We start from the raw sequence: 72,089 nt of genomic DNA on the forward strand, positions 1-72,089 counted from the left end.
CTCTTCTTGGCATAGGTGGGTTTGGTGGAGATTTCCTTAGAGAATGGGTGGAGAGTTTGCAAGTTTGAGCTTCCTTCGGCCCCACCTCCTACCACATACTCTTTTCCTTCCTTCTTCCTCTCTCTTTCTCCTCCTTTCTCCTCTTCCTCTTCTCCCTTTCTCTCTTTTCTCTCTTCTCTCTTTCCTTTCTCTAGGGCAAATTCGTATGGGGAGAGGGGTGCCCCAAATGAGGCCTTTATATAGTCTCAGGTTTGGTGTAAATGGCCCTAAGGGATGGGTTTTCACTATACTAGACCTATGAGAGGGTCTTTCTAGCCTCTAGGGCCCACTATGGGGTGTACAAGTCAATATACACCGTAGGATAGCTAGCCCTAATGATGATCTACGTATGAATATGATCGGCCCGCCATTTGGACGCGTCGATCGACAGATATGATTAAAAATTTGTTCAACGGTCACTGATAGTCGATCGAGGCCACGACTATACAGATATGAGCAGGGAAATATCCTTACTCCATGAGTGAAGTTTGGTCGCAAACCGATGGTCCGAAATCCTCAATTTTGCATAAGAATGGACGACTCAATTCACTTAAGTTTCAACTCATTCCTTTAGGGTATTTGCACTTCTCATGCACTCGTCCTTCAGCTCAAGTTGACCGGTTCTGGACCGTACCTAGGTCCGATTCCCGCGATGGACGTCAAGCCCAATGGGATGGACATTATTCTATAGTTTTGGATCTAGTGGTCCACCAACGAGCGGTCTAGATTTTGTTTGGAGAACCGGGCCAGTTCGTGGCCCCTTGACCATGAAACTTATAGGATAGGTGCTCTATATCCCGATAAAGGGCCATGCAAAATTTGGGGATGATCGGATATGGGGTTTGGTCGCACGCTCGATTTGCGATCAACGATCACCGATTCACGATCGGGACCAGATTTTGTGGGCGGGTGTAAAAAAATACATTAGACCTTCATCGTAAATTATAAAGAAATCGATGGTGAAAACCTAATATCATTTATTTACACGTGCCCGATTCTAATTTTGGCATTGGTGGGCCGCATCTGGCAAGCCAGTATAGGTGTCCACTGGGTCCGTGGTCCACGATGGTCCCCAAGCCCAGTGAGATCTATGCTCCCCTCAATTTTTATAATTTTTCGACCTTCCCATGTCGCGGTATAGCCCGCATGGGCTGCTACCAAGTGTAAATGGCCATTTAGCTTGACGGCCCGCACTTGGCCCAATCACAACCCGACTGGTCTACTCTAATGGACTAATCCTAACTTAATTTAGTTATGGCACCAAACCATGAGTAGTTTAAACGAACGGTCCTGCGGTAAATCCTACGAGGACGCCTCAGTACACTGTTCTGGTTGGACGGGACGTTACATGATTAACCGGACTTATGCGGTTCTTCACTGGTACACCCTGTAGAAACTGACATTGAGTGCTAATGGTCATTAAGTAATATTTAGGTTAATTAAATAAAATGAAAATAAAAATACAAATTGATGGATTTTTGAAAATCCAAAATAGTGAAAATCAAGGATGTTACAATCTAACTTTGCCTATAAACTAGCCACAGTTTTTTCTCTCAAAGCATTATAGAGAACCTCATCCGTGAGACATAAACAGATGGAGGCTAAAGCATTAATATCAAGAGTATCCCATTCTTCATCTTTCATAGTTAATTTTCGCTCCTCAAGAGCCTTAACTTCGCCTTGTTTGGTTAATAGACTAATCATCTTGATTTTTCAAAAATATTTTTGTTTGAGTACTTCTCAATATCAAACTTGACGTTTCCCATTGATGCTAATCCTGCAGATCTAGATCTCTGCCGCAACGATTGCTCTGATACCACTTGTTGGGATTTATGCTATGGAATCACACAAATATGGATCTAGGATAGCAATCCAAGAGCACTAAGCAAATACAAGAGAACACATAGATTTAACGTGGAAAACCCTTGCGGGAAAAAACCACGGCACAAAGCGACATAAATTCCACTATGAAAAGCACATATGATAAAGATAGAGGACTTACCCAGGACTTACCCTGCTTGAGCAATCCTCAAACCTCTCCTTTTCTCCACCCCTTGAAACCCTAAAATCCTTTTAGAAACCCTAGAATGCTTTAGAATTCTTTTAGAATAATACCTCCCAATCCCGTTTACACCCACATATATAGTTTTAGGAAGAATCCCAAACAAAATCGGAAAGAATCATAAATGAAATCGAAAACAAATCCCACACTTTCACAGTTACGAAAAAATTTGCGTAGAATCTGATAAGATTTAAGACATCAAATACAACACCATCGACAGCGGGAAGGCTCCGAAGGGAGGTCTGATAGCTTGTCAGGGTTTCAATTGAAGGGAGGAAGGGAATGGGTGAGCGCAATTTCTCCAACACCTTCCCACCTTCACACACACACACACACACACACTCTCTCTCTCTCTCTCTCTCTCTCTCTCTCTCTCTCTCTCTCCCCTTCTCTTTCTCTTCTCTTCTCATCTTCTTTCTCACCTTAGGGCAATAAAGTCATATGGGAGCCAAGGGCTTCCCATAATTCTCTATTCATAACACCAGAAATCGTGCAAATGGCCCTAGTGGGCAAGGGTTAAGTGTATTTACCCTATGGGAGGTTAGTTCCTACTATTCGGGCCCATCGGAGGGTGTGTGGGTCAATTTACACCATGAAGTTAGTGACCTTAGTGAGGATCTACACAAGGCTATGATCGCTTTGGTATTCAGACGTGCCGATTAGTGACTAATGTCCTAATCCAGTTCAACGGTCATCACTGATCGATTGGGGCCGCAACTATATGGATATGTGCAGGGTAATATCAGAAGTAGGTGTCTTATGTTTGATTAGGATCCAATGGTCTGAAAGCCACAACTTAGGTCGAGACTGAAAGAAGGTTTTTAACTCAAGTTCAAATGGGTACTTGCGAGCATTTGTCGGCTCCAAGCACTTAGCCTATGGGTTCAAGTTAAGTGACTCTAGGTGGAATCCCGACTCATTGTTCGCGATGGACATCAAGCCTGGTGAGACGATCGTCTTTCTATAGTTTCGAGTTTAATGGACCATGTACGAGCGGTCTCGAGCTGGTTTGGATATTAGGGGCATTTCTAAAATGAGTCAAACCACAAAATTATCCATGGGGATGATTAGTGTTAGTATTAACTAGATTTACGACGATACCCATTCGCGTCTAGTGGAAGTGGGCATTGGGTCTAAATCTCCATATTTCCAATAGTTCTAGGGTATTTAAGTTATCCAGGACCATATGAATTTCTAACAGTATCTCCTGTGAACAAACTTGGGTTTAATATGAAATTTTACATAACATTACATGACCTGAAATTAAAACCCTTTTCATGTGAAAAGGTTGGGTTTACTTCTCGACAAGTCAGTGGGCTTTATAGAAGATCTCAGATGGGTTCTTATGGTGAGGCCTTACCGCAGGAATGCCATTTGACGTCTTCCTTCTTTCCTTCTTCATTTTTTTTTTTCCACGGGAGGCGACCACACGAAGAGCCGAAGCTCTATCAAAGCGAAGTTTCGGCAAAGTTCTGTCAAAGCTCCAGTAAAGCTTATTACACTCTTAATCGAAAAAAGAAGGTTTTGAAGTTCTTTGGCAACACTCTTTGACATAGAATTATCACAGATAAAGGTAGATTCTTTTATGTGTTGTGTTTGTTTTTGTTGGTGGGCATCAATAATCGAAGTTTGTAGAAGGGAGTAGGATGTGATAGCTCCCTTTGTAGTTGTCTTTTTTTTTTTTGGTATGAATGGTGAGAGTTTGTGAAAGGGATGGAGAGGGGGGTGTGGAAGAATAATGTAATGAATGAAATTTCGTAATGGAAGAATGTTGTAATTGATGAATTTTGTAATGGAAGAATGTTGTAATGTATAAATTTTGTAACGGAAGAATGTTGTAATGGATGAAAGTGATGAATGCTATAATTGATGATTGTGTTAATAGATGAATGTTATAATTGATGAATTTTTATAATGAAATAATGTTGTGATGGAAGAATGGTGCAATGGAAGAATGTTGAAATGGATTAATGTTTTACTGTGGATCGCTGATATTTACTGTGGTCATTGATAGTCATTGTGGATCGCCAATACATACTATGAATCATCGATACTATCCGTAAATCACTAATAATCTCTATGGGTCGCTAAAAATAGCCATAACTCTCTCGTTACATTTTCAATTGGAGTGATCTTATGCTCGTTGGAAAAATAATTAAATTAATTTTTAAATAATTTCAGTATAATCTCATTTGGATACTATTTGATAATCCAATAATAGGTTAAAAAATTTCACCAAAGTTGTGAGTTGCCGATCCGATATAAACAATCCTAGCTAATTGATGTAATCTTGTGTTCATTAGAAATATAATTTGACAAACTTTCTAATAAATATAAAATCATTTTACTTAAAACCATTTAATAACCCAAAAATAAGCCTAGGGTTGTAATGGCATGAGTTGTAACTGCACCTTTATTGATGCAATTCATTACTACCTAATTTCACGTTCCCAACATGCCCCTAAGTAGGCTTTGAAGATGCCTGGAGTTGTCATTGGGAGTGCCCGCAACTGCGGCACAATTTACTAGCCGACTATACTAAATATAAGTAATCTACTTTTCCAGTAGAAATAGAGGGTTTTCTTAAAGCATTAACGGTCCAAAATAAACTAAAAATATACGTGGCATCCGTCTCCGGCATTCTCAAAATCCGAACCATTTCTCCCGAAATTATCCATCCAGGTTAGTAAGCCTCAGGGCAACGCCCTGGATTAAGTGGGACCCACTTGTCAGAATTAAAGAACCCGTGATTACGCAGAGACACACGGCCACGCCTCTTTCACTGATTTCTGTTTCCGCCTTCCTCTCCTTCTCTTCTGCTAGTTGAAAAATCCCTGAGAATCTAGATCAGATGGAAGAAGAAGACGAGAACCCACCTCTTGCAGTTGAAATCGAAGACATCATCAAGCAGAGTCCATCTGAATTTCTAGAAAATCAACCTAATTCAAGCCAAGATCCGGTCGGCGTTACCGTCATTACCGGTTATCTCGGTTCCGGAAAATCTACTGTAATCTCTCTCTCTCTCTCTCTCTCTCTCTCTCTCTCTCTTAAAATCAGTGATTTTTCTTGATTTATTTAGCTGCGTTTGGATGCACTATCGAATGGGATTGCAATTGTTAACGGATTCTTTCAGCCATGTTTGGCAACCTGAAGTTTTATACTCGGGAATCTAGAAACTGTGTTTGAAAGCTGAGAAACGATTGGAAGGTTGCTGCTTGTTTTGGTTTATTTATTATGGATCGACGACTCGTCCGATCCGTTTTAGGACCATGGCTCGGTATTGGAAATAGGGCTACCAGGCCTGACTAGGCTGAGTTATCGCTTGACTCAACCGAGTTCCAATTTGACTCTTTGGCTGGATGAGTCTGTGTGATTCCCCAAGTCCTAATACCATGGTATTTATATATAAAAAAAAGATTTGAAATTGGGATTGTCTATAGGGATTTCATTTCCTTGGTATTTGCAACTCACCTTTTGGCCAGGAATTGGAAACAGGACCCAAGTTGACTCAGACTCGATCGAGTCCAATCCAGTTCAGCATGATGGGTCAGTATTGAAATAGGGGGACCAGGCTCGATTCGGCCGAGTCATCCCCTGACTCAACCGATTCCCAACTTGACTGTGGGCTGGATGAGTCGGTCTGAGCCACCAAGTCCTAAAACCATGGTATTTGTAAATAAAAAAGCGAATTTTACCAAAAACTACCTTATTAATTTGGAATTCACATTCCGGTACCTTTTTAGAAAAGTCTTTCAAGAAGTTGCTTCATTAATCCATATAATTATCATTGCACTACCTTCCAATGGTGGGTTGGGTGGGTGTGCGGGAAATGGTCAACTGTTAGGGTGGGCCCCATGATGGTGTTTATGTAAAATCCACTCTGGCCAGCCTGTGCGTCACCTCATGTTAGGCCAAGGGCCTAAAAATTACCCCCATCTGTGATTCATGTGTACCACATGTTTGGAAACAATATACAGGGCAATGATCACCCACCAAACTGTTTCCCCACTGGGTGGACCTAATTTTTAGGCCCCAAGCGTAAATTTTGGTGTGAAACCCAATGGTTGGAGTGGATTTCATATAATCATCATGGTGGGCCTTGTAAAAATAAGGGTGGATGTCTCTTTCCCAATTGTTTTTTAATTTTTATTTTTTTTTGTAGCCTACCTGAATCACAAATCAACTTGATTTTTTTTTTTGGCTATGGGCCTAAACTCGGATTACGCATCTAATGATTTGAGTGGATTTTGCATACACATCAGCCTTCCGAAAATCGGTCATGACTCAAAACAATGTTGGGATCGTGTAATCTTGGGTTTGTTCGAAGTGTTTTTTGGATATTGTTTAAGACCTAAAAGATAACCTGCAAAATAAGTGACGAAAATTCTAAGGAAAACTTGTTCCACAAGTCATAAACTAACTCTAATTCAACTAACTAATTAAATGACAATCCCTGTGGACTTGTAAAACATTTAATTGATCCAGTGGACCCTCAATCTAATCTTATCGACATCTGATCCATAACGATTGGACCATGGAACTGATCCATGTTGATTGGACCATGAATCTTATCCAGATCCTTGACCAAGAAAACCTAGAAGTTGAATTGGTTCAATTATTGATCAACCATTTTGTGTGGATTGGTTGCATCCTTTGTGTGATGTATGTGGCCCTGGATGCATAAATCACCCAACTAGGGTGGAGCTTACTAGATGAATCTTTGACTTAGAACTACTAGAAGGTGGGACCCACCTACATGTAATGTGGTCCAACCACCCATCAATGTCGCACCAAAATTCTAACTGCCCAACCAATGGGTATTTACCCACTAGATTTGGACTGCTGGACATTTTCTTTCTAAGATTCTGTTTGATGGACTTCCCTTGGATGTATAGAATCACCTAATCATTTTGATGTTCGTTGTGTGCCACTGGAAAAACCCATGAGTTGGACATTTGAATTGATGTGTATACATGTTGTTGATGCAAAAATCTGGTTCACCCTCGCCGAGCTGCTAGACCTTCAAACACCTGCACAGGAAGAAGACAAATGAGAGCAGGGAGGGGACCCTTCAATGCCAAAGTCAGGCTAGGAATTTAGGTCTAAGTAGTGTTGAGGGGTTTCGGGTGAGAGATTTTGCGTACCTTTCACTGTAGATAGGTCCTCTATTTATAGGGCAAGAGTTGATTACGTGGGTGGAGACATTTCCTAAATTATAGGTGTGCGTTCAGTGGACGTTTCGCACGATCTCTGGTGAAGATAAGATCAAGTGGTCGAACCCTGAGAAAGTCGAGGCCGAGCTGACTTAGGGGGTATGCTGAGTTGCCGAAGTTGAGGTGGTTTTGGCCAACCTCTCTTCCTTGGCCATTGAGGAGCTCATTGGTTGTGACTGGCGTTGGCCGACCTCATGTCTCATTGAGATGTCTGAGCTAACCTCTTCTCTTTAGTTGGTCCATTTTTACCCATAACTGTAAGCCTCTCTACTTTCGAGCTCGTGTAGCGGGCTTGGAAAAGTAAGTTGGTTTTATTGAGGTGGGACATTTTAGCTGAGTAGGAGCATTGGGGTGAGCTCTTCCTTTTATTAGGGAAATTTTTGCTTTTGTCAAACAGATGGGTTAGCTGCAATGACCCGTTCATGAGGGGCCGAGTAGTTTACTTAGGAGGATTATTTTCCCTTGCACTAAGAGATCCTCATTGTAGATGCAGGGAAAATGGGGGAAACATAGAGAAAATGGTGGAATTTTTCAGTGAAACTTCAGGACATGCCTAAATACACATATTTACATATTCAAGAATGAAAAAATTGCAAAAAGAATGCATTAAATTATAAGTTCCATTTAATGGGGGCTAAAAGGCATGCGTTGTTACAAAAATCACTCAAATAGTAACCAAAATAAATTTATATAATACAAATGCAACTATAGTACAATAATTAAGATATGTAAAATTAAATGAACTAACAAAGCATACCTTTTTTGCCATCCCTCATCCCTACATGGAGTGATGAGGTGGCTTGTAGTCATCGTCTAAATCTTGATCGTAGGACCCACCTCAATGTATGCATTGTATATCCACGACGTTCATCTATTTTGCCGGCTTATTTTAGGGTGTGGACTAAAAAATAAAGTAGATACAAATTTTGTGTGGACCATGCCATAGGAAACATTGGTTAATGACATTAAAAACCTTTTGTGGGCCACATAAGTTTTGGATCGAGCTGATATTTGTGTGTGTGTGTGTGTGTGTGTGTGTGTGTGTGTGTGTGTGTGTGTGTTTTTTTCTTTTCATTCAGGTCTGTTTGACCTTATCAATAGCTTAGATGGTCAAAAAATATTACTGTGGACCTTAGGAAAATTTTAATGGTAGGCATTCAACCACTATTTCCTGTAGTGTGGAAGACCTGTAATTTATATCTTCTTAATTTTTTTAAATCACGCCTTAACAAGTGGGCCCTATAGGCACCCACGCCACTGGTTCTGGGGTCACACCCAAGTCACACACTCTAATGAAGATTAGGTGCAAACTCACATGAGACGGTGTAACCCTTAGTGTGGGGACTACCTTGATGTATGTCTTCTATATCCATGTTGTCCATCCAATTTTTAAGATTATTTTAGGGCATGACCGCAAAAAATGAAGTAGATCCAATTCTCAGTTAGACCCTACTTGCAGATGAAAAAGTGGCGATTGTCCGTTAATGGGCTACAAAAAATTTGAATCAAGCTGAGATTTATTTTTTTCCCTTCATCTACGGTCACGTGACCTTATCAACACGTTGGATGTCAAATAAACATCACAGAAACATTGTGATGGGCCCAAGGATCACGTGACCTTATCCATAGTTGTATACCTTATCAACACGTTTTGGATGTCAAATAAATATCACGTGGTCTTATCAACAGTTGTGTACCTTCTTAACATGTTGTATGTCAAATAAACATCACAGGGCCTTATCAACAGTTGTGTATCTTTACTGTCCATTCATTTTGGCATATCATTTTAAGGCATCAGACAAAAAATGAGACAGATCCAAATTTAAGGTGGACCACATGGCAGGAAACAGTGGTTATTGAATGGCCACCATTAAAAACTCATCGGGAGCTACAAAAGTTTCGATCAAGCTGATATTTGTGTTTTCCCTTCATCCAAATCTGTGTGACTTAATCAAATAGTTGGATGGCAAATAACCGTTACAGTGGGCCTTAAAAAGTTTTTAATGGTAAGCATTCAATCACCGTTGTTTCCTATGATGTAGTCCACCTGAAATGTGGATCTGACTCATTTAACGGCTCATGACCTAAAATGATCTTTCAAAATAAATGGACGGCGTAAATGAAACACATTACATCATAGTGGGCCCACAGAGCAGTGAGCACTTCATGTCTCACGTGTGGTCATCCCGTGAAAGGGAGCTTCGGATGCGGGAAACCATTTTGGGGAAAATCTTCCGAAGCCCTCGAATCCTTCAAATCCCTGAAATTTCTCAAATTCTCTCCAAAATTTAGGAAATATCCACCCATCTATGAAAGATTCTTTGCCGAAATTGCCGCTTCTTTGAAATCTTTCATTTATTTGAAGAAAAAAAAGGAAAAATCGAAGTTTTTTTTACATACGAAAGAACAACGCACGGATTTCGACGATCGATCGACTGGTGTGCTACCTCCAAATTTTGAATCCTCTTTTAAAGGTATCGAAAATATCCTCTTACATGGATCGGAATGATTTTTCATCTTCTTCATTTTTTTTTTTAATTTTTTTCATATTTACACACTCCCGAAATTTTCGGTGGGTTAGCTACAGCGAATTTATCGCCGATAACTTTATTTGTCGTCGATAATTTTATTTATCGCCGACAATTGGAAGAGATACGAAACTAGGGGGTTTCGGTATCGCCGGCTTGGCGACACCGATAATATCGGCGATATTATCGATTTTTCGCTGACAGATTGGTTAGCCGCAATGACCCCTTCGTGAGAGACCGACTAGTTTACCTAGGAGGATTATTTTCTCTTGCACTAAGAGATCCCTATTGTAGATCCTACAATCCAAGTGACATTACCAATTAGTGGTCCGACCTCTTCTTTAAGGGTCAGACGACTGGTGAGGACTGTTTTTCCCTTACACTAAGAGAAGTCCTCAGTAATCTGTGTAGCTCGGATTGTAGAAAGAGAGATTTTCTTCCCTATCTGGGGAAACTCTTCCATAGTAGAATTCATGGTAGAGAAATTTTTCCCTTGCACTAAGGGAAGTCCTCATAGTTGATTTTTCAGCTCGAATAGTTGAAATTTTGAAAGAAATTCTCTTCCCCTGACCTGAGGAAGTTCTTTTATTATAGAAATCGTCAAATAGCAGAAAGCACGGCGGTAGTATCGTGAGCACCTTTTTTCCTTTTAGAAAGGGAGGTCACCCTTGTCGAGTAGGTCAATCAGTTGACGCGCTCCTGATCGAAGGACCTCTTGAGTCCCCGGGAGTTGTAGATCTTCAAGCGTTCAGCATCCCATGGGTGGGGTAAGAGCTTCCCATGTCTTCTAGTTGATATGTCCCTCAGTATTTGATGTCGAGGTTGGAGTTGGCCAATGAGCCAATGGGCCTTATTACCGAACTTGGTTATTCAGCTCGGTCGTCAGGTTTCCTTACTCAGCTCGGCTTCTTTCAACATTTACTTCGGCTTAGTGTTCAAGGGAGTGTACCGATGGAAGTGACTTTCTAGATGTCAATTGGTATGTTGGCCTTGGTCTTGGTTGTCTTCTTTCTTTCTTTTGGTGTTAACGAAAGAGTGCTCCCCTTCTTCCCTTCGCTTCCTATCCTCAACCGAGTTGTTTCCTCTTCGAGCAGCTTTTTGTGAACTAAAGAGCTCCTCAACATTGGAATATTTTTGAGCTCGATTAAGTAGGTCGGTGATGGTAGTCGGGGGGTTATTACCAATAGATAAGAGAAACTTTCCTTACTTGAGGCTGACCACCATGACGGTCAAAGCTATCTAGTCGGAATAATCGTCGACCTGGAAAGCTTCGGCGTTGAAACGGATGAGGTAGTCTCTTAACAGTTCGTCTTCCCTTTACTTGATCGTGAGAAGATGAGTTGATGGCTTCTTCTGTTTCTCCCATCGATGAATTGTGTGAGGAAGGCTTTGCTAAGCTGCGAGAAGGATCTGATGGACTTCGGCTTCAGCTGCCTGAACCACTGTCGAGCAGCTCCTGATAAAGTCAGGGAGAATGCTTGGCACATAACGGGTGTCGAGGCGCCATGAAGCTTCATCTAGTCTCTGAAGGACTTGATGTGCTCGGCCGAGTCTGTGGTTACAGAATAGGGGGTCATCTGCCGCATCTGGAACCTGGGCGGAAGTGGAGACGCCATAATGTCATCGGTGAATGGTGGTTCGATTTCTCCTAACATGGCCTCCACTAAGGATGGTACTCGGGTGGGCTTGTCTGATGTCGTTGATTTGCCCTCGAAGTTTCTTGAGTTCTGCCTCCTAAGGACCCTCGTTCTCGGCTACTGCTTTGGGGACTGTCGTGTCTCGCCCAAGTTGAGGGTGAATAAGCCCAACTTAGCTGAGTTGGGGGCTGACTTGTGGTGTGATGTAGGGACATGTGATGACCTAATCCTAGATGCATGTATAATCAGGTTAAAGAATGTTCAAATAAATACACCAATTAACTAACCGTTTCTAGTTAAAGGGATTAGGTAAACTTCAAAACAAAGATGATGTCATTTCGTCGGGATCATGCCCTTTAGCATAAAATCGCATAAACAGTAAAAAGGGATGACCCAGGGATATGAGAATATCCCAGATCTAGCATAAGTTAGTCCACAGTCAAGTTTGGATATAATTTTACTGACTAGTCATTCCTCTTTTCCGTTCAAATTAGAAAGGGAATATCTAAAGAGGAACGAAAGGGTGAAGAATGAAGGGTTCGAAATGAAGAAAGTATATGATGAGGACATCTCATGCACACGCACGCCCCTCCTACGCACGTACGCAAGGAGGAAGGCCCCACCATCGATCTGTATCGATGATGATGTCCAAGGAGGGCCTCCTAGTTAGAGGATTTTGTTTTGGTTCGTTGGAGTGGACCCAATCGTCATGTGAATCCCACCATTGGATCTCATGATCGTGGCCTATTACTCTAGATGATTTAGTACTTTAAGTTTTACTTATTATTGTTATTAGGAATATCATGGACGGTTTAGATTGCTTTGATTAGTCGTTATTTTTGTTACTTCGTCTCTAAGTAATAGGCTGCTCACATACGCGACTTTTGGGGTATAGGTTTTTCTTATAAATAAGCAACCCCTTGTAGGGTTTTTGGCATTGAATATTATGAATAAAATTTTGCGTTTTCCTGCTTTTCTAATTCTCTGAGTTGTGGAAATCTAATTAGGTGCAAAACCCTCCATTTTTCGAAGGGCTAAATACCGTGGTGCGAAGCCACACCCACCCCTGTAGATTTCCTTTGATTAAATGCTTGATTTTATGTGAGATGTGGAAGTTTTGTGAAAGTTTTTAAATTAGTATGATCTAAAGTCTGAAACTTTGGCGAGCACCGTGCTCAAACCAATCATCCGTTCGATCTGAAAATTGGTGTGTGAGTGGCCCACCCCTGGCCGACTTGCTGACCCCTTTTGGGTTCGTGGGCCCCACACACGTGCGGGCCACAATCCATGCACGTGCGTCAGGCCCGCTTGCCCTGCTTCTCTTCCTCGTGTTCTCTCTTTTTTTTCTTATAAATAAGCAACCCCTTGTAGGGTTTTTGGCATTGAATATTATGAATAAAATTTTGCGTTTTCCTGCTTTTCTAATTCTCTGAGTTATGGAAATCTAATTAGGTGCGAAACCCTCCATTTTTCGAAGGGCTAAATACCGTGGTGCGAAGCCACACCCACCCCTGTAGATTTCCCTTGATTAAATGCTTGATTTTATATGAGATGTGGAAGTTTTGTGAATGTTTTTAAATTAGTATGATCTAAAGTCTGAAATCTTATATATCATATTTAATTTCCATGTCCTGCATCGTTATAGATCCTTTTGTCGTCAAAAGAAAAGGAGGACGATTCTTACCTTTTCCTGCACCTCGAAGATCTAAAAAGAGGGAAACCTGAAATCGGCATGGAATCCTCAATACTCAAGAGCCAATCTTGAAACCCTAATCTCTTGAATAAAGAGAAAGAAAAGAGAAGAATTTCTATTCATTCAATAATAATGAAAATAAGGTTTCTAACAATGTATATATAAGTTATGGAAAAAGTAAAAGTGCACTAAAGCCACTGAAAACAAGAAAAATAACAAAAAAAGACGAAAAGTAAAGAAAGTGCAATAAAGTTTTTGAAATAAGGAAAATAACAAAAATGCCTAAAACCAAAACACTCGTGTGGTGGGGTGTGAAATCCAACCCATGGATCTATGTTCAAGGTGCGGTCATGCCGCTCTTGCACTCGTAGCGTGCTAGAAAATGGGTCCGATGGACCCAATGTCTATCCACATCAACTCCTCTACTCTGGTACTCTGTCGGCGACGCCTCCTCATCTGGTACACTCTAAATGGTGTACCACTGAGGTCCGCATCAGAAAGAGTCTGGGTTGGCAGCTCAAGAGGTTGCTTGTTTCTTTGCGAATTGACCGGTGCTTGAGGTGATGTAGTGGCAACACCCTCCTCTACATTGGGATCGTAGGGTGGATTTTATTCAGGGCTTCGACTCGGTTCTTCAAGGAGACTAATTGACCGCCCTGGTGCGAGATCAAGGAGCGGGCGCCGTGGGAGTAGAGTCGGCCCGCTGCTAGTAGGGCTGGGTACCCTGCTCAGTTGATGATTCAGGAAGAGCAGGAATGGTTGCAGCAGATGATTCGGGAAGAGCTGAAATGACCGCAGCAGATGATTCGGGAAGAGCTGGAATGTTTGCAGCAATGACAGTTAGAGTTTTCTTCTTTCATTTCGCCATTGTGGTTTTTTGGTAAAGCAGGAATGACTTTGGCGTTGTTTCCCACAGACGGCGCTAAATTTTTTATGCAAAAATTTGGTTCACCCTCGCCGAGCTGTTGGACCTTCAAACACTTGCACATGAAGAAGACAAAGGAGACCCTGGCTAGAGTAGGGGACCCTCCGATGCCAAAGTCAGGCTACGAATCTAGGTCTAAGTAGTGTTGGGGGGTTTCAAGTGAGAGATTTTGCGTACCTTTCATCATAGATAGGTCCTCTATTTATAGGGCGAGAGTTGATTATGTAGGTGGAGACATTTCCTGAATTATAGGCGTGCGTTCAGTGGATGTTTCGCATGATCTCTGGTGAAGATAAGATCAAGTGGTCGAACCCCAAGAAAGTCGAGGTCGAGTTGACCTGACGAGGCCGAGCTGATTTGCTGAGGCTGAGCTGACCTGGGGGGTAGTATGCCGAGCTGCCGAGGCCGAGGTGGTTTTGGCCAACCTCTCTTCCTTGGACATTGAGGAGCTCATTGGTCGTGACCGGCGATGGCTGACCTCGTTCCCGCTAAGATGTTCGAGCTGACCTCTTCTCTTTAGTCAGTCCATTTTTTCCGATAACACATGCCACTGTTCTATAAGTGTAACAATATGTGTGCATGAGCAATGTTCTAAAAACTGAAAATTGGATCATAAATGGTAATAGGTGTTCAAATCAATTTATATTGCAAATTGTAAGATTTTTTCGAAATACTAATGTAGGAAATGGGGTTCAAACATAATATTGAATTCGTCATTCACATGATTTGATTTTTCAAATGTTAAACCATGAGTTTTTCGAAACAATGGGCATGAGTCTGATTGTGCCTTTTTTGCTAGAGTATCATATAATTTCTCTAGAAAAGCAAATGAAATTTACTAGTGTAAATTTAACTTGGGAATTTTACTCATCTACTCCTTTTTGGATTTTGTATTCCAAAATATAATCAATGATTCATATTTGCTAGACTATTGTATTTTAAAAGATCATTGATGAAACACACTTCTTCCAAGGTTCCTTTTAAATTGGGCGTTTACTACCACTTCTTGTGACAAATTTTGCCCCTCTTTACCCACCCATCCCACCCCCCCCCCTCTCTCTCTCTCTCTCTCTCTCTACCATTGAACTTATTCTCATTGGCTGTTGTCTGGTACTGTCCATCTATAGTTCATGAAGGCCCTTCATGTAGATGGTTATCATAATCTATGGGTGTTAGTTTGGATTTTTGGCCCATCTATGGTGTGGCATGGCCCTCAAAGAAATTAACACAAGAGACTAGGGATGTCTATGGCAATCGGGACCATCCAAATAGTGGGCTACTATGGATGGAGCATATGACCGTAGCTATGGGAATCAGTTAATCTTAGCTGTCTGATTTCGCCCATAAAATATAGCCATTAAGCACATTAATTTTACTGTCCATTTGGCACCCCCAAACTTGATGATTAGGATAGTCGAACCAGTGTGATTTTTGTGCTATGCCCAATCTTTGATGGGACCCCTTGATTTGGACAATCTCAATTGCTTACATGGATGCGGCCTTTAGTCTGCACACACACACACAAACACACACAAAAAGGATTTAGTTTGGACGCTGATATTGTGGGCCCCATTATGGATATTCCATACACAAAATAGCTCCAAAGTAGGGAAATGTTAACCCTTCTGATGTTGGCCCAGCAGATCAGCAGTTAAGAAAGAGAATAAAGCAATCCCACATTCAACCAAAAAGTCCAAAGGTTGCAGGGATAGGATCTTCCAACCTAAGGGATTGTTGGTGCATCTATAGTATTGGATCGTGCCATCTGTTCTAGTTCATTTGGCCCATTATGGTGTTCGTTTGGATCGCACCATGGGCCCCATCTGCACAAACTGAAAACACAAGCTATTTGGCATATGACACAAACTCTCTAGTCAAACATTCTGCTCAGGCTGAGAGGTTGTACATTTAAGCTTTTAGCTTACAAGTGGAGCCATGCTTCAATGATCCCACATTGATATGATGGGATTTGCAATTGATGGCCCATGCATGAAAAAACCCCAGACTGGAAGATCCTGGTTGCAGAAAATTTGGCCTTCTGTTTGTTGATGGAGAATCATTGCTCTATTTCCTTTCTTAGGCGTTTCTTTTTTGACACAAATTCTCTAGTCGAACATTCTACTCAGGCTGGGAGGTTATACATTTAAGCTTTTAGTTTGTACTAGTGGAGCCATGCTTCAAGGATCCCACATATTGATATGATGGGATTTGCAATTGATGGCCCTTGCACGAAAAAACCCCAGACTGAAAGATCACGGTTGTAGAAAATCTGGCCTTCTATTTGTTGATGGGGAATCATTCCTCTAGTTCCTTTCTTAATTGTTTTTTTTTCGGCGACATATTGAAAGGTTTAGGATTTTCTCGATCTGGAAGATTTTTCTGCATGGACCACTCAAAGTGGGTTCCATAATACCAACATTTTGGATCATGGAACAATGGGCCCTACTCATAGAAAATGAAACCCCCCTGGGCCGTAATGTACAACCTATCAGCTGAGCATCCAATGGTACCTCTTAAGAGAGCTGGTTCATCGATCTTTTATTGGTGATGTGTTATAGGATCCTTGACTGGAGGCTTTTCATCCTGGTATTTTAATTCTAACAATTGCGGCCCATGATTTACGAATCTGGACCATTGATCTATTTCTTCCCACTGTGGATGGGCTGTTGAAAATACATCCCAAATCGAATGATCATATCCTCTGATTTTGGTCGTCCTTTCAGTTAGATGTGGACCATTGTAGTATTTCTCTTATTAGCCATCTATTTGTAGGCTGCAAATCAAAAGGTCAGGATTGTCCAATCGTATAGATCATTCGTCCATTGGTCCCAATTGTTTGAATTGAAAACCCGAATATTATTCTGCAGAGTGCTGAGGATCCTTCCTCTTTAATAGTGTTAGACAGCAAGCCTAAAGCAGGGGTAAAAGGGTCATGGAAAAGACAATAAATGGAGAGGAGAACGAGAGATTGGGAGGAGCGTATTTTGTCAGTTGCTTTGAGAATGCAAGAGAGTCCAGCAAATACTCAACATTTGAGTAAATTTTGAATTAGAGAAAGTACAACTTGAGTATATTTGAGTAAATGTCACATTTAACTTTCGAGGAAATGTAGTCTATTAAACCACGATTCAGGTGGTCTCTCGACTTCCTATTGTTGGAAACGATGTGACTCATCTGTCTTCCCATCCCATGTGTTATGTGGTTCCCCACTGAAATGAGTGTGCCCATCCTCTACCATTCAAGCCCGGGGACCACTACTACATAACTGGACATCTGCACCTTCTTTTTACTTGGGATTCTAAAACTGGTTTTTCAGTAATGACCAAGTCTTTACTGAAGAAACTATTTATGAAATTAATGCAAGGAATTCATGAATTTAGGATCTTCTAATATCTATTAGATTGATTTCAGTTTAATGAATCAATTCACACCTAATGGAACATTGAATTTCAGTTAGTTAATTTCATCCTGAACGGCCAACATGGGAAGAAAATTGCTGTGATATTGAATGAGTTTGGTGAGGAACTCGGAGTTGAGAGAGCGATGATTAATGAGGGAGAAGGCGGGATGCTTGTTGAAGAATGGGTAGAGCTGGCAAATGGGTGTGTTTGCTGTACTGTCAAGCACAGTTTGGTTCAAGCACTTGAGCAACTGATACAGAGGAAAGAAAGGTGATGTTTCTTGTCTATGATCTTTTGGGTCAAGGAACTTAGTCTGGCTCGTCTAAGTACATTTTGAAAGATTTTCTTTTCATACACTCATGTCGGACGCATTTATTAGACATATTTTGATACTGCTATTGAGAAGAAAGCTTTATACTTGCAAGTGTGTATCAAGATAGAAATGATCTTAAATGCATATATGCAAGTTATCTATCATTAATTGGATTTTTTGCTCATCAGGTACTAGATCCAAGCAGATCATCTAACATGCCCCACCTTAGATGGGCCAGGGCCCAACAATTACATGGACTGAACAGTTCTGACCATACATTTTTTTTTGAAGGGTCACAATCCTGACCATACATTTCGAGGACTTTCAAGAAATGTAACTAGATAATTAAGAAAAAGTCAACCACAGTTCAATTGACAGCCAAAGGGTTACAATTGTCCAACCAGCGTGAGTTTTGGCATATGGCCCATCCATGACAAGTCCATATAATGAACATTTTGAATCCTCGTGCATGTTTGTCACATGTCCTGGATAGATTCACTGATAACTTAAGCCAAAGAAACTGAAAATGTTCTTGGTTAAACATATATAGATACATGGACATTCTGCATTTTGCTAATATTTATATTCTTTTGAGAGTTATGGTACATTTCAATTTTGAGTGTGATTTTACGAACCAATATTTGTATAATAATACATCTTTCAAACTTTTCATATAGACTGTACAGACATTCCATAGGTTGGTCGTTTCACTTTCACCATCCTCGTCTGATATGTCCCATTGATGCCTCTCTGCTAAATGTGTCTGTTTCAGTGTTACGTTGGTTGCTGCAAAGTTTCATACTTGAGGTTAATACTTACATCAAATGTCTATTGATTTTGTTGTGCCACAGACTTGATCATATATTGCTAGAGACCACCGGATTGGCCAATCCTGCTCCTCTTGCATCTGTTCTTTGGTTGGATGATCAACTTGAATCATCGGTCAAGCTCGATTCTATAATTACTGTGAGTTTTTTTTTAATGGTCATTCAACTGCTTACAGTTGTTTTTGTGTTTCTATTATTGAAATGACATCTTTCACATCTTCCATGTACAATTTCTTTACATTTCTATAATAAATGAATCTGACTATAAGATGCCATTAAAATTTTCAGTAAACCAACACAAGAAGTCAAAGAGGCATATAAGATGCCTTTTTTGATCTCCTTAACGAGTGTTGGCATTGTCTGGTTTTTCGTAAGCGTTTATATCAATCTTTGTCATACTTGACAACAGAGAAGTTAGTTTGCCTCAATGATTAAGGAGGTAGCATTTGGCTACCCTCAGATTGTGGATGGTGAGGCTTCCCAAGTATACTGAATTGTTTCGACTGGTTTGGAAAACTAAAGTCTCATTCAGTGGGATGCATTTTCCTGCCCATTCACTCCAAATCTCAAGTGAGATGAGAACTGGAATGTCCTACTCTTTATCACAACAATAGTTTGGCAGTTCCAGTAACTGTTAGCCTAGGGGACTGTGAACGCTCAAATGTACCATTAAGTATTGACTATTGACTACTCTCATCCCTAGGCACATTTTGTTGCTGCTGGTTGAGGATGTTTGATGCAGAAGACTATTATCTTGTAAGCCTTTCTGGGAATGCGTAGATGAGGTTTCATATGGTATGCCTTAATGGCTAGAGGCCTGGTGTATTGTTCATCCATCACATTGTGGGTTCTAGGATCATTTTGTCACAACCTGGTAAATGGACTATAATTGCACAAAGCATGAAACAAAGCGGCAACAAATTTGGGTGCTGAAGCGGGAGCAGGGAAGTGTCTGTTTCAAAATGTTTCCAAGTATAAATAGGTAGGAAGTGGGAGCGGGAGCATACGTCCAAAGCATGATTCGAAGCAGGAGTGGCAACTGGTTAGAAGGATCATGCAACTAGGAAACGGACGAAGACTGTGGGCTCGTTACAGCAGGAGGGGAGATTTTTTATTTTTTTGGGTGGCTCCCGCTAACATAGGGACTGATTGAGATGTGTCATGTGAGTGTCTTTGTTGACTAGCTATGTTAGTGTGCCTCGAGGAAAACTAGACAACTGATTTATGATGCCTTGGACTGTTTGTGTCGTGGTCATTTCAATGGTGGAGAAAATTTCTGAGTTTGGAAATTGAACTCTTAGTAGATATGGGTCTCTTTTGTGTTGTCTTGCAAAGAAAGAGCTCTGTGCATACACACTAGTGTCACTTCATGATTGTTTCCGCTTTTTTTTTTTTTTCTTGGTAAATTCTATGAAGAGTATAAATCCCAAAACTAGCAAATTATTTTTCTCACCAATTTTATGTTCAGAGCAAGGTTGCCGGAGTCATAGAGTCAACTCTATTTTTATGCCACCCCTAGTTTAAAAAAAAAAGGTTTATCCATTGGAGCTACAAAATTGACGTGACTCTTAGAGGTTTTGTCTTTCTTTGTTCTTCTTCTTCTTCTTCTCTCTCTCTCTCTCTCTCTCTCTCTCTCTCTCTCTCTCTCTCTCTCTCCTCCTCCTCCTTTTTTTTGAGTTTTTCATGGTTTAGCGATTCATCAAAGTCAAACGGGAACCTGGCCAAGTAATGTCAGATTTTGTTTTGCTCTTAGTGCTCGGTAAAGGGTCCTCAATGCTCATTAACCATTGGTTGTTCCCTAAAAGCAAGGTATTTTGTAGTGGTAATGGTGGCCGTTATGGCCACCACCGTTACCTATACAATATGGGTTGTAACGGCCGTTATGGCCCCTTAATGGCCATTAGGGTCTCTCTCTCTTTAAATTGAAAAAAGAAACCCAAAAATCCTGTACCGGCCTTGTAATGGACTGTTACAAGGCTGTTATGGCCTTTAAGCAGGGGGGGGGGGGGGGGTAATGGGCTGTTATGAGGGCTGTAACGGCCATTACGGGGGTTTTTTTTTTTTCTTTTTCTTTCTGTAATAGCCATTACGGCTGTTATGACCCCGTAACGTGTAACTCTTGCCGCCGTTAACTTTACGGCCTCGTAACGGCCATTACGACACACTATGGTTAAAAGAGATACTGAAAGCTATGTTACATGTTGATGCATCTGGGCCATCCATAGCTGTCAGATGGCCCATTTGACTGTGGGGCTGGATGTAAAACAGCCCATACTTAGGATATTTTGGTTACTTTGGGAAGATCTTTCAAGATTTAGAATCTTTTTACTAGTTGTTATTTCCCTTTATGGATTTGAAATTTAGATCTCAATGTTTAGTATATGATTTAGATCTCTTTCAATCTCTATCTTTTGTATTTAGGCCTATATAAAGATCTCTAAGGCCATATATATGGGAGTTGATGAATGATGAATTGAAATGAAAGAAGTTTGAGTTTGGAGAATATTTTCTTTTGAAAGGTAATGATTTTATTAAAAGTAGGCCAAAACAGCCACAAAATTATAGGACAACCCAAGATACAGACGAAAGGAGACTCTCGATAAGGGCTTTAATATTAGAGGCCCACTCCATTACATTCAATTTTGCCCTCATGAAAACCTCCAAATCGGACCCACTACAATTGTGGAAGCACTGATTATTCCCCTTTCCTCATAATGCCCAAATACTTGCCAATAAGGACAACCTCTATAGCATCCTCCTCCTCTTCCCAACGCCAACCCCATGCCAAGAAAGAAAAAAAGCCTTCAATTGATTCCGGCATCACCCATGACAATCCAAAAATCTCCAAGAATCTCTTCCAAAGCTTCCTAGTGAAGGAACAATGAATAAAGTGATTGTTCACCAACTCCTCATTCATCATAGATAACAAGCAGAGGGAGAAGACCCTAAAAAATCAATCTCTTTGAATTGTGTAGGTTGTGCAAAAATCCATTCTTCTATTCTTCTTCTAGCCCATTGCTCCAGCATCACATTTATGATATTTAACTATTAAAATCTTAATACTATGACATATTTTTAAGACACAGGCTTCTTTTAACAAGTTTTTCTTTCTACTTCTCATTTCTCACCTATATCTCGATTTTTTCAATTGGGGTTTGGAACTCTGGTGCCAGCAATAGCTAGCTCAGATAGTTGAGGAACATTGAACTTGGTAGTTGAATGAGGAAGAATGAACAACTATAAACTTGTCTTCACAGGTTTAGAAGGGTCTTGCAAACCTCCCGAGTACCTCATGTGTTCACTTTTTTGGAGTGCTCTACTATTTGTGATTTAAGCTTTGCTTCCACCAAGCTTAAATAACAATACACTTAAATTCTAAAGAGAAATTTAAACTTTGGTTTCAACAATAGCTAGCTCTGGCAGTTGAGGAATTTGAGCTCGGTAGTCGAACGAGGAAGAATGAATGATGAGAAAATTTTCTTGACATGTTCAGAAAGGTCTTTCAAACCTCCTAAATATCTCATGTGTTTGCATTTTTGGAGTGCTCTGCTGTTTGTGATTTTAGCTTTACTTCCACCAAGCTTAAATAACAGAATATTTAAATTCTGAACATAAATCATGAATTTTATTAGTAATTCCATAGTTTCAATATATTCACATATATTTTTCAATCAATAAAATAATTTAATTAGGACAACATGAGTCACCCGAGTTGCTACATTGACCCATCCGTGTCAAATTTTACAGGCAGACCAAGTTGATTTTGAGTTGTAAGTTTCTCAACCTTGGTTCTGAGTCGGGAGCATGTTACAATGTGGCAATTCATTGTATGATCACGGTCATTCACACAACTATCTTGAAAATATACCAATGACAAGTGACACATGCTAACTCTCCATTAAATGACAGGGCGATGCTGATTGCTGGTTGGTTACGTGTCAAAAGGAACAATATGTGAAGCTAATAGTTCTCACTATCTTGTCAGTTACATCATCATTGGGAAATGATGCCTTTGCTAGGTTCAATGTTCATTGAATGGGGAAATGATCCACCCACAATAAGAGCTCCTTACATAAAGTTGTGAGAGGACGAATTGGGAGCTGATTCTCTCTCCCCTCTTTGCATGCACCTACTTAGTTGATTTTTGCTGAAGCAATTTATTTGGAGTTTTGGGTTTATGATCTTGTCTAAGCAATTTATTTTGAGTTTTGGGCTTATGAGTTTTCATTGGTCTGGCAGTGGTAGATGTACTTTCTCATGTTGTTTGATTACATTTGTTATCATATCTTATCGGATCTGTTCATTAATATCTTATCATTTATTGGTTTGCTCCAGGTAGTGGATGCGAAAAACCTTCGACTGCAGCTTGTTGAGCATCATGACGCGGCTTCATTTCCTGAAGCATTTCTTCAAATTACATTTGCGGTAATTATCGTCTCATTGTTGTCTCAATGATCGATGCTGTGGAAGCATGTGATTAAATACACCCTCTCATTTTCTTTCTTAATGCACCCAGTAATTTACATGGTTCTCGCCTTATTGGATATTCGGTTTCAGATGTATGTTTGCTATACTCCTGACGGTTTTCGTTCTTTTGCAGGATGTGGTAATTCTTAACAAGGTTGACTTGGTTTCACCAAAGGATTCTGGATCTATGAGATCAATTGTTCTAGAAGACTTGGAGAAGGAGATTCGTAACATCAATTCCCTTGCTAAAATTATTCATTCCGTCCGATGCCAAGTTGATTTATGTGAGATATTGGATCTCCGGGCTTATGATGCTAGGGTTAGTTAAGAAATATTTTCAATCATCAACAAGCACATTTCTGTTTTAGATTGTATTTTTACCAAACTTATAGGACAATTTGTTTGTACAGCATGTAGCTCACCTGGAGGGATTATTAAAAGAGAGCCAATTTGTATCCAGTCAGAGTCGTCATGACAGTAGTGTGCGAACCTTGTGCATTTGCGAGCAGGAACAAGTCGACCTTGATAAGGTAAATCCACTTTCTTGAAACTGATTATACTGATCATGTTTATTCTCGTCTTAAATTGGAAAATATCAATGGCGCCTTTCATTGTTTTGAAAATGGTAAGCTTCTCTAAATTTTTCTCCAGCTAATCGACTCATTCGCAGGAATTTTGCTTTATTCTGTAATTACTCCTCTCTTCTTCTTCTTCTTGATCATAATCATCTTCTTCTGCTGGCATTCACTTACTCATGTTACACTTTTACATTTTTGGAACCATCTTTTTTTAGTGGTCTTCCGCAGTTAACTTTTTGGGTCAGTTCACTCTTGTACTCATTATATGATTAGCAAGAATTAAGAACTCAGTTTCTGGTGTTGGTACTGTCGCAGCTCAAAGATTAAGAATTCCTTTTAGGTCTTTAAGAGTCATTTGCATCCACTTTGTTTTCTTCAGTAATGATCTACACTTTGTTTTTTTGGTAAGGTTGTTCTGTGCTTGGTGCATAACCAATTCTAGTTGTGCAGAGAGAGAATTCCTTATCCCCACATGTCACATGAAATGGTGGGGATGGAAACATCCGTTGTTGAAACCTTACTGGGCCCACCATGATGTTTGTTTGCCATCCAAACTGTTCATGAGGTTATTCCCACCGGGATGATTGAAAAACTCAAATATCAGCTTGGTCCAAAACTTTGTGGCCCCATGAAATTTTCAATCGTGGGTGTTCAATTTCCACTCCCACGTGAGTTTTGGATCAAGTTATTCCAAAGTTTGTGGCCCCGTGAAGGTTTCAATGGTGGGTGTTCAATTTCCACTCTCACTTGAGTTTTGGACTAAAGTAAGAAGCCTTGCTAAACTACAAATCAAGCATACTAATAGAGGTAAGCTTATTAATCAAGTAACCAGATAATTTTTATAAAAAAAGAACCAAATCCAAAGAAAATAATCGCATGCATGAGCTATGAATCTGGACTGTGGGGTTGTGTTTGATACAGTCAGATCTATAGGGTCGTACAGGCTGGTTTGTTGGGCTACACAATACAGACAGTGATGCCATTCCATTTGATGGTTTGGACAAACAATTGAACTGATTTAATGGTTCGATGATCTTTGGGTCCAATCTTCTTCTTGCAATATGCACACTTGGATTGAGACAGGATTTGTACCAAGCGGTACGCCTAGCAGCTCCCTCTTATGACTCACTGTTTGCCTGCCCTTTGGGGTGTGCATGTAATAGCTGGGTTGGGGGTTAGTACTGGGTGGGACCATTTTGGTATGCGAATGTTGGCAATGTGAGCCTCTGCCTTGGTTGGTTTCCGAGGGCCAGTGTAAAAGAGGAAGGTTGATGTCTGGCAGGAAGCTGATTATAAAACTTCTTCCAATCTAGCTTTTAAATGCCGGTGCCATGGAGAAGGCTAAGATAATTATGATATTCTTGCTTTTTTTCCCATTTCATTTTTGTGCAACGTTCTCCCCTTTAATATAGCATACCTCATTAAATCAGCTGTGTTCTGTCCTCAAGTAATTATGTGTTTGCATAAATGGTTAATTTGAATTCTTTTGTCAGGTCCGATTATGGCTTGAGGATATTCTTTGGGAGAAGAAATATAATATGGACATCTATCGCTGCAAAGGTGTTCTGAGTGTCCATAACTCGGATGACCTCCATACTATACAGGTAATTTCATCTTATAATACCATTTTAATCATTTCAAGCTGGAAACCTTTAGTGAGTTGCTGAATCACTTGGAAGAAAGAATCACATTTTTATTTATTTATTTATTTATTTTTTATAATCGGTCTGAGAAAAATTAATATTCTGAATAGGTTTGGCTGACAGGCCCAGGCTGAACAGTTCAAAATCTGGGCCAAAACCAACCTAGGCCTTGCCCGTTGACAAGCCTACTTACCAAAAAAGTTAGTAAGAAGAGCATGCCTCTCAAGGCAGCTAATGGGCTAGGTGGTCGCATGAGGGATCCCGAACAAGCCTACTGCTTATGCTCAGTACTGTTTGGAATGTCTGCCTTTTTTTTCTTATATATTTGTTGGATGATTCTATCATTACAAAGCATAAACATTGGCCGCTCTGTCCATAATTTGTATGTTACATTCATCTCTTGTGCAATTAACAATATGGCCCTTCCCCTCATCAAATGTTTTTCTCAACAATTTCACAAAAAAGGCCTGGAAATCTTGGTTAGCTTTTTGTGTCTCATGTGTCAACCAGCTTTTGCAGTTATTTGACAAGAGACTTGCTAAGTGCCTAAGCCCACATGCGTGTACAACAAAGTTCATCTATATGCCACGGATGTGGCAGCATGGGATGATAGGTCCAAGATCCAATCCATCCATCAGAACAGCACCACTATTGATGCCCTTACCCAAGAATCAGGTTGATCCACTGGTCAGGTGGGCCACAGTTTGCAAAAAAATTGTACGGCTCTGAAAAACTTGGCTGAAGTTTACTAACCCATCCACCAGTTTCCAATATTGGGGCTCACTTGCCAAATGGACCAGATTTTTATTTTTTTTGGGAAAACATGTAGAAGTTTGGACCAACCTGATGGATGGATTAGATCCCGCACCTATGCGCCTTGCTGGCACATCTGTAGCATGTACACATGCTTTATTGCACACGTGTGCGCTTATCAAAGCTCGTTTGGCACTTAATAAAGCTAGTCCTTTGTTCAGTCATTAGTTTTTGACAATCAAATAGTCTTGAGCTTTTAATATCTCTATTATTTATCAGGCTGTGAGGGAGATATATGAGGTTGTTCCAGCTCGCAGATGGCAGCAGGAGAATCGAATGAACAAGATAGTTTTCATAGGAAAAGCTCGAGACTTGGACTCTCTTGATCTTCCAAATTTTTTTTTTTTTTCATTAGCTTCGTGTTCATTCCTTTCAGAGAATTATGAAAAGCATCTCTGATTCTTTTTTTTCAATCCTTTGCAGGGCGAAATCTGGATGAGGACACTCTCAGGGATACCTTCCGGGATTGTGTATTTCCTTCAAGTTGACACACTGTTCAGTTATAGTAAAGGTACATGAATATTGGGGCCCCTTTGGACACATCCTCAACGGGTAGTTTCTGAAAAGGGGGGTCTAAGGTTGCTTTTTTTATTTTTATTTTTGGTTGAGCCTTCTTGGTTGAAGTTAATGCCTACTTTGTCTAGCGGAAGGCAAGACGGGTTCATAAATAGACATCCAAATGCACATCATCAAGTGCCATATTGGATCAAAATGGGATTTAGACCTTAAATGCACTTTCTGAGGGTGCGTCCAAACTGGTTCTTGATGTCTTCCAGTTGAGCTTCTTTCTTCTTTTATTTTTATTTTTTAAACATCAGCTAGGTAGGATTGGAATGCTATCAAATATTAAGTTGCATTGATTTCAACTGAAGTTATGTGCTGTTATGGCTAGTTGTTTTAGCTGTTAAAATTGTAAGCTTCTCAAGAAACAGTGCCTGTCAACCACTAATTTTCTTTGTTAAATGTTTCCAAAATTGTATTTGAAAATGTCTTTTATTTTCTCTCCTAAATACCTGTGATATTAGAAAAAGTCAGTGAAAATGTTGTATTTAGTGGAGCAAAGAGTCCTGATCCTAAATGACAAATGAAATATTTGGGATGATGTGTGTGTGTGTGTGTAGAGAGAGAGAGAGAGCATTTCTGGTGAGAACTTTTTCAGAACTTTTTCAGCAGACTCACCAATCAAGAGAGGCAAATCCATAGAGCCATTAAAAATTTGCTAATTCCACTCATTCCACTGCACAAGCGCCAACGTGGGCACACACCTGTATAACATCCAAACCACCCATCAGGCAGCCCTGCCATGTATATTTTTCCCATCCATTTCTTTCATATGGTGGGCCACATTGAAGTCAACCAGCCTGACTCTTAGGCAGACGGCTCAGATATGGCACAAACATTCCACATTGGTAGTTGCAGCAGCATGTGAATGGCTGGGTTATACACCTGTGTTGGATTAGCCAACCCCAAACTGTCAAAACCGACTGACCTTCTCTCATATTTGCTTCAGCTCACGAAGAGTAGGCTCAATTAACTCCCATCCATTGGGATGTTTGACACGATTGATCTTTATCTTTTGCAATCTTCCAGTTGCAGTCGGTTTGTACCTTGTCCTTCCAAGGGAGAATATATACCTGTACAGTAAGCAAGCTGACTAAGAGACAATGTTGATGAATATGATTTTAACATCATACATTTATCTTAATTCAAATAAGCTAAGGGCCTGTTTGGCGCGAGGGATTAGCCGGTATTAAGTGGGATGAGACTTCAAATCCTGTGGTAAGAAAAATCATTCCTTCTTTTTCATCATAAGTTTCCGGTCCTGCGCATGGAATAGGGAGGGCTCTCCGCAATCCTTTCCGCTCAACTGGGATTTTCAGAATCCATGGGATTTCCTCCTAAAAGCTTTTAAGAGGAAGTTCTTATGTTGGGAAAGGAGGTGGGGCCTACCTTGATATTTGTGAGGAATTCACTCCGTCATCTGTTTTACAGGATCATTATAAGTCATGCAACAAAAAATGAAGTAGATTTAAAACTCAAGTGGGCCACACGAGAAAACAGGGAGAGCTGAGTGACCACTATTGAAACATTCATATGGCCACAAGAGTTTTGTATCACGCTAATGCTTTCCATGTTGTCAGTTCATCCCGGCAGGAATGACCTTATAAATGGTTGGGATGACATATAAACATCAAGGTGGAGCTCGTGAAGGTTTCAACGGTAGGAAATTTTTTCCCCACTATTTCCTCTTGTATGGCCTACTTGAGTTTTGTATCCGCTTGAATTTTGGTAGCATGTCATAAATGATCTCACAAAATGGATGGACGGGGGTGGATTCCTCATGAACATCAAGGTGGCCCCAACCTTACTTTCCAATGTGGTTTTCAAATATGGTTTTCGAGATTCTTGGTTGTTTTCCATGTACTACCAAACACTACATGAATCAAAACATGTATTTAAGCCATACATCCCACATGATCAAAACACCAAAGTGAATAGGCTCATTCCCATGGCATTAAGAGACAATCCACCGATAAGTGCATTTATCAGGAAAAAAACAATTCCATCCCACTTTATACCATTTAATTCCTTGCGCCAAACACCCCCTAAATATAATCACAGGCCTTTCTTAAAAAAAAGTCAACAAAAACCCTAGTGAAGGCACCTCATTTTCTTATGAATATTGATAATTTTATTGATATGAGGCTGAACCATGAAGAATACATACACTCACATACTGCATAACATTATAGTTCAAGCCAACTACTTAGAAGCTGAGCTATAACTTTTGCTGCTAATGCCCACTTCATTACATATGATTTAGTCCTACGAAACACCTCCATTACTCAAGCTTCGATGATTCCAGAAACATATCCTGCTAATGCCCACTTCATTACATATGATTTAGTCCTACGAAACACCTCCATTACTCAAGCATTGATGATTCCAGAAACATATCTCATTCCTTTCCTTCCATATGGACTAAATCCCTGCTAATAAGCTTAACGGCCAAACTTTATACCAATTTCCCCTTGGCCCCGCCATGCTACATCAATAATCAGCAATCAATAGTACTTAGCATCGCCAATGCTACACCAAACAAAATGAAGAAACCATCCCATAGCACTTTTGCAGACGGACAAAATGAACGAAAAAGATGGTCCGCCAATTCCTCGACTTGATTACATGGTAGGTAAATATTCGGAAGAATCATCTTTCTCTTCTGGAGATTATCCATGGTTAGCACCTTTTCCTCCCCACTAGCCAAGCAAGTGTTGCAACCTTTGGTGGAGCACCATAGCCTCATATAAATGTTGCAGGACTGATCTCCTCACCAACTCTCATGTATATGTCCCTCTTTGATAGGCTTCTTTTCTTTGTTTTCCCCTCTTTTTCTTCTTTGTTATTTGTTATTTGCCCTTTGCCCTTCTTAGCCCTTTAATAATATTATTCATCTTTCAAAAAAATAAAAATAAAAACTTTGTGCAAAAACAAATGTTTCTTAGGATGGACCCATGTACAATGGAATTTATAATATGAAAAGTTTGGATCATAATCTGGAACGCAATTTGGGATGAAACATTCAGCCCCTACAATAGTCATCGTACATGGGCACCCTACCCTATCAAAATCCGTCCAGGTTCCTCGAACTTTGCCTTGTCATCTCCGGATATGAGAAGTTGGTTCCTCTACAAGCCTGTCTATCAGAATCAGTTAGTAAAAAAACCCAAGTTTGTTGGGGCTCACCATGATTTAAATATAAAATCTACTCCATGCATCAGGTTCTATACTTAATGTTAGGCCCACATGATAAAAATCAGCCCATCCACAACTTAAATAAGCCACGCAACCTGAAACAATAGAGATGAAATGCTGACCATAAGTTTGTGTGTGTCACCTAGTCTGTATCTTTCATCAAACCCATTAGAATAGGTGTAACTCACCAGGATGAAAAGAAGATACACAAATCAACCTCATTAAAAACTTAGGTGGCCCATACCTTGCAAACTTAGCAGTTTTGGTAGTAATTTTACATAATTCCCATTGGTGTGGACCACATGAGTTTTTAATCAAGGTTATCTTTTGTATGTACGGTTAAAATGATGTTTCTCACATGGATGGAGTGGAATGCACATATGCAACAAGGTGGACTCCATAATGCTTGGGTGTTTAGCATGCTTGGACAAATTTGTGCTTTGTGTGCGGACTTGGTGGGTGTATTTATCTTCAACTTGCCCTAAACCTCTTCCATCATCAAAGTTGGACGCCTAAAATATAGACTGATATAACCATCTTGTGATCCACCATGTAAATTTAGACATTTTTTTAATGATTGTCAATTATTTTTTATGGTGTGGCCCACTAATTAGTGGTTGCATAGGCCTGATTTTTCAGTGCTCCCATCACCAACGATGGGACTCACGGAATACACAGATTGGATGTCATATATAAAAATGATGGGTCCACCGTAAAAAGCACTGGACAGCCATCCAAAAACCATATGGCCCACATAATGGGTGGACCAGCTTGATTTTTGGGACATTTAGATTTCAGTGTGACAATCTTGATGGAAGAGGTTAACGCCATTAACACACTGGAGTGGGCCCCATGAGTAATACTTGTTCAGTAAGTTTGTCCATGACAACTGGTAGAAGATTGAGATTTGTAGATGGTACAATTGAAATAAATAAAAATATTAGTCTCTTCTCAAATGGTATGGGGGTATGTAAGATTATTTAGAAAAATTAGGGGTAGGCATGGAATGAAGTCTAGAAAAGTAGGTGACAAGTAAGGGAAACCATATTAGTCTTGAGGCCCCATGTTTGGTTGCCACTTAAAATTGAGTTAATCTCATTTTAGTTAATATCAACTACATCTTGAAGATCATTGTTTCTATAAATAAATGTTGGTCATTTTAAGAACAGATTATCTACCCCTGGAGGCATGACATTTGGTGTGTCTAGGTTGTATGCAACACAGTGGCATATTTGTATGATGATCTGAACCATTCATCCTGTGGACTCGTCCATCGATTGACCACAACCAAAATTTTCTTTGATTATACTATCTTAACAATCTAATGAATGGGCATTTTTTCACTTAATAGGAACCATTGATTATTTTTGTGTTTTCATCTTCATTTGTATTCCACCAAGTACACATCTAATACTGTCTAAACACTGTTTTTTTCGACTGTGAACCAATCACTGTTAGAACAATGAAAAAGTCAGTTTCAATCTAATCCATGTGTGACATATATTCAAAGTGACATGGAGGGATGGAAAACACTATGGAATCTGCTCTCTCTCTAACAATGAAAAAGTCAGTTTCAATCTAATCCATGTGTGACATATATTCAAAGTGACATGGAGGGATGGAAAACACTATGGAATCTGCTCTCTCTCTAACAATGAAAAAGTCAGTTTCAATCTAATCCATGTGTGACATATATTCAAAGTGACATGGAGGGATGGAAAACACTATGGAATCTGCTCTCTCTCTCTCTCTCTCTCTCTCTCTTTCTCTCTCTCTCTCTGTCTTTTTTTTTTTTTTTTTTTCTTTTAAATTTTAGACACGCACACACTCACGCCGTAGTGGGATTTCACCACCTATGGGTACTCGAACCCTCAACCAGGTGTTGAAACTCCCGAGATGAACTGATTTTTAAGTGGCAACCAAACAGGCCCTAAGGCATTGATATTCCACTGAAGTGTCTGAATAGATATGTCCTTGTGATTTGATCGCCTCAGCTTGAAGAAATAGAAGTACATACACCAAGCCATCAATCATTCATGTTTCTTATGATGTAAGAACTAAAGGAGTGATTGAACAAGTGATTCATGGGGCAACATGCCAATGTAGTACGTGTGTGAGATCTTGGTCATTCATCAGGTGAGGCCAACGTGAATATGCTCAAGAGTACTTAAAAATCAAGAAGGTTCACTCATTGAATGGACCACACATGTAAGTTGAATGTACGAATGTAGACTGTTTGGTCATCTTTTTCAATTCTTCTCGCCCAACCGACGAGTGAGCTAGCTTGATTCTATGGCCAGGGCATGTTCATGGCTGCTCCCAACTAAAGAATGACCTGCATATTGCTCACCCTAGCACTTCTCTAACTTCATTTCTTCAATGAAGTTATTGAAATTCTTCGACGAAGATCCTCCTCCACCGACACTCTTTCTAGCCATCACCTTGAGCTCCAAAGACCTTGCTCTTATCCCCTTATCACCAAGCAATTCCTCCAGCTTTGCCTTGATCTCTTCTTTCGTAATGATCTCACCGGAATCAGGTTTCAGTCCTAAGCCAACCTTCCAAACATCAGAAATATATGTCCGGTTAACGAACTGGTCTACAAAGTAAGGCCAGCATAGGAAAGGAACTCCATTGCTCAGCCCCTCCATGGTTGAGTTCCACCCGCAATGGGTTAAGAAGCATGCGATCGACGGGTGTGCCAGCACCTTCTGCTGAGGTGACCAACCTACAATCCTCCCACGGTTTGCCACTCTGGCTTCAAAGCCATCTGGGTAGGCATCCGACAATCCATCTGTGAGGTCTGGCCGCACAACCCATAGAAACGGATGGCCGGAAAGTTCAAGTGCAAGTGCCAGCTCTTGGAACTGGCGTCGGTCGAAGATAGTGAAGCTGCCAAAGGCAATGTAGATGACTGAGTGGGCAGGTTGTTGGTCGAGCCAACTTAGGCAAGTGGAGTCCTCTTGCCAGAAGTTGCCTTCAAGCTGACCAGGCCGGCCTCCTGCAAGCAATGGTCCAATGGGCAGGATGTTTGGAGCCGAGTCGCAAGCTGATGGTTCCATCTCATAGAATGAGTTGCAAAGAATCCAATTATCTAATTTGATGGCTTGATTGATATGGTTCAAGCATCGGAAGAAGGAACATTGTGCGGTGGGGTCCTCCCCAATGTGAAGCCAGAAGAAATGAGCCGTGTTCATTGCAGGTAAAGTAGGGGATAGATCGATTATCTGCTCCTTCAAAGGAAATCCTGTAAAGATGTTCAGTCATTGTTATCTTCCATTAACACATGGCAGGATGACTCACCATCTTCCCTACTGTGTATGGTTAGTTGTTGAAATACATGGATCAGAATGATTCTAGCCATCTGATTAGTGGATATCAGAGCAATGATAGGACCCAAAAATGATTAATGATAAAATATTCAGTGGGTGAAATTGTAACTGATATCTAGGATGTTCTAACAGGTGCATTTTAAAAACATATACCATCCATGTTAAGCCCCAATACAATGATGAACCTGATTGATACATCATCCTATCAGTTGGGCCATGGAGAAGCTGATTTTTCTAGCTCCACCGTATCATCTTCACCAGACTATAGTGCAGAAGGACTCAATAATTAAATGAGAGTTCCAGTAGGTTGGCCCCACCATGAGGGTCACCTGGTACAAAAATCAGCCCTATCGACTCATCAGGTGGGCCACACAATAGAAAATAATGCATAGTCAGTAACAAATAGCAAAATACAAGTGTGGTCCACTCAGAAAGTCAATAACACCTATTTTTGCACAAAGCGATAAACATGGTGGGGCCAGTCTATTGGATACGGTGGATATCACTCTCAAATGAAAGGTTAGAAGTTATCCACTGGGTGCATGCACCGTAACTACAGTCCAGCCCGTTGGACTTAGAGACCTATTAAACACAGCATGACAAATTACCTTCTCTGCTTACAAACATACACAAATTTCCCACAACACTTGTTCTGATGAGCTCCTGCAATTTCACATTCAATTTGTTCACCAGCTGAGTTAGACAGATTTAAAGCTCAAGTGGGCCACACCATAGGAAACAGTGGGACCATTGAAATCTTCTTTGAAATTTTTTTGGATCATGACAACTCCCCAACATGCTTTGCATGGCTCCATCTCCGACAAAGGCCTTTTGGCCAATCAACTTCCATCACATCACGTTGTATCTTACTGCTTCCTGGTTGTGGTACTATCCAATCCCCACCTCGATGAATGCTAGTAAAATTTTATAGACATCCCCTCCCCACTATTTTCTAGAATCTGGCCTATTTGAGTTTTGGGTTTACTTGATTTTTGAGCTAACACCTTAACATGAACGGATGCAATTGATAATTGGAATTTAGATCAATATAATTTTTTTTTTTTTTTGTTTTGTTTTTGCATAATCTCCCTGAGTCAGAGTACTTCATCTACATCTTTTGAGCATGCGTGGGGATACGGACCATACATCCAACGTGTTTATGATTGAATGAACTAGAATTAAAGTACTGATTGGACGATCCAACCCATTTGATCAATACAAATGGACCCACAAAAAAAAGAAAAAAGAAGCATTGTTCACATTCACAGAAAACAATTTCATTGGGTGTATGGTCAGGATGTTTTCTAAAAGCAGTTTTTTTAATTTTTTAATTTTAATTTTAATTTTTTTAAAAGATTAGTTCCCAAATCATTACTGGCACCCAAGGGATGACCCTTTCATATCCTATCCATGAATGCCATCTGTCAGGCAAATGAACTGTTGAACCAACATCTCCCATGCTCTCAGAGGCGTTGTATCTTCCACAATTAAAGTCAAATTCACGAGGGTTTGTATCGACCAAACCACTTAGACATCAGTGACTCAGTCCGAGTCTAAACGAGGTAATCGAGTCAACTCAATCAATGAGCAAAGTTAATGAGTGTGTTTGTCTTTTGACCAAGTTAGACATCCACAGCTTCCTTATTGTAAACTCAGCTCAAAATCTCATTGGTTTGGATTCGAGTTTTAGAACTGTGGTCATTTGGACAGGATTTCATAAATTCCTTTTATCCAATATTGGAAATTCTTTAAGGGTATGTGTGTGGTTGCACTAAATTTCATGAAATATCACGAAATCTTGCACCAAATTAGTCTGATTAATAACAAAATTTCATGATACTAGATGCAACCAAACACACCCTAAAACTCGATAATCGATAATTATCTTAACTATCAATAAATAAATGTAAGAAGTAAGTTAAAAACTATCAACAAATGAATTTTTGAGTCGACTCACTGAGTTTTTATACTATGGTCTTACCGTCGGTATCAATTACTCCATCTTCGATCAGCTTAGGAATGTGTAAGATTAAGGCCAAGAGGCCGACCGATGTGGGCCAATACGCAGCTCCTCGAATCCCCATCGTCCTTCCTACTTCCAAAGCCCATGACATGCTTGCATCCGCGATGATGCATGTGATCTTATCGTCATCCGATTCATTGACATCACGTATCATTTCTTCTAAAGCTCGAGGCATTACACGAAAAATACCGTCGCATAGCTTGCCAACCTCGTTGCGATCTTCGTCAGGTGCCATCCCGTCTGGGATTGCGACAAGACGAATATGGCTGTGATCACTGCTCGCAGCCACGACACGGGAGTGATTGAACTCTGTGTTAACGAATGTAATCTTGAACCCGCGGTCGATCAAGCGATAGGAAAGCTCCATGAAAGGTTTGACATGACCTTGTGCCGGGAACGGTATGAGCAGGGCGTGTGGCTTTTCCATCTAAACCTATGTGAGTAGAATGCTTCTCTATTTTCTCTAAGCTACTTATATTAAAATGGATCATGTAATGACATGGTTTTCTTTCGTAAATGATGGCAGGAAAACTTCCACTAACCAGATCCACGTGGGGGACAGACTAATAAGGGTTAGACTCGAGTGGTATTGGTGGGCGGCTTCCGTGGATTGGGGATCCACATGGTGGGTGTATCCCTGACTGTGGGGCCCACCTTGATGTATGTGTCTTACATTCACACCGTCCATCTGTTATTACAGATCAGTTTAGGGCACATTCCCAAAAAATTAAGCAGATCTAAATCTTAGGATGACCAGACTATAGAAATAGTGGTGAGTTAATACCCACCATTAAAAAATTATTTGGGGCCACCGGAATGTTTATTTTCCATCCAACCTGTTGATAAGGTCATAAAGAGATGAATAAAGGGGCCACATAAATATAAGCTTGATCCAAAACTTTTATGCTCCACAAGAAGTTTTTAATGGTCATTTACCACTGTTTCTTCTGGCATGGTCCACCTACATTATGGATCTCCTTCATTTTTGGGACTGTGCCCTAATATGATCCATCAAAACAGGTGAACGGCATGGATATAAGAATTTTCTTTTTTTACGGTGGGCCCCACAGTCGAGGATTCACCCACCTGGAGCCCGGGATGTACTTAAGCCGCGTTCATGGTATTGTGGTGAGTCAGTTTCATACGTAACTAAAATACAGGTATATCATTCCAAATTGTGGGTCCCATTGCAGAGCATATAAAAATAAAATAAAAATGAAAGGTCCCAGGTCTACCAACCGTGCATGTGAGATATAACCTTTTCAATATATTAATATATTGACCCTGGTATAAAACACACTTGGTTGAAAAATGATGCCTACATTAGCAGTATATCCTTTAGAATATATTAGAGGATGAGGCGTCGCCGATAGAGTACTGAAGTAGAGGAGCTGATGTGGATGGACATCAGGTTCATTGGACCCATTTTTTGATACATTACAAGTGTAGGAGGGGCATGACCGCACCTTGACCACCGGTCTATGGGGCAGATTTTACACCCTATCGCACGGGTATTTTAGTTTTAGGTATCTTTTTGTTCTTTTTATTGTTTTTAAGGATTTTAGTGCACCTTTTAGTTTTAGGGCTTCAAATAAAAAGAAGACGATTCGTACATTTTCCTATCTGAATATTCCCTTTTGGTTTGAACGAAAAAGGTATGAATCATTTTCATTTTCTTTGATACCCTTAATATAATCCATATTCTCTTTCCTCTCAAATACATCTCCTCTTTATATCTTTCGTTCCTCTCTGTATATTGTCTTTTGGCTTGAACGAAAAATAGGGATAACTAGTTAGGAGAATCGGATCCAAACTTAACTGTGGACTAGCTTATGCTAGATATGGGATATCCTCATATCCCTAGGTTCTCCATTTTTTACTGTTTGTGTGATTTTATGCTAAAGGATGTGATTCTGACGGAATGATTTCATTTTTGTGAGATTTTCTTAATTCCATTGATTGAAAATAATTATTTAAATCTCTTCAACCTAATAATACATGCATTTAGAGTTAGGCCATCACATGTTCCTGCATAAAAAAACAATTATCTACTTATCAGGTGGGCCACACTATAGAAAAAAGCTTTTTGCCATTGATAAATGACATATACAAGTGTGGTCCACTTGATGAATTGATATGTCTGATTAAGGATTTGGCACACACTTGAAAGGTTTGAAGTTATTTACTGGTTGGATGATAATTTACGGTCCAAACGGTGGTTAGAGGAAATTCTCGTGGTGGAAGCTATGTGGGGTCCACAGATATGTCGGTGATAAATCCACTATGCACATCGGTTTTGCAAGACCACATTAGGATACGAGATTAAAAATGCAGATTTAAAACTCAGCTGAGCTACACCAAATGAAACAGTGAGATCGGAAAGGTCCACTGTTGAAAACTTCCTAGAGTCGACCATAATGTCTACATGCCATCCAAAGCATTTATAAGGTTACTACTGCTTACATGAACTGTAGTCAAATATTATCTTGATACAAAACTTTCATAGACCCATAAAATTCTCATGGTGGATATTCAATCCGCACTATTTTGTATGGTGTGGTCCACCTGAGTCTTGACTCTGCTCGATTTATCTTAATGTGGTCTTGAGAAACTGATGGACATAGTGGATTTGTCACGGGCATCTCTATGGGGCCCACATATCTCCCAATCACCGCAAAGCAATTGGCCTTTGTCCCTAGCATGCGATTTAGTTCAGATGAGTGGTCAAAAGTGTAACGCCCTGAAATTCGGGGGTCGAGCATAACTCCGCTCCCGAGTTCCAAAACATCACTTATGCAACATAATTAATGAGAGATGTATGTTGACTGTATTAGTGCATAAACATGGGATAGATTAAGCCAAAACGCAGATATGATTCAGGGATAAGTGAATAAGGCAAGCGGAAGACTTATAGTAAAATATGTGTACAAGTGTAAGTCCCTGAATTACATATACAACCAGATCGTGTAAAAGTGTTATTTATCAAAATTATAAGTACAAGTTACATCATTTCAGTTCCCAAAATAGTAATCCCATAGATCCCGCGCAACAGACCGAGGCTCGCTAGAACCCGTCTGAAAACTGCATATAGGAGAAGGCAGCCTCGTCGTCATCCAGCTCCCGCTCTGCCTCAGACGTCACATCCACATCTGCAACATCAGGGCCTAAGACAGAGTCTGGTAGGTGTGCAACACCACCTTAGAAACGTGGGAGTGAGTGATCAACTCAGTGGAACAATAAGGCACTGGTTAACATGTTATCAGTTCAATCAAACAGTAATGATAAAGCAGGACAAGGAAATAAATCCTAAGTACTCTTGTTAATGCAGGTATGAATGCAATATGATGCGTGCCCTCACGCGTACACCCTCAGCGTCTTCATCTTACGTTACGCATGACATCGCCTCAAAGTGCGCCACATCTACAAAGCACATGCAAATGCGGTGCATGGATATGATTACCAAGTTGTTATTAGTCCAATTCATACAGCAGGATTGGGAAGCTAAGATACCTTCCTCATATCACCATCCAAACAGTGATCCATACTAGGGTCGTCAATCCTAGACATCTCATACGATCATATAGTTGAGGTCGTAGCAAAGGGCTCGTCACCAATCAATGCACGCCTTTCATGCCCTTACTACCACAGATCGGCTCGTCACCTCCTTGCGGTATCCAGGTATGCTCGAGGTCACTACAAAGGGCTCGTCACCAATCAATGTAGGCCGACAGCGCGAATATAGTGTCCCATACCACCATAATCGGCTCACATGTCTGGTGTGCTCACTGGTCACTACGGGGAGGCTCGTCACCCCAGCGTAGGCCGACAGCTCGACCACGGTGTCCCATACCACCATGTCCGGCTCATGAGTCTTAGCGGATCAGGTACCATGGTTATTAGGATTTCACTGGTAAGTTCGGTATCCTAGATTCAAGCAGTAGCGTCCATACATGGTTAACATACATCGGACAATCGGGTTAGTTGACGAACTCGACTAGCACGAGCGCACATTAAATTGAACGACATGGAGTGCGCAAACACTCCGCGTGGTCGAACCACTGCCGACAACTCTAATACGACTCGGGTTCGTCTAATACGTCCTACGTGGCGAAAGCAATCTCAACCACGATTCATAGGGTCAATTACCGATTTCCTGGACTAAGGCATAGTCCCAAACACATTACACTACTACAGGTATTCATATGGAATGTAAAACAGTAATGGATCGACAACTCAAGTCATGGTACATACACATCTGAAGAATATCAACTTAACATAAATGTAAGCATAGGAGATGCTTGAATTTAAATAACTTGGAATGTAACTGCAGAAGGAAATCATGCGCATCCATAGGAGTATTGAGAATCACTTCTCAACGCCCACATTTAGTGTAATCAGTTACACTTAGATCATTCATGCATTTCTACAAACACCTAGCATACATGGAACAACATACATGACGCATGTTGAAATACATGCACTTAGACAATTCCTTTTATCAAGGAGCTGTCATACATGCATCTAGCATACATACATGACAAATAATCATGGCAAACACAAGTGCGTATTTTATACGTATACGGTACTTTATAAATACACTTAGAATACACAAATCTCAATATAGCATATGCATAACAGGAAAGCGATGTAAACACAACATTTGGCATGTGAAATCTCATCCATAACAAGAATAAATCACTAACTGGGATTGAAAGCCTTGAAAACCATAACCTATACACTTAAAGTCCGCACCTTAAGCAAAGAAAGAACCGCCGAACTGATTTAGACGAGTTGTCTTCGTCAACGGCGCAAGAATACCCTAAAATAAGGATAGAAATGAGATACAACAACACCAAGTCTAATCTAAACTCTAACACAGATTAGGGTTAGTTTAACTTACCCCAAAAGAACTCAGAATCGCCAAAGGAACGATTCAAAGTGAAGATTCAAAGATGAAGAAGAACAAGGAAGAATCAAGGTGATTCACCAACCAATCTCTCTCACTAACTCTCTCTTTTCCACTCTCTTTCCAAGGTAGGGTTAGAGAAAATTCGTATGGAAATGAGAGCTAGGGCTTAAGGACTATATATAGACCTTAAAATGATGGAAATAGCCCCAGGGTCAAGGTATACTTAGGTTATAACCAAAGTACGCCTTTCTCGATCCAACGAAGCACTTCTGGTGGGCCTATAACCACGAAAGGTCGGACTTAAGCTCACTGACCATGGATCTAGGTCAGGCTGAGTTTTCATACCGACCGGCTCTTGATTAGCCGTGGCGGACCACACTCAATTCAACGGTCACGGAATCTCGATCAGTCCACAAGCACTAGGATATGCCCACCCTTCCTGATCAGAGGGTGAATTTGGGTATGAATCCAACGGTCAGATAGCTTAAAATCGTCGCGCAAGCGACACGACTCAGATTTCATATATAGCTTATTAAATTCCAACCGTTCGCACACTCTTCACTCCGCACTCACCCAAATCGACCCAGAACATCAGATCGACTTGATTTTCGAGGTGAAGACCGAGCCCCTCTCAGTGACCGCAACAGCCTAAGATCATCGCCATCAGACTTTCAACGGGCGGTCCAGGTCCGATCCAGATCTTCCAAAAATTTCCCAGAACAACTGGATTTAGCGATGGATCCCAGGTTTCAGAGTAACGTAGAGCTCACTAATCTGCACGTTTAGAGCCATGCAGATACAATTTAAAGTGATTGATGCGAATTTCACAAGCAATCGAGTAAAGCGCTAATTATCCCAAAACAACTACTTAAGGAAAGATTAGCACAAAAATTCTAAGGTCGTTACAATTTTAAAATAGCGAATAGTCAAATATGTAAATTTGATGGTCAATATTATCTTCTTAATGTAAATTAATTAAATAAATAATTAATTATTTTTGCTCCGTTGACAGTTATGCCAGATATGGACAAACCACTCTCATGTGACACTTGGTTAAGTGTGAATGGCACCTACTTGGGTGTGCAAGTGCTTATGTTTGTTAATCACGTGGGTTAGTGTGTCAATGAGTCAGTTGAGCCCTTTGGAAGTTGAAGACCGAAGATATATGAAGACTTGAAGCATCAAGGAGTGAATAAACAGATAAATTGAAGTTCCTTGGTGTAACCTAATCTTTAGAACCCTTTAGGTCCAAAATAACCTAATATTTAAATGATATACTTCAATAGAAAAACCTTATTTTATCATCTCAAATCTTATGAATCAATTTGAACTTCATCATCAAGGTTTATCGAGGTCTAGGAGATCTGTAGATTTGACTTAGGTTGAATAAAAAAGTTGAATTGATAGTCGACCATTATAGATCTGTTGGAGTACACTTTTATTACATATTTAGCATATGAATCTTTGTAAAGATTATAGGTTTTTGGTAGAAATAGAGCCCAGGTGATTCCTCACTCTTTATCCATTTGCTATAATCCAAATTAAAAAAAATGCACGTTTCTCTTATTGTGATTAATCACTCTAATGAGCATTCCAAGCTCCATATGAAGGTATGCTTGAAATCTTCTATTTTCTAGAAATTAGATACGAAACTTATATATAAATCCTTGTCTATATTCTCTGGAATACCTATCTAGGTGAATCCTCACTTGGAATCAACTAACAATATTAGTTATAGGAGATTCAACTTTTCTCCCATTACCTTGCCATCTCAATAGAAAGATCGTTATCGGTAACCGATTTAAGGAAGATGAAGAAGATCGATTTTAAAGATTGGAGGAGTGCAAGAGAAGCGGATTCAAGATTGAATACGTATCTTAAAAGAGTTACAAAGGGGCTCATCCAATCAAGTAAGGGTTATTGTTTCTATGTAGGATTGAGTATAGAGTTTGTAAACCAAATAAAAAGGTTCTTGTGTAGGACCATCGCCAACACGGGTATGTTCATGTTCCACCAATATGGGTGAGTATGTGTAGGTTCTTATGTAGGACCGCCATTGGACAAGGGTGTGTATGTGTTACGATCTCCATGGGAGCCTCCGACGACAGTGCGTGTAGGTCCATCGATTAGGACTGTAGGGGTTATTGAGGAACCGACAAAAACAATTAAGTATCTGAGGGAGCCACCAACACGAGTGAGTGCGTGTTTCACCGACACGAGTGAGTAAATGTTACACTGATATGGGTGCGTATATGTAGGTTAGTGGTGAACATCTTGAAAACTATTGTAAAGGTTGGTGGTGAACCTATTGAAAATCATTGAGATAGTGAAATCCGATACACTCGAGTTTGAGAATGTCCACTGGGAGTGGTTCGTCCACCGGGAGTAGAGCCGAACCAATATATATATTATTGTGTTTGTGATTGTTTATATGAATGCATTTCTATTCTTGCTTGTGATTGAATTTGTTTAATTCATATGGATGCATGATTAGAGTGTACGCTATACACTTAAGTTGTAGCATATACAATTGATATTTTCATATCTTATAAACTAGTTACACATATAGTTGTATCTATTGTAGTCTATTCTCTTGGACCCACATAGTTTAATTGTTTTGATTAGAAAATAATTTAGCTTAATTATTTAAATTGGTAAATATTTTAAGTGGTCCTATTCACTCCCCTTTAGGACTTAGCCACAATTTTAAGCTTTATAAGCTTCCACATCGTAGTTTCGTATTAGACAATCCATGCAATTTCAATTAGTATTGGAGTGGGTTGCTCTTTAAAGATTTAACTGTTTAGAATAAGATCTATAGGAGTATTAGAATGATGTCTAAAAATGATGAGAGTTTCGTCACACGACCACCATAGTTTGATGGGCATAAATATGCCTATTGGAAGGAAAGAATGATGATATTTCGGAGATCCCTAGACCCCATGGTTTGGGAAAGTGTAAACAAAGGTTGGCATATGCCGGTGGAGAAAATCGTGATTGACGGTATCACCATCACCACTCCCAAAGATAAGTTCAAATGAAGCATTGATGAGAGAGCTAGATATGGTTGTGACGTCAAAGCTCCCAATGTAATTTACTGTGCTATTTCCCTGATGAATTTAAACGTATTTGTATACGTGAAATAGAGAAGAAAACATGGGATATTTTAGAAACCAGCCATGAAGGAACTAAAATAATAAAATACTTTAAACTTTAGCTCTTAAATACCCAATTTGAAAATATAAAAATGAAAGAGTTTGAAACTTTCATTGAGTTTGATTTTAAATTAAATGATGTACGCAAGTCCATGTGGGGTTTATGAGAATAAGATCTGGAGGCCCATATATGTAGGAAAATCCTTAGGTCTCTCCTAGATAGATTTATCTCCAAAATAACTTTAATTGAAGAGTGTACAAACATTTATAGGATAAAAGTAGAAGAACTTGTAGGTTCCCCATGTATATTTGAACTATATTTTTGAGAAACACCCTCTAATAAGAAACACACTGTCCTAAAAGACTTCACATAATCATAGGAAAATTGAATCTAGAGAGGATAGTGATGAAGATAATGAAGATCAGGTAAAAATGATGAAAATGACAAAAGACTACATGAAATTCTTCAAGAAAAATAGAGGGAAGGGCTATGACTCAAAATGTAAATCTCTTAAATTTAAGTGTATAGGTAAATCTTCCAAAGATTTGAGAAAACCTTGATGTTACAACCGTGAGGGTTATGGTCATATTACCTCTGAATGCATTAGCAAGTCAAGATCAAAAGAAAATACTATGTCAACAAAATAGGATGATTTTGAGGAGTCTAATTGAGATTATGAGGACTCCCATAGTGATGAATGAAATTACGTGGTGGGAACATGAGTCTACCACGATGAGTTGGTGGAGCTATAAAATTAGGGTTTAAGTCTGGGGGTGTGTGTTGTTAAGATCAATTTAAGATTTTACAATTAAAATACAATTACTTACTTAAACTAATATACGAGTTTAAAATAAGAAGACAATTAACACTTAGGCTTCCAAGACATAGTGGGTCCAATCACATAGACTACAAGGGGTATGCTAATTAAGCAACTAGTTTACAGGGATAGTGAGCTTGTGTGTGCATGCTTACAAGTTAAGTGCCAAGCATACAACTCAATTTGAGCATTCATATGATCCAACTAATCGATACATAAGTATGAATAGAAGCATACGCAATTCACTATTGCAAACACAAGCATATATAATGGTTCAGTTTCCCTTCTTCACCACCGGCGGATGCACTCTTCTCGAGTGTACCGATATTCACTATCAATGGTTTTAAATCAGGTTCACCTCTAACTTGTAAATGATTTTTCCTAGGCTAACCACTAACCTACATATAAATTCCTGTGTCGGAGGCACACGTTTTCACCCGTGTCGGTGGCTCCCACAAGAGACTCTAGTTGGTTTTCTATCAGCTAACTAATAACCACTAGTGGTCATAATCCAAAGACTTGCATACACTCTCACAAGAGGCTCCCATGGAGACTAACACGTATGCATCTGTGCCCGGTGGATCACGTACACATCTGTGGTAGTGAATTCGATTTTACACAAGAGCCTAGGTCTTACATAAGAACTTATTCGAGCTTGGGTCATAAACTCTTATATTCAATCCTATATAAAGAATGGGTGTATGTGGAGCCTTACAAATGACAAGTTACTTATCAGATTGAACCCTTTTTGTTGTGCTTTTGTTATGCCACAATGAGTATGGAGACTTTGGTCTTGAGTTTCCACGTATGAGCTTAAGAGAAATGAACATGTGTTTTTATTTAGGTTCACATTTAATCCATACACATATAATCAAAGTAACATATTTTAACTTAGTGGATCTAAAGCAAGGTAGAAATAACAAAAATAAAAAATATAGGGCTAATATGCAAAGATACAATTCTAAATGTGGTGTCCATCTATATGAGAATTATACAAATCATAATAAATGCAACATGTACACCCATATGAGAATATTACAAATCATAATAAATGCACAATGTACAGAAAATACAACTACCAAGCATGAATAAGCTAGAGATCTACTGGGGTGCTTCGAGCGCATCATCATCTGGTCCTATTCTTGAATCATTTGCATATGTCCAATAGAAGGCGCCAAATGTTAATGTAGTGAAGAAATATCCCAAGATTATATTCAAAATATTTTAGTGATATGAATGTTCATGACAAATACATATTTTTACATGTAATGCTCTTAAGCATGTGACCTCTAGTGCACAACTACTACACAAGTTACACATGTTATTAACAAAATCAAGCGTAGGTAATGATGACATACTAAAATAAATACTTTTCTAATTTAGTTATTAAGTGCATTAATGTTATGAAGAGATGATGTATAATCCTCATAATCCAACACTCCCTTAAAGAAGTAACTTCAACGCTTTTTTCGTAGAATGCTAGCACTCCTTCAATAAGCGACTCCAACACCTTTTACAACCACCTATCCTAGGATATGCATGATTAGCCAAGTGATTAATAATCCTAGTCCATATAGTAGGTTGGTGCAGGTAGATACCACCATTATATCACGAGTCATTATTCAGATCAGGTAGCTCATTGCGTCATGTAGCAGCTCCTCACTAGTGTTCCTTGATCCAAATTAAGGCATCATCCGTTATATCTCATAAATCAATAATTTCTAAGGTATGACATTTTGTCCAATAATATGTAAATCAACATGGTAAGGTTCATCACCTAAATACCGAGTATGAATGATCAATTCAGAGGTGCAGGTTTGTCACTCGAAGCTAAATTAATATAACAAAAATAACTTGTTACTTAATTCCTATCACGACTAGGTCATTCGAATGGTACTTTAACAATCAACCACCGATCCAGTATTTGATGAGGGTCATTCAAACAACAATCTATCACATGTATTAATGCTCATTGGTCAATATGGGGAGGATTGTCACCCCAACATTGGCTGACAACTTGAACATGGTGTCCCATACCACCATACTTGGCTCATGAGTATTTGTAGGATCGTAATGCACTAATGATTATGTGTAGACTTAAATCAATGGTAATAGTGATATTCTAGATTTTATCGAATCTTATACAATCACCAAACATAAGAATGATTGAGCCTGCATTAGACTGATGCGATCGACTACGGAGGAACCAAGCAAATCAATATTAAGTGCAAGGCATTCCGTGTAGTTCTAACTACTGCCGATTGTCCGTGTTCAACTTTATTTGACCAAATAAGTTTGGGATTGCTACCCCAAAGTGGGTCATTTGCTTATTTAACTAATTTACAGAGCTCGATCTACCACAATAACAATTTAGATTTAATAACTACATAAGCATAATCACAAGGAAATTCAATACGAATCCAGGGTATAACAATTAAAAACATATATGAATTAGTACAATCCAACCAACACCAATACAATCCAACTTATATCAACACCTAACATTGAACATATATACAATTCAATCTACATCAATATAATTCGATTTATATCCACGTTTCTTGACATTCGACATTGAAGAGTTCTAATATTAGGAATTTCATATCACTCAAGCGTTTCATCAAATATGCTATTAACCAAATAGCAAATAAACACATTTAATCATATAAAATGTGAAGTGATAGCTTGTGGGTAGATTTTTACCTTAGAGTCAAAAGCTCTCAATTTAGATATGACTATAATATTGAAAATTTAGAAAAAAACTGCAAACCCTAATTCATTGGCAATCTAATCATTATTAACTTAAAATTTAACTTAATTAGACATTAATTAAGGGTTAAAGGTTTTACCTAGCTTAATTCGAGCAAACACCAACTTTATTCTATTCCCATAAGCAAGTCCCATACGTATGAGTCCCCCATGGTGAGAAAATTGCATTTGTGAGGCCCACCTTTCCTACCCCTTCATCTCTAATCTCAAACATCCATTTTTCATCTTCCTCCATCAAAGAGGACACTAGGAGGTAAGGAAGCAAGGGAGCACGCGGTGGGTGCCTTGACTAGGGTAGATTTCCTTATATTTTATGGGCCAAGTGAGGCCAACCGATCAATGGTTTGAATCTCTGTATCCTAAGATGTGGCCGATGGCCCAATATGATGATGATGCCATTCTCCATGGACCCCAAGTCCTTGTATATTTAGCATAAACTGGAGATGGGATCTCCAGGTTGGTTAGGATGGGCCACATTTTGGAGAAAAGGGCCCATAGTGCGGGGTCCCTCCATTACCATCTGCTCTCCCTTGTTATTTTATTTTTATTTTATTTTGTTGTTTGAATGGTTGGAGTTTGTGAAATTAAGATTTATGTAGATGTTAAGGCCCACCCCTAATATATTTACAAGGGTCCAGCGTCCTGGAAAAACATGAATCTTAGTTTGCCAATGGGGGTTGTCCACTTGTGTCATTGATGTATGTATTTCCACACCATCCTACCTCTAATTGCGAGTGAAAGTGGATTCAAGAGAAGAAACAATAGCTTCAAGAATTTTTGTTGAGAGGTATTTGGCGAAAGAAATACCAAGAACCCCTTTATCTTCCTATCACTCTCCTTCACTTCCTCTCTCTCTTCCTCTTTTTCTCATTTGCTAGGAAAAAATCGTATGGGGAGGAGTAAAATAAATGGGTATTTATAGTCCCATATATGGTGAAATTAGCCCTAATGCATATGTATTTAATATTATAACCATATGGGAGGTTGTTTCTAGCTTTTGGGGCCCACTAGAGGGTGTACAACATTGATATATACCATAAAATAGTTTCCCTTAGTGGTGATCTTTAAAATATTTTGATCGCCCGACAAATCGGATACATTGATCAACGGTTATGATCAAAAGTCAATTCGACGGTTATCGATCATCAATTGTAATAGTGGATATATTGATATGTGTATGACAATACTCTAGCTTAGTGTCCTAGGTTTAGTTACAATCTAACAGCCCAAAAGTCTCAACTTTGAAAAAGATCGAAGGTAGATAATTAACTTAAGTTCCTGTTGATTTCAGCCCATCCTCACACAATACATGTGCTACCTTTTGGCTCCAAATTGAGTGATTTCGAGCGCCACCTCTGCTCAACTTCCATGATGGATGTCAAGCCCAACAAGACAAATGTCTTTCTATAGTGTTGGGTTTAACGGACCACTGACAGGCGATCTTGGGTTACTTCGGTTAATCTAGGTATTTCTGGAATAACTTTAGCAACGTGATTTCTTGTATAGGACGATTAGGGTTTGGATTACCTAAATTCACAGCGCTGCCTATTCGTAATTAGTAAAAATAATATTTTGGTCCTAATCACCCTAATTAAGAGTTCGAATTCGAATAAATTAAATTTTTTTTTGAAATAGTAAGATGCATTATGAATAGAAAATCTTAATTAAATCACACATGATGATTCCTGACATGATTAAAAGAAATTCCTAAGAAGATACTGAATACTAAAACTCTAAGTTGAAAAATATACGTTGGGCCCATCGGCGACATGCAGTGGAAGAAATTTTCAGTTTTAATAAGTCTATTGCTTGTAATGTTTTTGGTACTTTTAGTTATTGAATTATTTTTATAATTTTCTTGGTAATTCTTCATCAAGTCCACTTTAGCCCCACCAAATTTCATTCCATTTCGATTTTCAAATTTTTTTTATCAAAATTATAGGAGTACTAGTTGTTTGAAACCAACAATTTTTTGTACAGTTTTCAGAACATCCTAAAATAAACCTCCTTTAAGTTTGGTTTTTATTTTTATTATTTATTTTTCTATAGAACTAGATTTCTTTAATTTGGCTTTTGAATCACCTAGATTGGAGTTGTATATAAAAAAAAGATATATATATATATATATATATATATATATATATATATATATATATATATATATATATATATATATATATATTTAAAGTTAGCGCACTTATGTTGTATAAACGGGGTCGAATCTTAATTATAGAATTTTAGGGACAGAATTTCATAGTCGACCATGACTTGCTGTTTAATGCAGCACAGTTGACTGTTCTCATCTAGGGTCAATTGTGGGCTGTTGTGCCTTTCAAGGTCAATCGTACACACTTCATAGTCGACTATGACTATCCTTTTTTCACATTTTTCTTGGAAATTTGGATTTCCATTATCCCCACTCTCAAAGTTAATCTCCTTTTGATTTTGTTGACCCATCGTAGTGGTTTGTCGGGTGATTGTGAATGAATCGCAACCCTACATACTCGATCACATTGACGAAAGCAATCCTAAAACTCAAATTACTACGTTCAAATTTACACAACACGGGAAATTGACCAAGGTTCCTGTTTCAAGTTTTCAAGTTTTAGAACGCATCAAACTAGGGAATTTGGTCCTAAAATTTATGTCCCTAATTTATTGGATTTCTTACATCTTCAGATACTCCTAAAACTAGGGAAATCTCCATTTTTCATGGTAACACCGTGCTCCTCATAGAGGCACCGTTGGGTTTTGTCTAGGTTTCCAAAACTTCATGCTTCCACTCTGCCAGGCGATTTTGGTAGACCCAAACACATGCGAATATATACAAACATGCACTCAAATTGAGAAGTCAAAGGTAACACACAAGGACATCCAATTTTTAAGTTGGTAAAAATTTGGGGCATTATAGCCTTGCCTGGGATGCTTGATCGATGCTATCCCATGCTTTAATTAGCTCCCCTTATGCTCTCCCGATCAATGACGCCGATGCTTCAGCTCCTACAATCGTTCACGTTGCATGAAATGTGTCAATGAGGTGACCAGGGCAAGAGAGATTGGTGGAATCCCCTATAACTAATGAGATGTTGAAATCCTAGGGGATTTATCTAGATGGGTCTTCCTAGGAGATTTATACAAGGATATATTAATAAACTTAGTGTATAATCTTTAGAGAAGGGAGAGTTCATCCATATCTTTGTAATGGAGCATGAAATGCTCATTAAAATGAATAATCACAAGAAGATTAGCATGAGTTTCTTTGGTATAGAGTGTAGGGTGAGGGATATAAGTGAGGAATCACCCAAGCTTCTATTGCACAAGAAACCCATAATCAAGCCTAAGAACTGAAAGCCATTTTATAATAAACCGTGTTCCAACTGCTATAAAACATATAGTTAACGGTTCTATCAATGGGATTGAAGGGCCCTTCAATGAGATTGGAGGTCTTTCGATAGGATTGAGATGGTCTTAGATGAGAATGAGTAATATGAATTTCCAGTTGAAATATTGTTGGATAGTTTTGAAGTTGCCTATTCAATGTCATCGAGTGAGACTTTGATCTCATCAAGTCCTATCAACAGCCTATTGATAGGATCGAGATCCACTCAAAAACTACTATTTTGGCCATATGATTTCACATCATCCTTCTCATTTCGCCCAAACTATTTTTCTACCATTGCCTTCCACTGCTTGAAGTTGGTGAAAACATCAAATTTATTTTTCATGAAATAAACCCACACTTTCCTGGAACAGTCGTTAATTAATTTGATAAACTATGATGACCTTCCACTAGAAATTATAAACGTCGACCCCCATACATTAGAATGCACATGATTAAGAACACCCTTAGAAACACGTTTTTCAGACTTAAAAAGACAACATTGAATGTTTACCATATATACAATGCTTGCATATACTAAAACACTACGCCAAAACAGCGAAAAAAGGATGGTCCAAAATCGTCTCAAATGACCAAAAAGGACGGTCATGAACTGTCGCATGGGCCGTCAAATTTTGACGTGTCGTATTACTTAAAGGACGGTTGAAAACCGTCATTCTTATTGACGAAAAACGGACGGTCATGGACCGTCTCTTATGAGCCTTCAAAGGACGGGTCATGGATCGTCCTTAAAACGTACTGTCATAGACCGTCTCTGATGAGCCTTCAAAGGATGGCCATGGACCGTCCTTTAAAAGGACGGTTATGGACTGTCCTTAAAATGGACTGTCATGAACCGTCTCTGATAAGCGTTCAAAGGACGGCCATAGACCGTCCTTTAAAAGGACAGTCATGGACCGTCCTTAAAAAGGACTGTCATGGACCGTCTCTTATGAGCCTTCAAAGGATGGCCATGGACCGTCCTTAAAAATGACTATCATGGACCGTCCCCTATGAGCCTTCAAAGCTCCATTTCAATTTTGAGAAGGTCAATATACACCTGTTACAATATATTTCATCATATTCTTCCTGATATACACCTGTTATATAATATATTTCATCATATTCACATTCACATCCATCTAAACCCAAACTATGTAAATCCAACATAAACTACATTCATCCAAACATAAACTACATCCATCCAAATACAAATAATCTTATCCACATTACATTCATCCATGCATAAATACATATAAGTTTAACATTATAAATAAAAAAAAGGAAACAAATTAGCAACAATTTTCTTTTTGTGTCTTTCATCTAAAAAAAATAATATTAAACCAACAAAACATTATAATTCAGAATCATGAAGAATTGCATAAACTTCTTCCAAACATTAGGTTTGGGTTTTCAAGTTTAGGTTCAGGTTTTTAAGTTTAAGTTTAGGTTTAGGTTAGGGAGTTGAGATTAGGATTAGGTGTAGGTCTAGGTTTAGGGATTTGAGAATACATTTAGGTTTTAGGTCTAGGTTTAGGTTTTAGGTATTAGGTTATAGGTTTAGGTTTAGGTTTTAGGTTATAGGTTATAAGTTTAGGTTATAACTTATAGGTTATAGGTTAAGGTTTAGGTTATAGGTTTTGGTTTTGGTTTAGGTTTAGGTTTAGGTTTCGGTTATAGGTTTAGGTTAAGGTTTAGGTTTTAGTTATAGGTTATAGCTTTAGGGAATTGAGAATAGGTTAAGGTTAAGGTTTAGGTTTAGGAAATGGGGTCCAAGTTCAGGATCGGGTTTAGGTTTGGGTTTTCAAGTTTAGGTTTAATTTTAGGTTAGGGAGTTGAGATTAGAATTAGATGTAGGTTTAGGTTTAAGGATTTGAGAATACATTTCGGTTTTAGGTTTAGGTTTAGGTTTTAGGCTTACGTTTAGGATTTAGGTTTAGGTTATAAGTGCAGGTTATAGGTTTAGGTTTAGGTTAGGTTATAGGTTAAGGTTTAGGGAATTGAGAATAGGTTAAGGTTTAGGTTTAGGAAATCGGGTTCAGGTTCGGGATCGGGTTTAGGTTTGGGTTTTCAAGTTTAGGTTTAGGTTTATGTTAGGGAGTTGAGATTAGGATTAGGTGTAGCTTTAGGTTTAGAGATTTGAGATTACATTTAGGTTTTAGGTTTTAGGTTTAGGTTTAGGTTATAGGTTATAGGTTTAGGTTTAGGTTAAGGTTAAGGTTTAGGTTATATGCTATAGGTTTAGGGAATTGAGAATAGGTTAATGTTTAGGTTTAGGAAATCGGGTTCGGGTTCGGGATTGAGTTTAGGTTTGGGTTTTCAAGTTTAGGTTTAAGTTTAGGTTAGGGAGTTGTGATTAGGATTAGGTGTAGGTTTAGGTTTAGGGATTCGAGAATACATTTAGGTTTTAGGTTTAGGTTTAGGTTATAGGTGATAGGTTTGGGTTTAGGTTTAAGTTTAGGTTATAAGGTATAGGTTTAGGGAATTGAGAATAGGTTAAGGTTTAGGTTTAGGAAATCAGGTTCGGGTTCGGGATCGGGTTTAGGTTTGGGTTTTCAAGTTTAGGTTTAGGTTTAGGTTAGGGAGTTGAGATTAGGATTAGGTGTAGGTTTAGGTTTAGGGATTTGAGAATATATTAGGTTTTAGGTTTAGGTTTAGGTTATAGGTTTAGGTTTAGGTTTAGGTTATAAGCTATAGGTTTAGGGAATTGAGAATAGGTTAAGGTTTAGGTTTAGGAAATCGGGTTCGGGTTAGAGATCAGGTTTAGGTTTGGGTTTTCAAGTTTAGGTTTAGGTTAGGGAGTTGAGATTAGGATTAGGTGTAGGTTTAGGTTTAGGGATTTGAGAATACATTTAGGTTTTAGGTTTAGGTTTAGGTTTAGGTTATAGGTTATAGGTTTAGGTTTAGGTTTAAGTTATAAGCTATAGGTTTAGGGAATTGAGAATAGGTTAAGGTTTAGGTTTAGGAAATCGGGTTCGGGTTCGGGATCGGGTTTAGGTTTGGGTTTTCAAGTTTAGGTTGAGGTTTAGGTTAGGGAGTTGAGATTACGATTAGGTGTCGGTTTAGGTTTAGGGATTTGAGAATACATTAGGTTTTAGGTTTAGGTTTAAGTTATAGGGTATAGGTATAGGTATAGGTTTAGGTTTAGGTTATAAGCTATAGGTTTAGGGAATTGAGAATAGGTTAAGGTTTAGGTTTAGGAAATCGGGTTCGGGTTCGAGATCGGGTTTAGGTTTGGGTTTTCAAGTTTAGGTTTAGGTTTAGGTTTGGGAGTTGAGATTAGGATTAGGTGTAGGTTTAGGTTTTGGGATTTGAGAATACATTAGGTTTTAGGTTTAGGTTTAAGTTATAGGGTATAGGTTTAGGTTTAGGTTATAAGCTATAGGTTTAGGGAATTGAGAATAGGTTAAGGTTTAGGTTTAAGATATCAGGTTTGGGTTCGAGATTGGGTTTAGGTTTGGGTTTTTAAGTTTAGGTTTAAGTTTAGGTTAGGGAGTTGAGATTAGGATTAGGTGTAGGTTTAGGTTTAAGGATTTGAGAATACATTTCGGTTTTAGGTCTAGGTTTAGGTTTTTGGCTTAGGTTTAGGTTATAAGTGCAGGTTATAGGTTTAAGTTTAGGTTAGGTTATAGGCTAAGGTTTAGGGAATTGAGAATAGATTAAGGTTTAGGTTTAGGAAATCAGGTTCGGGTTCGGGATCGGGTTTAGGTTTGGGTTTTCAAGTTTAGGTTTAGGTTTAGGTTAGGGAGTTGAGATTAGGATTAGGTGTAGGTTTAGGTTTAGAGATTTGAGAATACATTAAGTTTTAGGTTTAGGTTTAAGCTATAGGGTATAGGTTTAGGTTTAGGTTTAGATTTGGGTTATAAGCTATAGGTTTAGGGAATTGAGAATAGGTTAAGGTTTAGGTTTAGGAAATCGGGTTCGGGTTCGAGATCGGGTTTAGGTTTGGGTTTTTAAGTTTAGGTTTGGGTTTAGGTTAGGGAGTTGAGATTAGGATTACGTGTAGGTTTAGGTTTAGGGATTTGAGAATACATTAAGGTTTAGGTTTAGGAAATTGGGTTCGGGTTCGAGATCGGGTTTACGTTTGGGTTTTAGGTTATAGGTTATAAGTGTAGGTTTATGTTTAGGTTATAGGTTTAGTTTTAGGTTATAGGTTATAGGTTAAAGGTTTAGGGATTTAAGAATAGGTTTAGGTTATAAGTTTAGGTTTAGATTTAGGTTTAGGTTTAGGGATTTGAGAATAGGTTTAGGTTACAGGTTTAGGTTTAGGTTCAGGTTTAGGTTTAGGTTAAGGTTATAGGTTTAGGTTTAGGTTGAGTTATAGGTTTTTGGTTAAGGTTTAGGTTATAGTTATAGGTTTTGGGATTTGAGAATAGGTTTAGGTTATAAGTATAGGTTTAGGTTAGGTTATCGGTTAAGGTTTAGGGAATTGAGTTTAGGTAATAGGTTTAGGTTATAGGTTATAGGTTAGCGGTTTAGGTTAAGGTTTAGGTTATAGGTTTTGGGATTTGAGAATAGGTTTAGGTTATAAGTATAGATTTAGGTTAGGTTGTAGGTTAAAGTTTAGGGAATTGAGTTTAGGTTATAGTTTATAGGTTTAGGTTATAAGTTTAGGTTGTAGTTATTGGTTTTGGGATTTGAGAATAGGTTTAGGTTATAGGTTAAGGGTGTGGTCCCTGCAAATACAGATATAAACACGGCCTGTTCCAATTGGTCAGGCCCTTCTAATGTTGTCCATAAGAAATGGACAGCTTCATCATGGTCAAAACATCAGTTCCCATCTTTCAGGGACCCCCGCTCAACATTCGGATAGCTTCAACGCACATTCAGGTCTGCTCCATCAATTTCGAGTAAATACATAAACATGGCTTGTCCAAATGGCCAGGCCACTCCAATGCTGTCTATAAAAAATAGACAGCTTCATCATGGTCATAACAGCGGTTCCCACTTCTAGGGACCCCCACTCAACATCCGGATAGCTCCGACGCACATCCGGGTCTCCTCCATCAATTTCGAGCTAATACATTTAAAAATAACATAATTATATCTAAAAGCATTTGGATACCTGGAGAAGGCCTCCCATATTCTTATTGTTGGTTACTCTGAAAGCCACAATCGACCAACACTTTTTATTGCTACCTGTACTCTGAAACCAACACAAATATAACTGGAAAACAATATAAGGAATAAGAAAAAATGAATTTACCTGTACACATCATTAAATGTTTTCCTATAAGGAGGTGATATTATATCTTTGATAGCCACAACCTGTATGACAGAGAAAAATGCAACCGATATAGTCTGTTACAATTCAAAGGAGAAAAAAGATTTGTGGCTGCACCGATATTCTAGTACATTACGAACGGCTGCCTACGTACCCAAAAAGTCAGATTGGGATCAAGCCACTACGTAGTTCTTTTTAATTAACCAATTTACTAAAGGTCATAAATTTCATATTTAACAAAGTATCATTGAACGTCGTCTCAAATCGTTTCTGGTTGGTGCATTTAAAAAAATTCAAATACACAATCAATGTATATTCTTGACTAAGAAAAAAATGCCATCATTCATCCACATGCACATCAAAGACGGTTACATATACACATCGTATACATAGGCAACTAGACATCACATATTTTAGCTAATTCATGCATTTTTAGCTACAAAAAGTCAAGGGAGAGCTTTTCCACAAATTTCTATTATTTTCCACAATTTGTTATGATAAATCATTGCTTACTTCTAAAAACTATAGTATTGGCTATAAGAAGAAACATGGTTTTGTTGCAATATACTGTTCATTGCAGATATTGTAATTGATGGTTTCTCCTGCTTCACGATGGGAATACTAGAGATTTAAGCTAAAAGTTCTAAAAACTTGAGGAAGGAAACACTTGATTTTTAAGCTAAAAGTTCTAAAAAGTGTGACCTAGCTTGAGCAGCTTTTGGACATTTTTGTCCCCACAATTAGCCAGTCTTATATATTGAATGCCTAATGTATAGTCTCTTAAATTGGTGCAAACCATACCTAAATTGAGTGTAATGAATCTACATCTCTTTTGCTATTGAGTGTAATGAATCTACTTGAAGAACCCCATCCAGGAGCTCTGGTCGGTCAATAGAAATCAAGCTTGTGCTCTATTTTCTTTCCAACTGCTATCATATGAAGACTTCTCAATAGGGGAAAAACTCCAAACAGGAGATCTTGTTGGTTGATTCTACTCATCTTGTCCTTTGTCTTCATTCCAACCACCAATATCTGAAGATCTCTCCGTATGGGTACCCTTTGGGTTCTGACTACCCCAGACAAAATTAGATTGACCATGCATCTTGTCCTTATCCCAAACATGTGGTTTGGTAGATGAATATTCAGTTGGTTCCAACAATTTACATCTTGGGATTTAGCATCTCGAACCCTCTCATTTCTTTCATCATTTGATTTCCAACCTCCCCAGGGAGTAGATTGATCAGATTGAATGGGCTGCTTCATTACTTCTTTTTCATCAACATCTGCACCTAGACATTCATTGCTTACTTCTTTTTCACTAGAAATAGTGTTTACCAAATGGAGGAAATCATACACATCTGTTACGACATCTAGATTTGATGCCACCTAGCAAAAAGAAGAAAGAAGGTGATTCATATTTATGCTTATGAAACAAAGTCTAATAGTTTACACAGCTAGGTTATTAAACTAATAAATTCTAAGAAAAATAGCAAGTGCCAAGACCTATGGCATAAAAAAATAATCGTTGCATGGATTAACAATCAAACAACAATGGTAAAGGGAAGAAAACTAACTTCTTTCTTGCTCCACATAATTTGGAAAGGTGTTCCTTTGCCAACAGCGACATGTTTACCCCAAGAACATGATGCAACTATACTGGATAATGAATCCGTGTGACACCTTTCAGCTGCTCTCTCAAAACATTTAATTGGCCTCTACATCCATAAAAATTATTAAGATTGGCTAAACCCTTACCAATAAAAATTCAGTATGGCACAACGGTAATTCTTCCCTTGAACGTCATGGAATTTAATATCAATAGACATTGGCAAGACTCAACATTAATCCATCTTTACTTTAAACATTGGGCTTTAAATCAGGACTTGTTAGGTTGATTCTCGAGTCATATGTCACGTGTATAAGGCCAGGCTAGGCCTGGACCTAGGCTCATGGCAGACCAAATTAAATTTTAGTATATAAAAGAAGATTAATTCAAATGCATGGCAAAATAGTAATATTTGTGCTTAACCAAGGGCAAGATTGACTTTTTCAGTTGACTAATTAAAGATCTATTAGTGTAAGCAGCTCCAAGTCATGCATAAAACGAGGTGGAGTTTGGGAAATAGAATAAAAGCAAGAGGTTTCTTTTTTTTGGAATACATTCTAGATTCCTTCCCATCATATTTAAAGATGACGGCTGATACATGCACATTCATTTACTACTTTTTTTTTGGTCAAATATTAAAGATGTCAGTAAAATAACTAAGGCATGGTTACCCTTTGTTTCCATCTTATGAATTGCAAATGACATTCACTATTTATAATTCCTTTCTAAATCATGGTAAAATAAAAAGAAAGATTAAATGCTCTTACATCAACTGAATATGCACTTCCAAACGGGAACTTAAGAAGCATGGCCCAAAGAAGCAGAGGGGATTGAAACATGAAGGCCACTGCAATACTCTGAAATGATGAATGAAATATTTATTAGCTTAAGAAGCATGGCCCAAAGAAGCGGAGGGAACTGCACATGACCACCCACTTCCTTTCATTGATCATCCAAAAAAATGAAGATCAATCGGCTGATTAATAATCAAACTATTGTAATTATTAGTTTAAGTTACTACTAAAATAGGATCAGCGATATAAACAGTTTTAAGTTGTGACCATGCCACTTGTGCAGTTTTTGACATCATGAATATCACCTTAACAACCTAGTAGAGTAACTAACGTTTTCCAAATCAAAAGGGGCAAAAACTTAATTTGGTAGCTTAGCTAACACTAGTTATGCTATCATCTTAAAACAGTCACAGTTTGGGGATTTGTTTATAAAGGACAAAAAGGACTGGTGTTATTACAAATATGAAAACTAGAGCGGGCTTTGTCTTCTATTGCTAAAAGGAAGGGTTGTATATGCAAAAACCTCTATAAAATATTTATCATATGAAATACAGAACCATGGTTGATCAGGGTTTAGCTAAGGATCAACAACATTACTATAATGCTTCTATGAGGGTTCTACTCCATGCCCTTCTGAAGTTGGACTAAGATCTCTCTCCCCTTCTATCAGCATCTGATCAAGAACACTGGAGAAGAATCTTTTGACAAGTGAAATGTTCAGAATGCAACCAAGATACAGGTACATAAAAGCTGGGCTAATCATGCATGTAAATTTTGTTGCGAAAATCATTTTCCACAACTATAGTTGTGAATTTTAACTAATCCTTGCCATAACTGTCCTAAGAAATCAGAGTTTAGAGGACCCCTGACTCAACCTTTCCATAGTTGATCCTCACAAGTCACACCCATGCTCACCAAAGAGCACACCCTTCAAAACCATAGTATAAAGGATAGCTAGGCCTTAAATATGATACACACCAGACGGCGTCTTGAAAGGTATCTAAAAACATGAAGATTTTTGAAAATATAAGAGGAAGTATGGATTCTTGCAACACCTCTTGATTACTTCTTTCCACTATGTACATTTGGAGATAGACAAGGTGGTCTAGTCTCAGTGACTCATGCACTGAGGATGTTTCTGAACTAGCATTATTGATTCGGGTTTGAGATCTCTTTGATGTCACAGTCTCTTTTTTTTTTTCCATGTGTCATCACTTAATCAACGTGTTCACTATTTTTTCTACTTTAATTACTTAGGGGCTGTTTGGGGCGAGGGATTTTTGGCAGGGATTTGTGAAATCCATGGATTTCAAATCTCCACCATTTATCATTTGCAGGGATTGTCAAATCCGTGGATTTCCTAAATGTAAGCCTCCATAAATTCATGCCCCCTCTGCTGTCTATTAAATGCAAGCCATTGCCCTCTCTGCTGTCTATCAAAGGCAAAAAGGAATAGAAAAAGAAAACTAGAAAATTTATGCATTTCAAAATTCGCTAATTAAACAGCAAATGTAACATGAAAATGCTGAAAATTTAGGCAAATGTAGCTTGAAGATCGAAAGTTCTACAATTAAAAATATCAAACTATTACAAGTAAACCAAAGATCCAGCAAAATAGGAAAAAAGAAAAAAGAAAATCCAAACTGATTAAATTCAACAAGATGAGCAAAAAATGCAAGAAAATTTGTAAAAATATATAAATTCAAGGTCAAAAGAACCAGATCAAACAAGAACATCTGTTCAATCGAACTAAAATGAATCACCGAAAATTTATAGTAAAAATGCAAAAAAAAGGCCAAAAATACAAGATCAAGATCAAAACAGCAAGATCAAGTAAACACAACCAAATTCCAATCAATCTAACTTCGAAATCAAATAGAATAGGGAAAAGAAAAGGATTGATACCTTTGCAACATAGGCGGCGAAAGCATTGTTGGCGAACGTTCCCGCGAACGAGATCTCGGTCTTGGGCTTGACATCAGACATGGGAGCTAAGCACTGGCGTCGGAGAATGCTGATTTGGTGTTGGAAAAAGCGATCGATGGGGCTGTTTGAATGTGGGCGCTCGATGGAAGATGAAAGAGGGAAAAGAGGAAAGGAGGGAAAAGGGGCGCTCGATCGATTTGGGATGGATATGGAAATCCTCTTCCAAATAAGACAAAATTTTGAAATCCGTAAGATGTGAGTTTTCCAGTAAATAATAACACAAAATTTATTAACGGTCGTACATGTATGGGACTAATTTCTGGATGGTTAAGATTGTATTATATAATAAAAATGTACAAATATTTACCATTTACAACTATACCGATTTTTTGGATGGTCTGTATAACTCTATATCTTAGCCACTGATGTTATAAATAGGTCACCACTATTTTATATAAAATACAAAACTCACAGAGAAAAACAGAAAAATGAAAACGTTAAGTTAAGCTTTGGATCTAGTATGGCTTTGTGGCCCCACCATGATCGATTTGTTTCATCCATGCCATCCATCCATTTCTCAACATAATTTTATCATCGATCCCAAAAAATGAGCGTGAACTAAAACTTGGGTGGACGACACAATGCAAAAAAAATAGTGATTGGACATCCACCATTAAAAATCTAGCCCATCCATTATGTGTTGCCACTTGGATGAGGAGTCATACCAAGTTTCAGACGCATCCAAATTCCAGGTGGGGCCCCACCAAGTGCTTTTATATATTTTAGGCATGTCTTCACATGATTTTAGATGGTATGGTCCATCAGAGTTTTGTATACGGCTGATTTTTGGGATATCCCATAATTTAAAGGGGACCCATCAAATGCACGGTGTTGATTTTTAACACACGTCATGGTGGGGCCCACACAGCTCGACCTCATGGGGTGTTCCCATGAGCTCGACGTATAGAACATTTTCTATATATATATAATATTTAAAAAATATAAAAACCTAGGATGTATTTTTTATATCCACATCGTCCATCCATTTTGAGATATCATTTTAAGTCACGAGCAAAATAATGAGACAGATAAAAATCTATAGTGGACCCCACCACAGAAAACAACGGGAGGGTGATTCCCATCATTGAAACTATCCTAAGACCCATCATAATGTTTATTGGAAATCTAACTAGTTCAAAAGTAAAAAAATAAATAAAAATGGTTTGTGGGGCCATACATTATGGTGGGTCCCACACAGCACCAACCACCAGCCATTGGATGGTCTAGGGGGAGTAGCCAATCTATTCCCCTTACTTGTGGTGTGGTCCATTTAATCTTTGGATATGATTTATTTTTTAGATAATTCTATAAAATGATCTTGAAAAATGGATGAACGGTGTGTGTTGATCCCAAATTTTCAGTAAATCCAAAACTCAAGTGGACCATGCCACACAAAACAGTGTGGAATAATGATTTCCACCGTTGATACCTTCCTTAGGCCCACAATAATGTTTATTTTCCATCCAATATGTTCATAATATCAAAAAGATGTGAATGAAGTGAAAACACAAACATCAGCTTGATCTAAAACTTCTATCAAATGCACGGTGTTGATGTTCGACACACATCATGATAGGCCCCACAAAACTTACTAACATTAATTCTTAGAGTCTCAGGGTGTCAATAAGTTGGGTCACAATTTTGACTAGAATATTTAACCCATTTTACATGTCTAGTCCATTCACTCTATTTTACTGATCATTACCCTTAAATTGACTAGTTACTCGCCCCGATCATGTTACATATGAGAGATATTGGGCAAACAAGATTGATCAACAATTTGAGTGAATTTTGATTTAAACATCTGAAGTTATTACTCTTCAATCTGGACTGATCGGATTGTCCAAAAACGGTTAAAGGTTGTTCATAATATCAAAAATATATGAATGAATAAAAAACACAAACATCAGCTTGATCCAAAACTTCTATGGCCTCCAAGAAATTTTAAATGGTAGAGGTTCAATCACACTATTTCCTGTGGTGTGGTCCACTTGAGCTTTGGATATGCTTACTTTTTGTTCTTTAAACCTCAAATTGTTTGTTAACATGGATGAATGGAGTGGATAAAATAAATAAATAACAGTGGACCCCACAGAGTTTACTCTAGTAAGGGTAGTAACTCACCCAAATGTAGTAGAGAAGGGTTTCCTTAAAACATTTATAATCATGTATTGGGCCTGCCTAAATGTGATTCACATATCCAACCCACTCATTATGTGTGTCCCACTGGGATGAGGGATCGGACCAAGTTTCAACTGCATCTATGTCTGTATTAACTTATAAACAGATTGGATCTCAAATAAACATTGCGGCAGGCCCTAAGAAGGTTTCAATAGTGGGTGTCACTGTCCCACTCTTTTCTATGGTGGGTCCACTTGAACTTTGGATATGCCCCGTCAATCAGATGCACCATTCCATGGTAGGCCACAAGCTTAAAAATAAAGTCAATCCATGACTTGGGTGGGCCACACCACATACTATAGTTGAGAGAGTTACCCTCCCATTAAAACATTCATAATCATTTATTGGGCCCACCTAGATGTGGTTCATAGATCCAGCCCATTCATTATGTGTGTCCCACTTGGATGAGGAGTCAGACCAAGTTTCATATACATCCAAAACTCATGTGGGCCCCACCAAATGCTTTTATATGTTTTAGGGATGTCTTCACATAGTTTTAGATGCCATGGCCCACCTAAGTTTCGTATAAGACTGATTTTTGGACTTAAAGGGGACACATCAAATGCATGGTGTTGATGTTCTACACACATCATGGTGGGGCCCACACAGATTAACCTCATGGGAAGTTCCCATGAGGTGACCTTATTGTACTATTTCACTATTTAGGTAACTCCTTCATGGGTGTTACTCTAATCGTGTAGGGCCCACCTTGATATATTTTATGTATATTGACACCGTCCATATATTTTTCCATCATATTTTAGGATGTGATTTCAAATCACAAGAACTCAATAATCTCAGGTGGGCCATACCAATCAAAACAATGATGAATAACCATTAAAAACCTTTTGAAGGCCACAAAAGTTTTAGATCAATTTAATCTTTGTAGTTTACCTTCACTTAGATCTCCTTTACATTGTCAACAAGTTGGATTGCAAATAAACATTACTAAAACCTTATTATGGGCTCTTTATAATTTTTAATGGCGAGGTACTATATTATCATTCTTTCCAATGGTGTGGTCTACTTAAGATTTAAATCTACACAATTTTTTATACCCGGCCCAAAAATGGGTTGGAGAAACGTATGGGCGGCAAGGATATACAATACATCATTAAAATCTTACTTTTATTATCTAACTTTTCAATTTTTCTTGTCAAAATACAAAATCTAGTTTTCTTTTTTAATATATATATATATATTTACATTTTTATATTTTTGCAATTTGTCAATTTTTTCACAATTTTGTTTAATTTTTTAAAATTTCTTTTTCAAAATATCATTTTTTTAATCTCACTTTTGTTATATAACTTTTCAATTTTTGTTGTCAAAATACAAAATCTAGTTTTCTTTTTAAAAAAATATATTTTTTACATTTTATCAATTTTTTCACAATTTTGTTTAATTTTTTAAATTTTCTTTTTCAAAATATCATATTTTTATCGAATTTTTTTTTTCAAAATTATCAACATTATTCAAAGTTCTTAATTTTTTTTTCAAAATCTAGATTTTTATAAAATTACAGTTTTTTTTTTTTCAAAATTTAAATTTTTCTTAAACATTGTTAATTATTTTTCTAAGCTTTTTAACTATTTTTTTTTTTTTTTGAAATTCATAATTTTTTTGAGCTTTTTCATTTTTGACCTGAGCATTAGAGACGGCTTAGGACCGTCCCTAATAGAGATGGTCTTTGACAGTCTCTAATAGAGACGGTCATTGACAGTCTCTGATAGAGACGATCTTTGACAGGGCTATAAGACGGTTTAGGACCGTCTCTAATAGAGACGGTCCTTGACAATCTCTAATAGAGACGGTCCTGGACCGTCTCTAATATAGACGGTCCTTGATGGTCTCTAATAGAGATGGTTTTTGACATGGCTGTAAGATGGCTAAGGACCGTCTTTAATAGAGACGGTCTTTGACAGTCTTTGATTGTAAGTAAAAGACGGCCAACGACCGTCTCTAATGCAGACGGCCAATGATCGTCTCAAATGACCGCATATAAGACGGTCAAGGACCGTCTCTAATGCGGACGGCCAATGACTGTCTCAGATGACCCATATAAGACGGTCAACGATCGTCTTAAATGATTTGTGGACGTTCAAATTTTTAAGACAATATTAAGGACGGTCAGGGGCTGTCTAAAATTTTAGAGACGGTTTACGGCCGTCTCTAAAGTGTCTTTAAACCAAGCAATTTTAGAGACGGTCCAGAACCGTCTCTAAATCCATCATTTTTTTTTTCCATTTTTCACGTAATGAAATCAATGCTTTTAAAAACTACAATTAAGCAACGATTAGAAGTAACTTTATGCCCTGCTCGCTCATGAGGCCTAAGTGTGCATGCCACATATGTGCAGACATGGAATCCACTACAAACGCTGAGTTCCACCCGATGAAGTACTCCCGACCTACCTGTAAGGGTTTTCATTCCTCTGCGCCTTCATGACTATGAGTGTCGCCTTTGAAACTTTAAGGATACGATTAAACCTGGTGAATTTGCACCTAAGTGCCTTGAGTGCTCTTAGAGATATCAGACTTTTCCTCAAATCACGAACGTGTCTTACTTCTGTTAAGATATGTTCCATGATATCAAACATCTTGATGTGCACTGATCCAATACCTACCACTTTAGAAGTATTATCATTGCCCATAAACACCTGGCTACCATTGCACTCATTGTAACTTGTAAACCAACTCTAATGAGGAATCATGTAGTACGAAGCCCCCATATCCAAAATTCATTATTCGTCGAAGTACCCATATTTTAATGTGGTCAACACGTTACTACCATTCATCTCCTCACTTTAACTTGTTTTCGTCATTTCTCTAGGATTTGTACCTCGATCATGAAGATCTATTGTCCCATTCAGAATTCTTCTCTCTCACAACCAATACATCTATGGAAGCACACATGTCACTGTTTTTCTTTCTCATCGCCTTGAACTGAAGGGCTGAGATAATGGTCTCAATGCTAATGATTGCTTTACCGGTGCACAACAAGTCCTTGAACAACTCATATGATGTTGGCAAAGAATTCAATAGTATATATGCTTGATCCTCATCTTTCATCGTCTTTTCCACATCCAACAATTTACAAATCAACTTGTTGAAGTTACTAATATAGGCTTCAATGTCAGCCCCTTTCGCCATCTTCAAATTGAATAACTATTACTTTAATTACAAACGATTCTCAAGAGATTTCTTCACATAGATATTCTCTAACTTCGCACATTTACTTGCTGCAATTTTATTGCTCATGACATTATAGATGACCTCATCCATTAAGCACAATTGGATAGATGTTCTTTTTTATCTATTTTGTTCCATTCTTCTTCTATCATAGATTCTAGTCGTTTTTCAAGGGGAGCTTCATCAAATCCTTGCTGAACAAGGATACCATTCATCTTAACTTTTCATAGTTCAAATTTTGTTTTATCAAAATTTTTTTCTGCATCGAACTTCATTTTAGATGCCATTGATACCTTGCTTTCAGATTTGATCTGCTTCATGGCATTAGCTCTGATACCACTTGTTGGGGTACCGCAAAAGCACACAAAGACGAATCAGGCAAAATACACGCAATCGCACAACCAAGTCCAAAAGATAACACTGAATTTTACATGGAAAAACCCTTGCAGCAAAAAACCACGACACAAAGTGATGAATATGCACTATGAAAGCATAAATTGCAAGAGATAGAGTATCACCGATTCGAACAAGCTTCAAAGCCACTTCACAAGCCTTAGTTATACCCTTGAAACCTGTAGGAATGATTTAGAAAGCCTTAGAACACTTCTTCTATTCCAAAATCCCAATTATACCCGATATATAAAGGATCACAACTGGAATAAGAAATAAATCCCGTACTTACGTGATTTTGCAGTCGCGTTCGATGGGACCTTCGATGGCATCAACAACCCATCCAAGACCTCAATGGCATAGAACACATTCAATGACATTGAGTAGCAACAACAAAACATTCCAGCAACCAACATGGATTTTTCCAATGGCATTAAGCGCTTGTTGATGGCATCGATCTCTGCTCGATGGCATCGAGTGGTCCATCGATGATATTGACAAACTTTGTTATTGACATATTTATGATATTAAAAATAGTTTTAATGCAATTTATCTTGTGCACCTAAATATCCGGCAAATTCAAAATTCAGGTTGGCCAAATTGGAGGGCAATTGGGATTACGAAGATGAAATTCCTATAATCTAGTATGTATGGGTTGATTGTGCTTTTTTTATTTTTTATTTTTTTATATTTTTATGTCCCATTGACTCTATTTAGAAGATGCATATGCCAAGATGGATGAACTATAGTTCTAAAACTCGTTGACTCAAATCAAAAGTGTGAGTTAAAAAAGTTATTATTGGGAGAGACTTATTGTGTTGACTCAATGGCTCAGTCGATTCAACATAACTTGGCATGACTCGGACCTAGTCACTCCATTTAAATTGTGGGATTTTATGAAAAACAAAAATGTGATGGGACAGAGGCAAAGATGTTAACCAGTGCGACATCTATAATGTTATTACTTTTAGGTATATTAATTATATGATGTTAACTATTTTAAATATCTATCAACACTTAATATTCGAAACTTTTAATGATTAAATATCAAGTTGAGTCGGTTCGAGCCTTTGAGTCAACTCGACTGGCTCAGCATCCAGTTGAGTTATTGGGTTCTCAAACTATGATATGTATCGCAAAGAGTCAGCCCATTCCAGGTGGACCCAACATTTGATTTTAGAGGGTCTGGGCATGGTTTACATGGTGTCACACAGTTTGAGTTTTGGGAGGCAATGATAATAGGGGCGCCTCATATGATGGACGGATTGGATGTCATTAAAAAGAATCCAGATCATCTGCTTCCCACAAACAGGTTTTTCCTGTTTCCCTAGATTGCAATGGAAGTGGATTGGACAGTGTACCACACACCAGTTATCTAGCTAGTGTATTGAGATCAGCAAGTTCTGTGGGTCCATCATGAGGTATGTGTTATATCCAAACCGTCCATCCATTTGGTGAGCTCGTTGTAACGCTTGATCAGAAAAAGAATACAGATCTAAATATCAAGTGGACCACACTGCAAAAAGCAGTGGGGGATTGAACGTCTACCATTATTTATATTAATTAATTAGATCCATCCTTTTGTATCGTATGTAAGGAGACGTGTGCTTTGGGTGGATTGCTACGTAGGCAGGCACTGCCTGACCCATTTTCTCTCTAGCCCGAGTGGTTATTTGAGGACCATGTTGTTTGAAGTGACGTTAGATAAAATTTCAACGATGGTGTCCTTTTCATTGCGATGGTGTCGTTTTCATTGCTCATCCAAGAGGCATATTCCTACCATTTGTGGACCAGCATGGGTTAGTGCGTTGAATTTTGAGTCTTTAAAAAAAAAAAAAAAAAAAAAAAAAAAACCTAATTTCCTTATTTAAAATTGACACGGAAAGTTATGTCCCACTGTAGTATTGTAATATGTCCTTTATTTTAATTTTTTCAACACCCAACCATACACTCTCATGCACTCACACTACCAGGGTACCAGTGACCTCGTGTTGAAATTATAGAGAGTCTAGCACTGAGGCACGGCGACAAGTAGTCTGATATGTCCTCTCGAAAACAATAGTCTACCTGCATGATGTACTGTGTCATTTCCCTTTTCAAAATGTATTTTTACCTGAAGAATAGTGAGGTTAGGTTCCTACATTGGATGTGAATTGCGTCAAGCGGTGCGTTGGATGCACCCGGTCCAACTCCAATGAAAAGTGTCATTTGCGGACATGGATTGTGTCCTACTCTCGCCGGTCTCTAGCTGCGAACAGGCTGTTTTCTTTCAGAACATTTTAACGTATGTGCACAAAAATAAAGCATATCCAGCTATCAAATGGACCGCACCAAATAATAAGCTTGGGTTGCATTAAATGCAAGTGGCATTAAATGCAAGAGTCATATATGGTGTGGTCCACTTGAGCGTTAGATCCATCGAGTTTATGTGCGTTAGATCCATCGAGTTTATGTTGAGGAGGCATCCATAATAATTAGCCTTGTACAATTTATTAGTGAAACGAATACATTTTTATACTTGTACCTTAAAACGATACGAGAAAAGGGATAGACTGCATGGATAAACAAATACATCACGGTGGGCCTACCTATAGAACCGTCCATTCGTGGCTAGAGACGGGTGGGGGTAGGACACAATTTAAGTCCATCATTTGCATATTTATTGATGTGGGACCACAGTGAAAAGAGCAAAATTGTCATTTCATGCAGTAAATATTTTCTATTTCAATGTAGGTCCTATGTAGGGCTGTCAATGGGCCAGGCTCGCCGGTCGGCTTTTAGGCTTGGCATACCATAGTGACGCAGGGAAGGACGTGAGGTTGAGCACCGTCTTCCTCAAGAGGATAACTATTCCGAATCCATGGAACTTCTCTGGACTCCTCAATGAGACTTCTCGAATCCACAAGGAAAGAAAGCAGAAAATAAGAATAAATTCTAATAAATTCGAAATTGATTAATGAATGAATAAAAACGAGTTTACAACCCTTTAAATAGGGGTACCAAGCAATGAGAAAGAAATCAGAATCAATCTACAACTAAAACTCCTAGAATTTGCGACTTAATATAAATAGTAGACTTACTATTTATAGGTGGTCGTGATGTCTACTAGTGTGCAAGGTTTTCGGCCAAAAATAGTAAGTGTCCTATTTGGTTTTCCCAAGCTGTTCTCCTAATTTTTCTAAGCTCTTTTCACGTTGGATGCAACTCCTAAAATCCAACGGATGAAGAGTTATAATCAAATTAAAACTTACTATTTATAGTAAAAACGACATTAAAATAGGGAAACAACCGTCGATCTGGCGGTATTTCACAAATTCGGCTTGGGTAACCCGGCGTAGCGGGGTTGGTTGGCTAAAGTAGTTCGTTCTACCCCAAAATCATATATTTTACGTCAAATAACTCATTCCGGATTGTGAGATACACCCGATTTAAGGTCTGATGGTCTGGATCACTTCTGTTGTCGACCGGGCCTTTTCTGATCCATCTTGGCCATGTAACTGTCCACGACCCGCTCTTCATCAGTCTCCTCTACCTTAAAAGAACTCGTCCTCTAGTTCTCGTCTTGCTCTGGTTCATGATACTCGGTCAGGTCCGTGACGTTGAAAGTCCATGAGATCGCCATGTCATCTGGAAGATCAACAACATAAGCATTGTCATTGATCTTTCGGATGATTGATACCGGTCCAATCCTTTTATTCTTCAACTTATTGTACGTTCTGGTCAGAAATCTTTCTTTGCGCAGATGGAGCATTACTTGGTCGCCCACCTCGAACACATTTTGTCACCGATGCTTGTCCGCTTGCTCCTTGTACTTTTCGTTTGAGACATGCAGCTTGGTCTGTACCTCTGCATGAATACCCATGATCCTGTCTGCCATATGTTCTGCTGCAATGCTCATGCCTGGGAGCTTGGGCAGAGGGACCAAGTCTAGTTTGTGGCGAGGTACTCGTGCGTAAAAAACCTGGAACGGAGATTTCCCTGTTGAGTGGTTCACCATGTTGTTGAATGCAAATTTCGCTTGAGACAATGCCAAATTCCACTGCTTCAGTTTTTTTCCTGAAACACATTGAAGGAGGTTTCCCAATGTGCGATTCACAACCTCAGTTTGCCCATCAGTCTGTGGGTGGTAGGCGCTGCTGAACTGAAGTGGTGTATCGAATCAAGTCAATAAAGTCCGCTAAAAGTGGCTTACAAACTTTGTGTCAGAAGTAATAGATTTCTCTGATATAATAGTATCGAATCGAGTCAGAAGTAATAGTCTTGGGAATCCCATGTAGCCGCATAATTTCTCTGAAGTATAGATTTGCCACGTGTGTTGCATCGAGATTCTTCTTGTAAGGCCCGTATCCTAGACTGTACCGTTCCTTAGGCTTATGCGGCCCTCCCGATCGAATTCCGACAATCCGTGATCTGTTACCAACATTTACGCGCGATCCTGAGTCATGTCTTGTATATCAGAGTCGGCTCAACTCAAAACTTGTACCATTGCAACCGCGTCGTCGTCACGGTTCCGACGCCACGTATTACGCACCGAGGCGATACCCGAGCCAGGAGATGTAGGCCCGCTTTCAGTTCCAGGAAAACGTCGCGCGTTGCAAATCACAAGAGAAAGTCCCATCAATCCATCAATCAAAGTCAAGTACAAGCAACCTATACCCTAGATTACCTCTCTCTTACACAAGTACCATAAATTCAACAAGCACCTTACCTCTCATGTCACTCCACCATCCCTCTCTCCCATCACTCCTCTCCCATCATTTCTCTCTCTTTCATTCTCTCTCTCATTTTTCATACCAAGCAACCCACGTCTAAGCTCCCCATGAGAGAGCTAGTGTGGCCCACCTTCTTACCTCCCATCTCCACCATTCAAAGTCCATCTCAAACGTTGGAATCGTTTCCTTGGAGCTCTAGAGACTATAGGCGGAAGAAGGAAGAGAAGACCAAAGGTGGGTGCCTCTATTCTTCTCTCTCTCTCTCTTTCACTTTTGTTGTGTGTGACGAAGTGGTGGTGCGGCCCACTCGGATGTACCCCACTTGATGTATGTCTTATCTAATCGTTCAAACCATTTGGGCCCTACCTTAGGGAGATGGGAAAACACAAATATCAAGTTGGTCTAAATCAAGTGGGCCACGTCCACGTGGGACCCACCAGCCATTGCCATGGTCCCCACACATGGGATCCACCTTATACATGTGTTATATACAAACCGTCCAGCGTCCAGGGACGCTGGACGTGACTGAGAAGTGAAGAGTGAACTGACAGTGTTGTGTACTGACAAGCAATAAAAAAAATGTCAGTTTGATTTTTTTTTAAACTTTGGGTGGACCACTCATACAAGCCCCACCTCGATGTATAAGTTTAATCCACGCCGTCCATCCTATTTCTTAGATCATTTTAAGTGTTGAGCCGAAAAATGAGATTAATCTGATTCTCAGGCGGGCCCTAGCATAGCAAACAGTGTGTCTACCATTGAAATCCACCCTGTTGTTTTGATGCGCTAAAATATAGCGAATATTGGACTTGTTTGGTCCTTCTCGGGCCATGGAATACAATGGGTGGTGTGGATGTGCCTGATGTGGGCCCTACATGTAAAAAACCACACAAAAATCACTTTTCAAAAGAAAAAAATGGCAGCAGCAGCAGCATCAGAGGACGCCAGCGACGTCCTGCTACGTAGGCGGATGGGCCAAGGACTACGGTCCCATTCGTGGGCCCCACCATGATGTGTGTTGTATATCCACACCATCCATTTTGTAGGTCCCCTCCAGGTAGTGGGCCACCCCAAGAATCATCCATATACGAAGCTCAGGTGGCCCACATCATAGGAAACAACGGTGATTGAACGACTGCCATTGAAACCCTTTTCTGGGTCACAGAAGTTTTGGATCACCATGAAATTTATTTTTCCTTTTCATCCAGGTCCGTGTGACCTTACCAACAGGTTGGATTGCAAATAAGCATTATGGTGGGCCCCACGTGGGACCATAGTGATGTATGCATTTTATTCACACCGTCCACTGACCGTGGATAGTGGAACCCACACTGATGTATGTGTTTTAGACATGCTGTCCACAGCCGTGGACGGTGGAGCCCATAATGGTTTATGTATTTTATCCACACCGTCCACACCTGGATGGTGGGACCCACCATGATGCATGTGCTGCATCCAAACCGTCCATCCATCTTGAAAGCTCATTTTTTAAACATGAGTTAAAGAATGAGTCAGATCCATAGTTCATGTGGACCCCCACCATGATGCATGTGTTGCATCCAATTTGTCCAACCATTTTGAAAGCTAATTTTAAGGGCTTGAGTTCAAAAATAAGGCAGATCTGCCTATCAAGAGGACCACACAGCAAAAGCAGTGGGGTTAGATGTCTACCATTGAAACTTTCTTAGTCCAGAAGTCTTGGACAAATATAATATTTATTTATTT

The 72,089-nt window shown here is 38.9% G+C and overlaps 2 protein-coding genes across 3 annotated transcripts; one reads left to right on the top strand and one right to left on the bottom strand.

Annotated features, from left to right (window-relative positions):
- The first annotated feature begins 4,823 nt into the window (after positions 1-4,823).
- LOC131219304 (uncharacterized) lies at positions 4,824-27,201 on the top strand. 2 transcript variants are annotated; one of them, XM_058214367.1, is made up of 10 exons: positions 4,824-5,108; positions 17,551-17,768; positions 18,663-18,777; positions 22,974-23,063; positions 23,239-23,424; positions 23,498-23,635; positions 25,177-25,287; positions 26,359-26,435; positions 26,561-26,650; positions 26,966-27,201. In XM_058214367.1, the coding sequence occupies exons 1-9, from the start codon at positions 4,953-4,955 to the stop codon at positions 26,625-26,627; spliced, it is 1,158 nt and encodes a 385-aa protein (XP_058070350.1). In that variant the 5' UTR covers positions 4,824-4,952; the 3' UTR covers positions 26,628-26,650; positions 26,966-27,201. The 2 variants fall into 2 exon arrangements, with proteins under 2 accessions (XP_058070350.1, XP_058070351.1); XM_058214368.1 differs by lacking the exon at positions 26,966-27,201 and having other exon boundaries at positions 4,831-5,108; positions 23,516-23,635; positions 26,561-26,936.
- Positions 27,202-31,863: 4,662 nt separating this feature from the next.
- On the bottom strand, positions 31,864-35,735 carry LOC131219305 (UDP-glycosyltransferase 83A1-like). The gene is made up of 2 exons (XM_058214369.1): positions 35,209-35,735; positions 31,864-33,142 (listed from the first exon to the last, which is right to left on the bottom strand). The coding sequence occupies exons 1-2, from the start codon at positions 35,675-35,677 to the stop codon at positions 32,247-32,249; spliced, it is 1,365 nt and encodes a 454-aa protein (XP_058070352.1). The 5' UTR covers positions 35,678-35,735; the 3' UTR covers positions 31,864-32,246.
- Positions 35,736-72,089: the final 36,354 nt, after the last annotated feature.

This window comes from Magnolia sinica, chromosome 11 (assembly GCF_029962835.1).
Source record: "Magnolia sinica isolate HGM2019 chromosome 11, MsV1, whole genome shotgun sequence".
Taxonomy (NCBI): Eukaryota; Viridiplantae; Streptophyta; class Magnoliopsida; order Magnoliales; family Magnoliaceae; genus Magnolia; species Magnolia sinica.

Coding starts and splice junctions, on each gene's coding strand:
- LOC131219305 (XM_058214369.1), bottom strand. CDS start 35,677: ATGGAAAAGCCACACGCCCTGCTCATACCGTTCCCGGCACAAGGTCAT. Junction 33,143..35,208: donor TGGAGTAATTGATACCGACG/GTAAGACCATAG, acceptor ACATCTTTACAG/GATTTCCTTTGAAGGAGCAG.
- LOC131219304 (XM_058214367.1), top strand. CDS start 4,953: ATGGAAGAAGAAGACGAGAACCCACCTCTTGCAGTTGAAATCGAAGAC. Junction 18,778..22,973: donor AGCTCGATTCTATAATTACT/GTGAGTTTTTTT, acceptor GGTTTGCTCCAG/GTAGTGGATGCGAAAAACCT. Junction 23,064..23,238: donor TTCTTCAAATTACATTTGCG/GTAATTATCGTC, acceptor GTTCTTTTGCAG/GATGTGGTAATTCTTAACAA.